General features: G+C 46.6%; 1 protein-coding gene and 1 non-coding gene across 4 annotated transcripts; both read right to left on the reverse strand.

The window, feature by feature from the left end:
• Positions 1–2408: 2408 nt before the first annotated feature.
• Positions 2409–38489, reverse strand: LOC116966577 (NACHT, LRR and PYD domains-containing protein 3-like). 3 transcript variants are annotated; one of them, XM_033012967.1, is made up of 10 exons: positions 38397–38489; positions 37993–38085; positions 34611–34868; positions 29572–29711; positions 19463–19634; positions 19298–19363; positions 10451–12191; positions 5028–5114; positions 3343–3510; positions 2409–3198 (listed from the first exon to the last, which is right to left on the reverse strand). In XM_033012967.1, the coding sequence occupies exons 2-10, from the start codon at positions 38051–38053 to the stop codon at positions 3111–3113; spliced, it is 2781 nt and encodes a 926-aa protein (XP_032868858.1). In that variant the 5' UTR covers positions 38054–38085; positions 38397–38489; the 3' UTR covers positions 2409–3110. The 3 variants fall into 3 exon arrangements, with proteins under 3 accessions (XP_032868858.1, XP_032868860.1, XP_032868859.1); XM_033012969.1 differs by lacking the exon at positions 34611–34868; XM_033012968.1 differs by lacking the exon at positions 19298–19363.
• Positions 38490–62101: 23612 nt separating this feature from the next.
• Positions 62102–62183, reverse strand: trnas-gcu. The gene has a single exon. It is a non-coding gene; the product is annotated as a tRNA-Ser (tRNA).
• Positions 62184–72089: the final 9906 nt, after the last annotated feature.

A 72089-nucleotide genomic window follows, 5' to 3' on the forward strand; every position in this document is an offset into this window, starting at 1 on the left:
TTTACTAGAATGTTGCCTGGGTTTCAACAACTGTTACAGAGATAGGTTGAATAAGTTAGGTCTTTATTCTCTGGAGCGCAGAAGGTTAAGGGGGGACTTGATAGTGGTCTTTAAAATGACCAAGTACAGGGGCTCCATCTACACAGCGGATCTCCAATATAACACCAACAGCTGCTTTTTGCAGAAGTTTTCGGATGACACAGCTGTTGTCGGCCTCATTAAAGGGGGCAATGAGGAGGAGTATAGAGACATAATAAGTAACTTTGTGGAGTGGAGTGCACACAATAACCTCCATCTTAACACCACAAAAACCAAGGAGATAGTTGTGGACTTCAGGAGGGGGAGGAGGAGGACTCAAGCAACACCAATCACCATTAAGGGAACTGAGGTGGAGGTGGTCGCTAACCACAGGTACCTTGGGGTGCAGCTTGACAGTGAGCTGGACTGGAAGTGTCATATGGAGGCGGTGTACAGGAAGGGACAAAGCCGACTGTATTTTTTAAGGAGGCTGAGGTCATTTAACATCTGCCAACCCCTACTGTGCAGTGTCTACCATTCAGTGGTGGCCAGTGCTCTGTTTTTTGCTGTGGCCTGTTGGGGAGATGGCGCCCGCATAGCGGACAAAAACAGACTGGACAAGCCGATCAGGAAGGCCGGCTCAGTGGTCGGGGCTGAGCAACGAACGGTCCAGCAGGTGGCAGAGGCCAGAACTCTGAACAAACTGGGTTCAATAATGACCAACCCCACTCACCCACTCCATGCCCTGAAGGTGATCAAGAGCAGCATCTTCAGTCAGAGACTGATTGCACCAATGTGCAAAACTGAAAGGCATAGGAAGTCCTGTTTACCAGCTGCTATAAGGTTATATAATGCGCATAAATAACTGCACTATTTTTCATTAATTGTATTTTAACTTGTATTTTAACTTGTTAAGTATGGAAGCTATTTGAGGAAATGTGTGGTGTTATGTCTGTCTTGAAGCTGTCGTGGCACTGTAATTTCCTGTAAAGGATTATTAAAGGTATAATCAATCAATCAATCAATCAATCAATTAAGGGACAGAAGTTTAGGGGTAACACGAGGGGGAACTTCTTTACTCAGAGTGGTAGCGGTGTGGAATGAGCTTCCAGTGGAAGTGGTGGCGGCAGGTTCGTTGGTATAATTTAAAAATAAATTGGATAGGCATATGGATGAGAAGGGAATGGAGGGTTATGGTATGAGTGCAGGCAGGCGGGACGAAGGGAAAAAGGTTGTTTGGCACGGACTTGTAGGGCCGAGATGGCCTGTTTCCGTGCTGTAATTGTTATATGGTTATATGGTATTGTTCTATGTAGACTCCTGATCACAGTTCCCAAGGTGCTCCCCCACTCACACTTTGCCCTATCTTGTTCCTTTAGAGTAGGTTCAGTGTTGACCCCTCTCTAGCAAGGCTCTCTGTACAATGATTAAGGAAGCTTTCCTGATTACATTTTACAAATTCCACCCCGTCCAAGTCCTTGGCACTATGGGTGACCCAGTCAACATTGAGGAAGTTAAACTCCCGCTAATATAATGGGGTATAATACACCCTTTCTTGTTCTTGCGTATGGAGTGCACAGCCTAAAGTTGTAAGACAACTTGTTCTATTTTATTTTCTATTTGTTCACGTCGCGTTGATTGTATTAATGGAAACAAGGTGGACCACGTGAAGGTTGCAATTTCCCACCCCAATATATACCTTATTATACATAGTGATCTGCGATTTGCCAAAACACCTCTAATTCCTGCAGACATTCAACCGTCCCATCAAAGCCATCATCCCCTACTTGGTACTAATTTGCATACATATAGCCTCTCTGGATGATCCCCAAGAATATCCTCGGTGAGCACTGTTGCTATAACCTCTCTTGTCAAAAAGGCAACTTCCAGTTCACATTTATTTCAAGAGGACTAGAATATAAAACCAGGAATGTAATGTGCGGCTTTACAACAAAGATACTAGCTCCTCTAGTATCTTTGGTCCTGCCCATTTGTGAGGGGTTTCCCGCTCAACGGTGACGCCCATCCAACGGTCGGAGGCGCCCGGTGAGGATCCTGCTTTAGTGATCGCGGTGCAGAGTGTTTAGGAAGGAGGGGGAGCGGGCAGTTTCGACAGGGAGGGTGGGTGGCGGCGGGGAATGGGGAGACGGAAGGGGGGTGGGAGAGGGAAAGAATGGGGAGGGGTGTGGGGAATGGAGAGAGGGTGGGGGTGGGGGGATGAGGGTGGGGAAAGGGGAGGGAGAGTCTGAACATCAGAGCTGGGAGCAACCCAGAACTCCACAAACTGATTGAAGGTCACGTTCATGAAGGCCATCATAGGTCAGACAGCAAGACAGCAGCTGACAGTAATTTACTGATTTCACCATTGTATTTATAATCTGAAAGCTGAGGAACTTGCCAATCCATGGTTTAATAAATTATTCATACTTCAGATACAATCGCAAACAATTAACAAATATCTGACAATGAGTGAAGGCTTGAACAATTTGTCCAGTTTGTCACTGTTATTCTGCATGAGGGGCACTGCTGGCTCTCAAATCACAATTTCAGGAATCGCAACAGATCCAACTATCGAGATATTTGAAATATTAATACTATGTGGTCAGGCCATTGAATGGACTGGAGTAAATCTTCATGCCACATGTTCTTCAGATCGGTCTGAAGAAGTTGTTCCCCTCGTCCAGACCCATCAGTGAGTGGTTTGAACTGGGGCAAGATTTTCAGTGCAAGAACCTGTGAGACAAACGTCCTTCAGCATGGAGATTGCTCTGAACATTTTTTGTCCCCAGAGAACCCTAAATGCTATTATTGGTCTCTGAAACTCCCTCCCCCCTGGGCTCTTCCTGTCTGCAATTCTCCAGTTCCCACCATGGACACCCAGCCCGATAAACGGCAGAGGCAATGTGGTGTGGATCAGCAGCTGAGTGACATGGCAGAGCCACCTCTTGCCGTTACTACAAGTTCGGGTCCGCCTGGGAACCGATGGAACCATTGGATTCTAAATCCAAAGTGTAGACCTTCAAAGGGGAGGGCAGGAAACAGGCCAGGCCCATTGCCAACCCAAGGGTGGTGACAGATATACATTGAGATGTTCACAAAGACACACTCAGTCCAGGTCTAGTTCCCTGCAGAGACTTCAGCTGATTCTCTCCACCTCGACTGAATTCATTCTCCCACAGCCTGAAACAGATTGAAAAACAAGGAGGGAATTAGCAGATCACACAACAGTGTCTATAACAAAGGCCATGATCAATATTTCAACACCAGGAAAGCTCACGGATCGACTGATATTTTGTTACATTAAATGCTCACACAAACACTCACCCGATCCATGTCAGACTTGGGAGCATCCGTGTCAGGTAGCAGAGAGCGGGGACCGATCGGTCTGTTAAGGAGTTTTTCCCCAAGTCTAGACTAGTCAATGATTGGTTTGTACCGAGTGCAGAGATGAGATAGTTTGTGCAAGAATCTGTGAGACCAATATCTCTCAGCCTGGAAATGAGAGAGAGAGAGAGAGAGAGAGAGAGAGAGAGGATGAAGGATACAGAAAGACTGGAAACAATCCCAAATGTTTATCAACACAATGACTAATCTTGCCGGAGTTCTTGGGACCTGACTGGGACTTGCCCACAGAAAAATAGCGGATCACTCTGATGCCTGATTGATCATTACCCCGAGCCAAAGAACTGTTTTTTTTTTAAGTAAAGGACACTCCAGGGGTTGTTGGGGGTTCCATTCCTAAGAACTGTTTGTAACCCAAAAGTTTTGGCAAATCAGGAAGTTGTCCGATGAGATCACAAAAGTTGCACTGGGAGATTAATGAGGTACAGTTTAGTTTATTGTCATATTTTGTTGCATGCTAACCAGTCATATTACAGAGTTCAGACACTCCCATTGTACGCAAACCTTTATGCAAGTCGAATTTTACACGGCGGAAACGCCGTAAAACCAGGTAGAAAGAGAACTGCTATTACTGGTTGATACAAAACGACACAAAGTCCTGAAGTTACTCAGCAGGTCAGGCAGCAACTCTGGGGAACATGGATAGTTGATGTTACAGATCGGGATCTATCTTCAGACTGATTAAGTCTGCTGAGTTGCTCCAGCAGATTGTGGTTCCACCTTAAAACCGGGTGCTAATGGTCTGCACCTACGAGCCCTTCTTTCCCAGCTGCCGCGACGTCCGGTTGACAACAGCTGTTGTTGCCGCTCACATTGTAGCCCCTGGCTGACAGCTCTTTCTTCAGGAGCCTCCACCGACAGGATGCGCTCGGTCACCATGGGGCTCCCTCTCCTCTACCCTGCTTCCACGTCTTCCTGTCGGCCGTCACTTTGTCCGCTCTCCCCTCCACCGTCACCTCCTCCTCTATCTCCACCTTGGAATATATTGGCTTCTCTGGGAGAGGAGGAAAGTCGGCGGTGGAAGGGGTAGAGGCAAAGTGGACAGTGACAGGAGGAGGATGAGTAGGGGGTGGAGGAAGGAGCTGAAAAAGCGGCAGCAGGTGAGAGGAAAGCTCGCTGGAGCACCTTGTGGAAGATAATAATAATAATAAATTTTATTTATGGGCGCCTTTCAAGAATCTCAAGGACACGTAATGTCAGCAACTAGGCCAGGAGTTGCTCTCCACTGCCTCCCTCACCTTCCCAGTGTCGCACCAACAGTGGCCCAAGCTGAAGGAGCAGTGAGCCCAGGCAATGCTTATATAACCATGAAGCAGACAGGAAGCCATCGCCAGCCTCCTGTTGCAATGACAAAGGTCATTCAGGAAACGGGGCCACCTATTGTGAATTGTAAGTGCGTTTACCTAACGCGCTTACTGCGTAAGCTGGCGAGTGTAAATTTCAGTTGATTTTAGATCTTAACCAGAACATAGCTAGAATTTAATTTGTGCAAAACTGTAGGACAGATCCAAAACCACAGAATGCCGGACAAGAGAGTTGAACCCGTATTAATGTCCAGTGTCAGACACCCAATAACTGTACACTTCCTCTCAGAGTCTGCTACTTACCCTAGTTTCTGTATTTTACAGTCAGGGTGCCTCAGAGCCACAGACAACAGTTTCACTCCGGAATCTCCCAATGCATTGTTCTCCAGTCTAAATACAAACAGCGAGAAACAAACCAATTCAAATCTCATGGGTAGACAAAAATGCTGGAGAAACTCAGCGGTTGCAGCAGCATCTATACCAACAAGCCCTTCTTAGGAAATAGGCAAAGTTTCGGGCCTAAACCCTTCTTCAGACTTCAGAATTCAAATCTCATGTCTGATACATTTTCTCTTACCTGGATATTTCAAGAAAAAATAAATCAATAGACAATAGGTGCAGGAGTAGGCCATTCGGCCCTTCGAGCCAGCACCGCCATTTAATGTGATCATGGCTGATCATCCCCAATCAGTACCCCGTTCCTGCCTTCTCCCCAGATCCCCTGACTCAGCTATTTTTAAGAGCCCTCTCTCTTGTGGGCATCCAGAGAACCTGCCTCCACCGCCCTCTGAGGCAGAGAATTCCACTGACTCACAACTCTCTGTGAGAAAAAGTGTTTCCTCGTCTCCGTTCTAAATGGCTTACTCCTTTTCTTAAACTGTGGCCCCTGGTTCTGGACTCCCCCAACATCGGGAACATGTTTCCTGCCTCTGCCCCTTTCCTGCCAAGCCCTTTACAATCTTATATGTTTCAATGAGATGCCCTCTCATCCTTTGACAAATGAATGATCAGATTTCCCCTCACTACCCAACTATTTATTGATGCAGGTCAATAATTTCTTCAGGATACTGCTTAACAGAAAAACTCACTCCCTGCCAATTGTGAAGTAGCATGAAGAAGGGGGAAAAATAGAACTAAGTGAAGGACAGGGAGAGGGGGCCAGACCTACCCACACTCAGATATGGGGGGGGGGAGGGAGGGAGGAGGCGCAGCCAACATCATTATAAATGGGGAACTGTGGGGTGCGAGAGCCACACAGATGAATTGGACATATATTGAGATGCCTAAGGCCTGATCAACCGGAAGGAATTGTACCAATTGATGTGTGTTCCAACTAATGGACAAGGTGTGGCCAGGAGGGGGGGGGGGAGGGGTAGTGTAAAGGGACAATGTGTCAAGGCAGTTAATGTGTTGGAGTGGATAGTGGGCTAACTTAGATCAGCCCAAGATGTTGCCCAAGACAGCATTAGCAGGGCTCTCGCTTAACTTTTTTACACTGTTGCCAGCCAGGCAACCTTGACAGCTTTTAGGTTGCCAAATTACAGTTTAGGCCGTCATTTAAGACGGTTTGCATGACGTGTGCGATAATGTGCTCGGACGAAGTGCGTAGTTACCACTCAGAATTATGCTCAATGAAGCATTCATATATTATGTTCAAGAAGGAACTGCAGATGCTGGAAAATCGTAGGTAGACAAAAGTGCTGGAGAAACTCAGCGGGTGCAGCAGCATCTATGGCGCGAAGGCAATAGACAACGTTTCAGGCCGAAACCCATCAGTCTGAAGAAGGGTTTCGGCCCGAAACGTTGCCTATTTCTTTCGCTCCATGGATGCTGCCGCATCCGCTGAGTTTCTCAAGCACTTTTGTCTACATTCACATATTATTTCTGCTTCAAATAACTCACAAACTAAACATATTCACCAATCAAGACATGATATATACCACAATGACATGCAGCAAAATTATAATACAGAATCTCAACTCTTTTTAATGCAATTTCTAATAGTTCTTTCCACTTCCAAAATAAATGTGGTTGGATTATTCAGCATATGATCAACCTGTGTCAATAAATCCTGGACCATGGCTCACCATGCACACTACAGATTGATGCAAGCATGTTTTCTGTGAAGGACCGAAAATTATCATGACATGGCCTTAGCATGGGTCGTTATTGCTATTGACACAGAAACACTCTGGCTTCCCACATAATTTATCCATAACAAAATATACAGGTTGCAAGGAAATTTCTAAAGGCATTTTATGATAATAGCTGTTAAAACCGACTATATCCATCTGACAGGTTAAACATTACACTAACTGACAAGAGATGGCCAAAGGACATAACTACAGCAAATGTTCTTTTGGTAATATGTTTAAAGGTGTCAAACAAATAATAACACTGGGAATTAAAACACATTTGATTGCATTCCGTTATCAAACATAGTCAATGTTCGCTCTGAAGACCATGAAGCATAATAGGGTCGGGGGTATGCAAATCAGTGCGGGGTGGATAGATGGGAGCGGGGGGGTTGGTTGGAGTAGGTAAAATTGTGAGGGGAGAGCACGGGGGATGTCAGTGGTGTTGAATGGGGGGGGATCAGTACGGGATGGATGGGGAGGGGATCAGTACAGGATGAATGGGGTAGACAGAAATGCTGGAGAAATTCAGCGGGTGAGGCAGCATCTATGGAGCTAAGGAAATAGGCAACGTTTCGGATCAAGACCCTTCTTCAGACTGTTCCCCCCATTTTTCTTGAATGGGGGGGATCAGTGCAGGATGGATGGGTGGAGGATCAGCACGGGATGAATGGGGGGGATCAGTACAGGATGAATGGGGGGGGGGGGTCAGGACAGTGTGGATCGGAGGGTCTGGGCAGGATGAATGGGGGATCACTACAGGACGAATGAGGGGATCAGAATAGGATGAATGGGGGTACAGTACGGGATGAATGAGAGCATCAGTACAGGATGCATGAGGGGATCAGTACAGGATGCATGAGGCGATCAGTACAGGATGAATGGGATTTCAGTAAAAAATGAATGGGGAGATCACTACAGGATGGATGGAGGGATTGGTACAGGGTAAATGGAGGGTGGGTCAGTGCGGGATGAATGGATGATCAGTGCAGTATGAATGGGGGGAAAGTGCAGGATGGATGGGAAGGGGTTTCAGGATGTCAGTACAGGATGAGAAGAAGGGTTTCAGCTCGAAACGTTGTCTATCTCCTTCGCTCCATAGATGCTGCTGCACCCGCTGAGTTTCTCCAGCATTTTTGTGTACCTTCAGTACAGGATGAATTGGGGGCCAGTGTAGGATGGATGGGGGAGGGGGTGGTAGGAGAATCAATGCGAGGTGGGTAGGGTGATGGATAGATGGGGGGGGGTAGATGGGGAGGGGAGCACAGGGGATGTCAGTGAGGACTGAATAGAGAAGGGAATGGGATCTGTGCAGGACGGAGGAGGGGTCCCAGGATAAGAGGGGTGGAGGGGGGCGTACAAGAGAGAGAGAGAGGGGGGGGGGGGGGGGGGGAAGGGGCAGAGGAGATGGGGAGGAATGAACGTCAGCGCTCCTCAGACAACATCACCCCGCTGCCTTGGCCGTCCCTGCCAACGCCAAAGTGCCGCCGCCAAGGGGGAAACGGTTGGGATATCTTCGCCACCGCCTCCCATCCTCCGCCAGCCAACAGCAACGTGCTGGGCCGAGCGGTGCAGCTCAAAGATCCTATAGCTATAGGATCTGTCGTGCAGCTGCTTCAGACAGCGGAAGGAAACCTCCCTCCCTCCCTCCTCCCAGCCTCGGCGTGCGAGAATGGTTGTTTAGAAAGCGCCGTTGGCGGATTTGCAAGCAGTGGCCGTTATCAGGGCGATAGTGGTCGCTGCTTGCAAATCCACCAACGGCGCTTTTAAAACATCCCCTCTCGCACGCCGAGGCCGGGAGGAGGGAGGGAGTGAGGGCGAGGGAGGCCTCCTTCCGCCGGGCGGGTTGCGGGAGGAGGAGGCGGTGGAGCCGCTATCGCGGCAGCTGCTGCCGCTGTTCGGGGCCTGTCATTCGCTCCGACCCTTCATTACCACGCAATCAAAGATACTATAGGAATACAGCCGCCGCCGCTGCCGACACGAAACGTCACGTTCCTATTCTCCAGAGATGCTGCCTGACCCGCGGAGTTACTCCAGTTTTTTGTGTCTATCAGTATAAACCAGTATCTGCTTGCCAAGCCGGGCAAAATGAATCGGTGTTTAGGTTGCCCGGCTGCACTTTGGGTGGTCAATGGCACCCGGGCAACCGCTAATTTCGAGCCCTGATTAGGGGTCTCACTGAAACTTGGTTGAAACTGGATATCAATCTCAATAAGCAGTTGCAATTAAAGTGACCATTATGTGAGCCTCTGCCTGGATGTTGCCTAGCAACCACGATCAAGGAAAGGGTTGTGCAATTCAGCATTGTACCTACATGAAATTGTACAATTCACATGTTTCATCACATACAGCACTCTATATACATCATAGTAATCATGAAATCCTTTATCTTTTTAACTCACGAAGCATGGGATGTAGATTTGAGTGCGGTTGGGGGGAGGGGAGGGGGCGTGGGGGGAGTGAAGGTGAATGTAGATAAAGAGTAGTATAAAAAGCTATGTATGCTTTGTATCCAAAAGCCTAGGACAGGAAAGCATCTGCCCTTAAAGATGTCGCCCCCAAGTTGGCCAAATTTGTAATACTGGAAGGTTATTCTGAAAGTAAAGGGCCTGTCCCACTTGGACGACCTAATCCACGAGTTTAGAAGACCCTAGACGAGTTGAAAAAAAATGTCAAGGTCTTGTTGAATCGCTGAAGTAAAATACCTCATACGGCTATGTCTACGACCTCCTACAACTATGTCTACGACTTCCTACGACTATGTCTACGATCACCTATGACCCCCCCTGGACCTCAGTCTTCCACACCTAAGACCGACTACAACTAGCTACGAGTGGAAAATGATCACATGATAAAATGACGTCATGTTTGCATTTTTTTTCTCGGGCCAGTTACCAGCCTACGACTACCATCACAACCTACTACGACCTACCTACGAGTAAAAATGAACAATTTTTTCCATGCCAACCTTTTTTTAAATTATTCGTGGACATTTTTTATCAGGCTGGAAAAAACGGCGCGACCAACTTGAGGCCACGAGTACGCGGAGACCACTCACGAGCAGGAGGAAGAGTTACAAAGAACTCTTACGCCCTCGTGGCGACCATGCTGCGAGTACGAGTCATGTGCAAACTCGGCAGAGGTCGCCAATTAGGTTGTGAAAATGGGACAGGGGTTTAAACCTGGCACATCGCATGAATCTCCGACTGGACAATCTGTTGCTTGACCTTCCTCAGGAAAAGGATAGGATGTATCAACACACCAACTGCTGCCACTAGTGTTGGCCTAGGTGCCAGTGTAATTTCCCTGCTCAATGGACGTGTGGGAAAGCAATAAAAGTGGGAAACGGCAATAAATGCTATTGATTACAATGAAATCAATGGCTTTTTAAAAAAAACTTATCCGATGATGTTTTCAACTGCCCTTCTCAAGAAGCCATTTAGACAGAAATTACTATAAAAGCTTCTGGTTATTTGGCACAAATATTCAGAGTATTCTTTCATACATTTTATTCAAACTGTTTCTTTTCCATCACAAACAACAAAGTGGGTCAATCTTAAAATTGAATGCAAAAGAGAAATGAGCAGTTACCTCAATTCCTGACATTTGTGGAGCCCGGGTCCCAGTTGCTGGAGTCCTTCACACTGAATGTGGCAGCCCCACAAATTGAGATGTTTTATTGTGTCACAGAGGCCAATCGCACGAGACAGCACGGCGCAGTCAATCAGGGTTAGTCGTATTCCAATTAATGACAGTGTTTGAATGGATCCCAGTGTATCCTGCGCAAGGCTACTATTTTGACACTCAAAAAGGAATGGCAATGCATTTAGGAAACTCCTTTTACCAGTTTGACTCCATGCATTTCCAATCTGCTTTTTAACCTCCTCCTTCACCCAGTCAATCACTTGGACAGTAGTTTGATGAGGAAATGGGCCCAGAAACTCCTCCAGTCGCCGAGATGACCCTGGTGAGGAGAGACCAGCAACAAAACGGAGAAATACCTCAAATCGCCCATCTTCCTTGCTATGGGCTTCATTGAGGAGTTTCACGATATCTCCAGGATCTGGAGTCAGGAATTGTGCAAGTGCAGCTACAAACTCTTGGATAGTGAGGTGAGGAAATGTGTATGCCCCACTCCGGGCAGAATCCTCTCTCTCCAAAAGTTCCATCGGGAAACCGGAGAGGAACTGGGAAGGCTGGAGATCGTACTTGATCAAATCTCCATCTGTGAACACAATGTTCTTCTCGGATACTCCTATGTAGGCCATCTGACCAATCCTCAGTAGCACCTCACGGGGGCTCTCATTTTCACAACCGTGGTTTTTCAGGATGTTGTAAATGTAGTAGGAATATAGTTCGGTGATGGTCTTGGGAACTTGCAGCAGGTCCCCGTGTCTTTGTGCGAAGAAGGGGCCCAGTACAAGGCCGAGGATCCAGCAGTATGAGGGGTTGTAGCTCATGGTGTGCAGAATCTCGTTCTTCTCCACGTGTTTGAAAACAGTTGCTGCCACCATCTGATCTTCAAAAAACTTGTTGAAATATTCCTTTCGTTCCTCTCCAACAAATCCCAGGATTTCAGCCCAGACACCGATCTCCGCCTTTTCCAATGAATGTAACGTAGTGGGGCGGGTGGTCACTAGCACTGAACAGCCTGGGAGGAGCTTGTGCTGGATTAAGCCATACACAATGTCAGACACTTCACACCGCCACTCAGGATCTGTGCATATGTGCTGAGTTTCTACTGTGTCTCTCTGATTGTCTGCAAAATCGATTCTGCCCTTAAATTCATCCAAACCATCAAATATAAACAGCAGTCTCTCTGGCTTCTTCCAGACCTCTTCCAAGAGATTCCTAAAGTAAGGATATTGATCCAGAATCAGTTTGTTCAGGTTTATTCGACAGCTAATGGAATTTAAATCTCTGAATTTGAAAATGAAGACAAATTGGAAGTGTTGGTATATTTTCTCTGTGGCCCAGTCATAAACAATCTTTTGCACCATTGTTGTTTTACCAATCCCCGCAACTCCGGCCACCACTGCCGAATTCCCAGTTTTTAATTTGTTCTGAGAGAAGCTGCTCTGGACCAATTGATCAGTCCGGATTTTTTCCAGCTCTCCCTGGAGATGTTTCTCTCTCCACTTTTCATGTTCTCGGCCTCTTGCCAGCAGCTCATGTTCCACCACTCCCCAATCTCGAACAGTAGAAATGACCGTGAGCTCAACGTATCGATCAACCAGCTGGAAACCATTAGCATTACCTTTCTTGAGGAGCGTGTTCACTCTCAGTGTTTCGGTCTCTACCCGCAGAAACTCCTTGTGTTTTTGCTGAACATCTTTCATGAGAACAGACAGAACATGACATAACGTTAGATGCCTCAATTCAATATTCAGTGTTAAAGTTTACACACGTGAATCTTAATGTTTCCATGAATATTTCAGAGCTACTCCAGAACTCTTGTCTTTGGTAATCCAGCATCTGCAGTTCCTTGTTTTTACATTTCTAGCTATATATTTGTTTGGCCAAGACATTGGCTATCTATTAGGATGTATTGGATGTTATATATGTAACATTGAACTGGAATTCCCAATGTTTGTGGAAAATCATTTGGAAAAATTCAGCACAAGAGGCAAGAGGGGAAGTAAGTGCTTTCATCCTTTCCCGACTTGAACTGAATTGGAGTTGATCAACAAGCAGGGACAGACCCCAGGAGAAGGTGTTTGGGAAGCTGATTGAAAGGTTTGAAGGTGGATCGGTCACATGGACTAGATGGATTACACTCCAGGGTTCTGAAACAGATACTATTGAGATTGTTTAAGAAGGAACTGCAGATGCTGGAAAATCAAAGGTAGACAAAAGTGCTGGAGAAACTCAGCGGGTGCAGCAGCATCTATGGAGCGAAGGAAATAGGCAACGTTTCGGGCCGAACCCCTTCTTCTAGAGATTGTGCAGGCTTTAGTAGTGATCTTTCAAGAATCACTGGAATTAGGAATGGTTTCAGAGGACTAGATATTCACAAATGTAGCTCCACTGTTTAAGAAGGGAGCGAGGCAAAATAAAGGAATTTACATGCCGGTTAGTCTCTTCTACGATTGGTAACATTTTACAGTCCATTATTAAGGATGAGGCTTTCAGATACTTGGAAACACATGTTAAGCACATGTCAGCATGGTTTCGTAAAGGGAAGGTCTTATCTGACAAATCTATTAGAGTGTTTTGAGGGGGTAACAAGCAGGATAATAATAATATATCTTTTATTGTCATTGCACGTCAGTGCAACGAGATTTAGTGTGCAGCTCCACTGATGTACAAGAAAGGTAAATAAATACAATACATAAATAAATAAACAAGCTGAATTGATTGACGTGACCATCTGAGGGAGACTGTCCAAAGGGGGTGGGTGGGGGGGCACTCATTAGGGCCGGTTCAGAGCCGCTATAGCTCTTGGGATAAAACTGTTCCTGAGTCTGGAGGTTCGGGCGTAGAAGGCCTTGTAACGTCTGCCGGAGGGAAGTAGTTGAAACAGACCGTGGCAGGGGTGTGATGAGTCCTTATGGATGCTGAGGGCCTTCCTGAGGCACCGCGTGTGGTAGACAAAGGATAGACAAAGGAGGGTCAATGGATGTTGTTTCTTTGGATTTTCAAAAGGCCTTTGATAAGGTGCCGCACATGAGGGTGCTAAATGAGATAGGAGCCCATGATATTAGAGGCAAGGTAGTAGTATGGATAGACGATTGGCTGACATAAGGCAAAGAGTGGGAATATAAGAGGCCTTTTCTGGTTGGCTGCGATGTTCCACAGGGGTTGTTGTTGAGTCCACTACTTTTCATCTGATGTATTCATGACTTGGGTGATGGAATTGATGCCTTTGTGCCAAATTTGCAGATGATAGGAAGATAGGACGAGGGGTTAGTAATGTTGAGGAAGCAGGGAGTTTGCAAAAGCAGTTGAACAGGTGGAAATGTGGGCAAAGCAGTGGCAAATTAAATACAGCGTAGCAAAGAGTACGATAATGTACTTTAGCAGAAGGAATAAAGACATAGAGGAGAGGATCCAGAAATTGGACGAGCAAAGGGACTTGGTGCAGGATTCCCAAAAGGGTTAATTCGCAGGTTGAGTTAGTGGTGAGGAAGGCAAATGTAATGTTAGCATTCATTTTTAAGGGACTAGGATATAAAAGGAGGGATGTAATGCTGAGGATTTGTACGCTGCTGGTGATGTCACATTTGGAATATTGTGAGCCGTTTTGGGACCAAAATCTGAGGATGATGTGCTGACATTGGAAAGGGCCCAGAGGAGGTTTATGAGAATGATCATGGGATGATTCGGTTAATGGGTGAGAGTGTTTGGATGCTCAGGGCCTTTCCTCACTGAAGTTTAGAAAGTAGAGGGTGATGGGGAGGGAACAGAAGGGGTTCTCTTTGAAACCTATCAGATAATGAAAGGCCATGGTAGAGTGGACGTGAAAAGGATGTTAGCAGTAAGGGGAGAGTACAACCAGAGGGCACGGCCTCAGAAAAGGCAAACCTTTAGTATGGAAATGAGGAGGGATTTGTTTTTTGCCAAAGAATGGTGAATATGGAATTCATTGTCACAGACGGCTGCTTCTCACCGGGACCACTTTATTTGGGCCAGGTGGTCTGTGTTCTTGCCCCAAACATTCTATTTGGTATTATTTTTCTGAAATTGCATGTGATGAAGCTGAATCCATATCCTCAGTCCACAAATTCACCAATTACAGGTTATAATTCTGACTTCTGTATACTACTTGACTTTATAACAAACAAATCTAAATGACTCCTGAATTAAATAACTATTTTATAAAGGGAAAATTGTGTTTAACGGTTAAGAGGAAGAGAGCCGTAACATGAACTTAGCATTGTATAAGAGACGTCTGAACAGTCAGTGGGACATACTGGAGTTGATAGTTTAGTTTAGAGATACAGCGCAGAAACAGGCCCTTAGCTGGGTGGAATTTTTAAAGTGCACAGTGACTTGATACCTTACAGCGCCACAGACTCAGGTTCAATCCTTACTACGACTGCTGTCTGCATGGAGTTTGTACATTCTCCTGTGACCTTGTAGGTTTTCCCCAGGTGCTCCAGTTTTCTCCCACGCTCCAAATACGTAGATGTTTGTTGAAATGGCTTTGATAAAATTGTAAATTGTCGCTAGTGTGTCGGATAGTTCAGGAGATCACTGTTTGGCGTGGAATTGGTGGGCTGAACGGCCCGTTTCTTCTGTATCTCTAAAGTCTAAAGGCCTCGTTAACGTCCATGTGAATGCAAGAAGTATCAAGGGTAAAGCTAATGAACTTAGAGCCTGGATCAGTACTTGGAATTGTGATGTTGTGGCGGTTATGGAAACTTGGTTATCAGACTGGCAGCCTAACATGCCTGGGTTTTGAAACGATGAGATAGAGGGAAAGTAAAAGAAGTGTGGGAGTTGCTTTACTAATCAGGGAGAAGGTTGTGGTGGTATTCAGAGAGGGTACGTCTACTGTGTTAAGCTCAAAAATAAGAATGGAGTAATTACTCTGATATTATAGGTTTCCTAATAGTCAGCGGGAGATAGAGGATCAGATATGTAGACAGATTATGGAAGGATGCAACAACAGGGTTGTTGTAGAGGGTGACTCAATATTGACTGGGATTTATTCAGGGCAAGAGTATTAAATGGAGCAGAATTTGTTAGGTGCATTCAATAAGATTTCCTTAAACAGTATGTGGATAGTCCGACTCGAAGAGTGACCATGCTGGACCTGGTGGGTTGGGAAGCGAGCCTGGCCAGGTGACTGGTGCTCTTTAAGAGCATTTTGGAAATAGTGATCACAATGCTAAATTTTAAGATTACTTTGAATGAAGACAGGTCTGGAGGTTGAGGAAGGTATTACGGCAAGATTACAATGTCAGTAAGAAAGACAGATAAGGACAGCAAAGGGAACAATAGATGACCAATTAGGTTTTTGTCAGGTTAAAGAAGATGGCATCAGACGGAGTAGGAATGAAGTCAAGCGGGCAATTAGAAGGGCAAATGCTTGTGGAGTTCAGCTGTTTGTGGGGAACTGTCTGCTCACAGACTGATTATTACAGCAAACCATCGTTACAACAGAGCATCAGGGTGCTGTCTGTACAGAGTTTGTACCTTCTCTCTGTGACTGCGGGTGCTTTCTGTGGGTGTGCCCTCACACATGCCAAAGACGTGTAGGTTTGTAGGTTAATTGGCTTCAGTAAATTGTCCCTAATGTATAGGATAGTGCTAGTGTACGGAGTGATTACTGGTCGGCGCAGACTCAGTGGACTGAAGGACCTTGTTCCGAAATGTCTCCCGGAACTAAACTAAAAATCAGCTGCGCCTCAGCCTCCAACATCTCCAGATAAATCAATCCAAGTTTTTCAACCATTCCTTCTGGAGTACATTCTCCAATCCAGGCAACATCCTGGTAAGCCGCTTCTGCACCCTCTCTAAAGCCTTCACCCTTCCTGTAATGGGGCAACCAGAATTTTATACAATGTTAGCCCAGTCCACTTTTGCAACTACACATTCTAATCATTAACTGCCAAAAGTGGCCTCATTAAAGTTCTTTGGTGGCGCAACATGACCACCCGACCTTTACACTAAATCTGTCTCCCACCGATGAAGCTAAGCCTTGTTTATCACCTGTAGAGTTGGCACTTGCAGGGAGCTACATGTGGATGGGTATGAAGGCAGCGTAGCAAGTAAGTTTGCAGATTACACTAAAATTGTTCATTATTGTGGACACTGAAGTTTGTCAAACGTTACAAATGTACATTGACAACTGGGAAATTGGGCAAAGGAATGGCAGATTAAATTTATCTCAGACAAGTGTGAAGTAATGATGGTTGAGAAGTTAAACCAAACGAAAACATACACAGTGAATGGGAAGAGCCTGGAGAGTGATGTTAAATGGAGACATAAAGGTGAAAGTACATTGTTCCCTGAAAGCAGCAACCTGGGTCAGCAGGATATTGAAGAAGGTGTAAGCCATGTTTGCCTTTATCGGTGTGGGAATTGAGTCGTGGAGTCAGGAAATCACTTTACAATTGTACAATGAGTTAGTGAGATGATACCTAGAATATTGGAATAATCTGCAAAGCTAATGGTACAGGTAGGTACAATTATAGTGTGTGAAATACATTTGGATGTAAATGGATAGGAAAGGTTAAAAGGGACAAGTGCCAAACACAGGTAAATGGAAAGGTCCTGTTTCCATGCTGACTTCTGTGTAAACATCTCAATCTCTATCTAGAGAGCAAATAAAGATAATAGAGGGGCCTTCAGGGGTATAGAAAATGTGACAGGGGTACTTAAAAGGAATTATAAGGACAGTGTGAGGCATGACGTGTCACAGGTGGATTATATTAAAGGAAAATGCCAAATCGTTTGTAAACTATATAGAAACATAGAAATTAGGTGCAGGAGTAGGCCATTAGGCCCATCGAGCCTGCACCGCCATTCAATATGGTCATGGCTGATCATCCAACTCAGTATCCCGTACCTGCCTTCTCTCCATACCCGCTGATCCCCTTAGCCACAAGGGCCACATCTAACTCCCTCTTAAATATAGCCAATGAACTGGCCTCGACTGCCCTCTGTGGCAGAGTTCCAGAGATTCACCACTCTCTGTGTGAAAAAAGTTCTTCTCATCTCGGTTTTAAAGGATTTCCCCCTTATCCTTAAGCTGTGACCCCTTGTCCTGGACTTCCCCAACATCGGGAACAATCTTCCTGCATCTAGCTTGTCCAACCCCTTAAGAATTTTGTAAGTTTCTATAAGATCCCCTCTCAATCTCCTAAATTCTAGAGAGTATAAACCAAGTCTATCCAGTCTTTCTTCATAAGACAGTCCTGACATCCCAGGAATCAGTCTGGTGAACCTTCTCTGCACTCCCTCTATGGCAATAATGTCCTTCTTCAGATTTGGAGACCAAAACTGTACGCAATACTCCAGGTGTGATCTCACCAAGACCCTGTACAACTGCAGTAGAACCTCCCTGCTCCTATACTCAAATCATTTTGCTATGAAAGCTAACATACCATTCGCTTTCTTCACTGCCTGCTGCACCTGCATGCCTACTTTCAATGACTGGTGTACCATGACACGCAGGTCTCGCTGCATCTCCCCTTTTCCTAATCGGCCACCATTTAGATAATAGTCTGCTTTCCTGTTTTTGTCACCAAAATGGATAACCTCACATTTATCCACATTATACTGCATCTGCCAAACATTTGCCCACTCACCCAGCCTATCCAAGTCACCTTGCAGTCTCCTAGCATCATCCTCACAGCTAACACTGCCCCCCAGCTTAGTGTCATCCGCAAACTTGGAGATATTGCCTTCAATTCCCTCATCCAGATCATTAATATATATTGTAAATAGCTGGGGTCCCAGCACTGAGCCTTGCGGTACCCCACTAGTCACTGCCTGCCATTGTGAAAAGGACCCGTTTACTCCTACTCTTTGCTTCTTGTTTGCCAGCCAGTTCTCTATCCACATCAATACTGAACCCCCAATGCCGTGTGCTTTAAATTTGTATACTAATCTCTTATGTGGGACCTTGTCGAAAGCCTTCTGGAAGTCCAGATACACCACATCCACTGGTTCTCCCCTATCCACGCTACTAGTTACATCCTCGAAAAATTCTATAAGATTCGTCAGACATGATTTACCTTTCGTAAATCCATGCTGACTTTGTCCAATGATTTCACCACTTTCCAAATGTGCTGCTATCCCATCTTTAATAACTGACTCTAGCAGTTTCCCCACTACCGATGTTAGACTAACTGGTCTGTAATTCCCCGTTTTCTCTCTCCCTCCCTTCTTAAAAAGTGGGGTTACGTTTGCTACCCGCCAATCCTCAGGAACTACTCCAGAATCTAAAGAGTTTTGAAAGATTATTACTAATGCATCCACTATTTCTGGAGCTACTTCCTTAAGTACTCTGGGATGCAGCCTATCTGGCCCTGGGGATTTATCGGCCTTTAATCCATTCAATTTACCCAACACCACTTCCCAACTAACCTGGATTTCACTCAATTCCTCCAATTCCTTTGACCCGCGGTCCCCTGCTATTTCCGGCAGATTATTTATGTCTTCCTTAGTGAAGACTGAACCAAAGTAGTTATTCAATTGGTCCGCCATATCCTTGTTCCCCATGATCAACTCACCTGTTTCTGACTGCAAGGGACCTACATTTGTTTTAACTAATCTCTTTCTTTTCACATATCTATAAAAAGATCGAGCTTGAATTCCAAGTTAAGTCACAATCATGACGCAGTGTAAAACCCCTCAAAAGGCAAATCCATCCAATTCCCTGGCCCTTGATATTTGGGCTGTTATATTCTGCCAACCTGCGAACAGCCTTGGTTCAGAATCAATTCTGTCAATTAAATAGTTTGGATTGTGTATTTCATCTCTCACCTTTCAATTGCGAGGATACATCACATAAACCTGGGGCGATGTCCATTAATTCACGTGGATCAGGATCTAATTAAAATCAAAATGCCTTAATGAAACCAGCTCTGACCCACATGGTAAAATCTACAATGTTTCAATGTGATTTGTGTTCATGTTGTTTTACCATACCAAGCTCCAGGATTTCTTTCAGCATTTTGTCCAATTTTGCCAATTCATTACGCATTTTCACAAAGGATTCCCCCATCACCATCCTAGACTGGGAGTCTTTCTCCATCACCAGACTAAGGAAGAGAGCAGTACTGTGTGTCTGGTTTCCCTTCTCAGCAAGTTCTGTGATTTCCTATATAAAAACAAAATGCATTTATTAAACAGTAGACTGATGGACACAGTGAATGGGGTAGAAAATACCTGCTTAGTGATGGGACTTCACAATAGTTTCAAGTCTCCTCTTGTGTAGCTGGAGATGTTGTCGGATGCAATAGATGAGATTAGAGGACGTGCATGTGACAGTCTCAATAAGAAGGACTGCAGGGGACTACGGCATCTACAGTTCCTTGTTCCTACACTTCTTACTCAGCATGAGTAACTGTCATTGTGCTAAACGTCTGATCCACACAAAGCTCTGGGCCTGTGAGGCATTGCTTTCTATACAGCAGAAGAGCTGGAACCAATGATAATCCTGGGCTCAGAGACTGACATCTTGATCACTTCAAAAGAACCAGGTACCAAGAGGTGCGTTGATAAAGGAATATGGGCCACAGAGGATGGGCGTAGCACGGAGCAACATTCACACTGGGCAGTGGAAGCAGCGTGGCCGTTAACTCAGCGCTGTCGCACTTCCAGTCTGGGGATCTTGCTTCCCTTCACTTCACCATCAGTGAGGTCAGCGTGGAGGTTGGGGGCGTCTCATGGTGGTGGATGTAATGTACCATGGCTCTCAGCGCCGGCAGATTAATGTGTATGCCTCACCCGTGCGGAGCGAGGAGCTGGCCGTTCTCCAGCACCTCCCACCGCTGTTGGCCATGTCCCGGCCCCTCATCGATGAGGCTGGACAATCCGGCAGCGCCGACTACAAACTGGACAGCACTTCCAAGCTCCTGATGGAGACAGTCAAAGACGCAAAGCTGCGCGATGCCTTCAGAGACACTTCATGCTGGTCCCTGTTGCGGTTCACCTGGTCGAGACCGGACGGTTCAGCCCGGTCACGATTAGACTTCCTCTTCACGTCAAAGGTGGTCACGGTCAGACACACCGACCTCACGCCGGTGTTCTTCTCTGACCACTGCCTCCTTCAGGCTTCCTGTCACCTACAGGAGGACCTGAAGGCAGGCAGAGGGACGTGGAAGTTAAATGTGAAGCTGTTGACCCCAGTGAACATTGAGGAGCTAATGAGGGACTACATATGTTGGAGTACTGTGAAGGCCCCTCTTTTACTCCCTGACACACTCCCATGGGCAGTGCTCTCTAACACCACATGGGCACGAATGTAACCCCGGAAAAGGGGCAGGCACGCGGCATGTACCCTCTTCCGCCTGGCGCCATGACTTGCAGATGGCCGACTCCCCGACACACTGGTGGGAAGTAACCAAGGAGACCATCAGGAGGTTCTTCATCTCCAAAGGGGTTCAGAGAGCAAGACAGGTGTCAGAGGGGATTGTGTCAACTCCAGACGGATTTGCAGCAACTGCTCCTTCTGCAGTTGAGAGGGGTGGATGTGAGGCAGGAACTTAGAGAGATGAAGGGCCGGCAAGTTCGGCTCTTTACTTCTGAATCCTCCAAGATCATCTTCCGATCCGGGGTCCGCCACGTGGAGCAGGATGAGACGTTCTTCCATAAGGTTCACGGGAGGAGCTCGGTGATCAACAGCCTTAGGGAAGAGGACGGCTCGGTAACATCCTCGCAGACGGACATGCTGAGGATCTGCCGATCCTTTCACACAGGTTTGTACGACAGAAAGGCCACAGACAGCATCACCTCCCAAAACATCCAGTCCATTATCACGGAGGTCTTGGAGGACAGCAAGCGGGAGAGTCTGGACCAACTGCTGACTCTCGAGGAGCTGACTGGCTCCATCCGTTCCGTTGACTCAAATAAAACTCCCGGAAGCGAAGGCTTACCGGCCGAGTTGTATTCGGCTCTGAGGAACTGGGTGGGCCCAGACCTGCTGGAGATGTACAACGACATGCTTCTAGCCGGTAGCATGTCAGACTCTGAGGAAGGCCAACATCACAGTAATCTACAAGCAGAAGGGGGAGATGAATGATATAAGGAAATGGAAACACATCACATTGCTGAATGTAGATTACAAGATCCAAACTAAGGCCATCGCCAACCTGGTCAAGTCTGCTCTAAACCTGTGCTGTACCTGGCAGGAAAATCTCAGACAGCCTGGCGTTGCTGAGAGATACCATTGCCTGCGTGCAGGTCAGATGGGTGGATGCCTGCCTAGTCAGCTTGGACCAGGAGAAGGCCTTCGACAGAATATCGCACACTTACATGAGGGATGTGCTCTCCAAAATGAGCCTTGGAGAGGGAATCAGGAATTGGATCCTACTGCTCCACACCAATATCTGTAGTGCAGTCCAAATCAATGGGTGCGAATCAGACAGATTCCCTGTCAGGTCTGGAGTCGGGCAGGGTTGCACTCTCTCCCCTGTCTTGTTTGTCTGTTGTATTGAACCTTTTGCAGAGTCCATCAGGAAGGATGTGAGCATAAGAGGAATGACATTGCCAGACAGTGGGGGCATTCGGGTCAAACCTACCTGTACATGGACGATGCCGCCGTCTTCTGCTCGGATCCAGGGTCAGTCCGCAGATTGACCAACGTCTGCGACCAGTTTGAGTCGGCCACGGGAGCTAGAGTGAACTGCAGGAAGAGTGAGGCCATGTTCTTTGGCAACTGGCCCGACAGATCTTCTGACCCCTTCACCATCAAGCCTGACTTCTTGAAGGTGCTGGGGATCTGGTTCTGGGGAGCTGAGGCGTGTGACAAGAATTTGCTGGAGCGGATAGCCAAGACGGGGAAGAAACTGGAGTTGTGGGGAATATAACGGGGAAAAATTTGGTCATTAGTTGTGAGGTTAGAGCTGCTGTGCTTGACACAAGTGTGGCCCATCCCTCCCTCCTACGCCACAGGGATTACACGGGCCTTCTTACACTTCATCTGGGGGTCCAGGTTGCAACGGGAGCGATGTGCCACAATGCACGTCGGCAGAGAATGGGGTTAGAAGCGTGCCCAACGTTGCCCCCACCCTGATGGCCACCTTTGTGCGTGGCTGCATCAGGTGGAATGTAGAGCCAAGGCATGTGGGCAGCAGGTGTCACTACTTGCTGAGGTTCTACCTGTACCCGTTGTCGCGAAGGATGGGCCTGGCACAGATGCCACTCAATGTGCCAGTCAGCTGGACATTACCGCACCATCTGTCGTTGGTGGAAAGATTCTTCTGGAAAAACACCTTTGACCATAAGTCCATCAAGCGGTGGTCAGCACGGAACGTCCTGCTGGCACTGCAGAGAAATGACTCCATGGATCCTCCCAGCAGAGCTAGATGTCCTTCGGGAAATGTTGCCGACTGGCCCGCTGCAGACTACAGGAGTACGTGCTGAGGGACACACTGAAGCTTGGTGCAGCCAACGCCAAGGCTCTGAGGGGGAGGGCGACAGTCTAGGATCCTTCTGCTGCTGGACATGGGGGCAGGGTCTGGTGGAGACACCTCTCAATAATAAGGTAAGGGATTATAGACAATAGGTGCAGGAGTAGGCCATTCGGCCCCTCGATCATCACTGTGATCATGGCTGATCATCCACACTAAGTACCCGTTCCTGCCTTTTCCCCATATCCTCTGACTTCGCTATCTTTAAGAGCTCTACCCAACTCTCTCTTGAAAGCATACAGAGAATTGGCCTTCTGAGGCAGATAATTCCACAGATTCACAACCCTCTGTGTGAAGGTTTGTCCTCATCTCCGTTCCAAATGGCTTACCGCTTATTCTTCAACTGTGGCCCCTGGTTCTGGACTCCCCCAACATCGGGAACATGTTTCCTGCGTCTAGCGTGTCCAAACCGTTAATGATCTTATATGTTTCAACAAGATCTCACCCTTCTAAGTTCCATAGTATACAAGCCCAGCCGCTCCATTCTATCAACATATGACAGTCCCGACATCCCGGGAATTAACCTCGTGAACCTACGCTGCACTCCCTCAATAGCAAGAATGTCCGTCCTCAAATTTGGAGACCAAAACTGCACACAATACTCCGGGTGTGGTCTCACTAGTGCTCTGTGCAACTGCAGAATGACCTATTTGCTCCTATATTCAACTCAGCCCTCCATGCTGCACTGTCCCACCTGGAGCAGCGGGGGAGCTACGTGCGGATGCTCTTTGTGGACTACAGCTCTGCCTTTAATACCATCCTTCCCCACAAACTGGTGGACAAACTGGGGGACTTGGGACTTCCACACTCCACCTGCATGTGGATAAATAGCTTCCTGTCGGGTCGCAGCCAGAGAGTCAGAGTGGGCCATCATACATCCACGGCCCTCAGCCTCAGCACCGGCTCTCCACAGGGCTGCGTGCTGAGCCCCCTGCTCTACACCATCTACACACATGACTGCACCCCCGCCCACCACAGCAACACCATTGTCAAATTTGCGGATGACACTACGGTGGTGGGACTCATCTCCGGGGGGGACGAGTATGCCTACCGGGATGAGGTGGAGCAGCTGACAGTGTGGTGTGGAGAAAATAACCTGCTCCTCAACACCTTAAAGACAAAGGAAATAATAATAGACTTCAGAAAGAATAAAACGGACATGGTACCATTAATTATCAGAGGGGACTGTGTGGAGAGGGTGGCGGATTTCCGCTTCCTGGGAATCCATATTGAGGAGGACCTGACGTGGAGCGTGAACACCTCTGCGCTGCTGAAAAAGGTCCAGCAGAGACTGCACTTCCTGAGGGTGCTCAGGAAGAATAACATCACTCAGAAACTGCTGCTGTCCTTTTATCGGTGCTCCATTGAGAGCATCCTAACATACTGTGTATGCGTATGGTACACCAGCTGCACAGCGGCTCAGAGGAAAGCGCTCCAGAGGGCCATTGACAACGCCCAGAGGATTGTCGGCTGCCCTCTCCTTACCTTGGAGGACTTACACAGTTCCCGCTGCATCAAGAAATCCCAGAGTATTATAAAGGACATTTCCCACCCCGGACACTCCCTGTTTGAACTGTTACCGTCAGGCAGACGGTACAGATCTACAAGGACAAGGACAAACAGACTTAAAAACAGTTTTTACCCCACTGCTATAAAGGCACTAAATGTAGCCGCCAAGGAACGCAGGGGCGATACATACTAAGAGACTGTGAAATCGACAGAAGGATGTAGGGCTGGGTGTTTATGCGTGCTATTTTTATGATAGTTATTTTAGTTGTTTATCTCTTTTTTTAAATATTTTACCTTGTATGTATCGTTAGTTTTTAGAAATGTTTGAATGGTGCACTGACTGGCTGACATTTTACAATTTCGTTGTACATGGTTCATGTTACAATGACAATAAAGAAACTATTCTATTCTATTCATCTTGTTATGAAGGTCAACATGCCATTCGCTTTCTTCACTGTCTGCTGTACCTGCATGCTTAGCGACAAGGGTGTGGGGTAAAATTGTGCAAACAGTAATGAATGTGTGTATAGCTTCTGAAAATGTTGGATGGAGTTTTGTATATTTCTCGAAGTCTATTTTGAACATTAGAAAAATCTACTGCATCCGGTGTTCCTGATGTGGTCTCCTGTACCACGGCGAGACCAAACATATACTCGGCGACTCGTAGTCTTTGCCGAGCACGTGCTCGGTCCGCCAAATCCTACAGGATCTCAAGGTTGCTAACCATTTTAACTCCTCTTCCCATTCCCATACAGACTTTTCTGTCCTGGTCTCCTCCATTGCCAGAGAGAGGCCACATGCAAACTGGGAAAACAGCAGCTAATATTCCGCATGTGTAGCTTACAACCCAATGGTGCGAACACTGAATTCTCTAATTTTACGTAACTACAAACCCCCTTCTTCTTTTCCCCTACAGCCCTTCCCCACCCCCTCTAACCTTCACTCCCCCACCCCCTCGTACCTGTGCGCACCTGGGCTCAGACGTATCCCTCCCTTTTCACCTACATTCCTTACTCTAGCTTCACAATTTGCAACATTTCGCATTTTGTCTCACACGTTCTGTCTTTTCAACTGTGGCCTTTGTCCAAATATCTGCCTATCAAAACCCCCGCTCACCTGCATCAACGTGCTATGCCAGGCTTTATCCTGCCCCTCCTCTCGACCTCCACACTGGTAAAGGATTCTGACTCAAAATTGCACCCAACCATTTGTAAAGAAGGGCCTCGACCCAAAAATCACCCATTCCTTCGCTCCAGAGATGCTGCCTGTCCCGCTGAGTTACTCTAGCTTTTTGTCTTCATCTTCATGTTCTCCAGAAATACTGCCTGAACCACTGAGTTCCTCAGTTGTTTTACTTTTCATGCTCAGAATGAAGGCTGCGTTCCCACAGGGATTCAGGTGTGATAGAATTGGAGGGGCAAGAGGTGGAGGTGTTGCATTGCTAGTCAGGGAAGATATTACAGCAGTGCTTTAGCAGGATAGATTGGAGGGCTCATCTAGGGAGGCTATTTGGGTGGAACTGAGAAGTGGGAAAGGTGTAGCAACACTTATAGGGGTGTATTATAGACCGCCAAATGGGGAACGAGAATTGGAAGAGCAAATATATAAGGAGATAGCAGATATTAGTAGTAAGCACAAGGTAGTGATTGTGGGAGGTTTCAACTTTCGACACATAGACTGGGAAACACATTCTGTAAATGGGCTGGATGGTTTGGAGTTTATAAAATATGTGCAGGATAGTTTTTTGCAGCAATACATAGAGGTACCTACTAGAGGAGGGGCAGTGCTGGACCTCCTGTTAGGAAATGAGACGGGACAGGTGGTGGAGGTATGCGTTGGGGAGCACTTCGGGTCCAGTGATCACAATACCATTAGTTTCAATATAATTATGGAGAAGGTCAGAACTGGACCTAGGGTTGAGATTTTTGATTGGAGAAAGGCTAACTTTGATGAGATGCGAGATGATTTAAAAGGAGTGGACTGGGACATTTTGTTTTATGGGAAAGATGTAGAAGAGAAATGGTGGACATTTAAAGGGGAAATTTTAAGAGTACAGAATCTTTATGTTCCTGTTCGGTTGAAAGGAAACAGTAAAAATTGGAAAGAGCTCTGGTTTTCAAGGGAAATTGGACATCTTGTTCGGAAAAAGAGGGAGATCTACAATAATGATAGGCAGCATGAAGTAAATGAGGTGCTTGTGGAGTATAAGGAATGTAAAAAGAATCTTAAGAAAGAAATTAGAAAAGCTAAAAGAAGATATGAGGTTGCTTTGGCAAGTAAGGTGAAAGTAAATCCAAAGGGTTTCTACAGCTATATTAATAGCAAAAGGATAACGAGGGATAAAATTGGTCCATTGGAGAAACAGAGTGGGCAGCTATCTGCAGAGCCAAAGAGATGGGGGAGATATTGAACAATTTCTTTTCTTCGGTATTCACCAAGGAGAAGGATATTGAATTATGTGAGGTAAGGGAAACGAGTAGAGTAGTTATGGATACTATGAGTTTCAAAGTAAAAGAAGTACTGACACTTTTGAAAAATATAAAAGTGGATAAGTCTCCAGGTCCTGACAGGATATTCCCTAGGACATTGAGGGAAGTTAGTGTAGAAATAGCCGGGGCTATGACAGAAATATTTCAAATGTCATTAGAAACGGGAATAGTCCCCGAGGATTGGCGTACTGCGCATGTTGTTCCATTGTTTAAAAAGGGTTCTAAGAGTAAACCTAGCAATTATAGACCTGTTAGTTTGACTTCAGTGGTGGGCAAATTAATGGAAAAGATACTTAGAGATAATATATATAAGCATCTGGATAAGCAGGGTCTGATTAGGAACAGTCAACATGGATTTGTGCCTGGAAGGTCATGTTTGACTAATCTTCTTGAATTTTTTGAAGAGGTTACTAGGGAAATTGACGAGGGTAAAGCAGTGGATGTTGTCTATATGGACTTTAGTAAGGCCTTTGACAAGGTTCCTCATGGAAGGTTGGTTAAGAAGGTTAAACTGTTGGGTATAAATGCAGGAATAGCAAGATGGATTCAGCAGTGGCTGAATGGGAGAAGCCAGAGGGTAAAGGTGGATGGCTGTTTGTCGGGTTGGAGGCAGGTGACTAGTGGGGTGCCTCAGGGATCTGTGTTGGGTCCTTTGTTGTTTGTCATGTACATCAATGATCTGGATGAAGGGGTGGTAAATTGGATTAGTAAGTATGCAGATGATACCAAGATAGGGGGTGTTGTGGATAATGAAGAGGATTTCCAAAGTCTACAGAGTGATTTAGGCCATTTGGAAAAATGGGCTGAAAGATGGCAGATGGAGTTTAATGCTGATAAATGTGAGGTGTTACACCTTGGCAGGACAAATCAAAATAGGACGTACATGATAAATGGTAGGGAATTGAAGAATACAGTTGAACAGAGGGATCTGGGAATAACCGTGCATAGTTCCTTGAAGGTGGAATCTCATATAGATAGGGTGGTAAAGAAAGCTTTTGGTATGCTAGCCTTTATAAATCAGAGCATTGAGTATAGAAGCTGGGATGTAATGTTAAAATTGTACAAGGCATTGGTGAGGCCAAATCTGGAGTATGGTGTACAATTCTGGTCGCCCAATTATAGGAAGGATGTCAACAAAATAGAGAGAGTACAGAGGAGATTTACTAGAATGTTGCCTGGGTTTCAACAACTGTTACAGAGATAGGTTGAATAAGTTAGGTCTTTATTCTCTGGAGCGCAGAAGGTTAAGGGGGGACTTGATAGTGGTCTTTAAAATGATGAGAAGGATAGACAGAGTTGATGTGATCAAGCTTTTCCCTTTGAGAATAGGGAAGATTCAAACAAGAGGACATGACTTCAGAATTAAGGGACAGAAGTTTAGGGGTAACATGAGGGGGAACTTCTTTACTCAGAGAGTGGTAGCGGTGTGGAATGAGCTTCCAGTGGAAGTGGTGGCGGCAGGTTCGTTGGTATCATTTAAAAATAAATTGGATAGGCATATGGATGAGAAGGGAATGGAGGGTTATGGTATGAGTGCAGGCAGGTGGGACTAAGGGAAAAAAGCTGTTCGGCACGGACTTGTAGGGCCGAGATGGCCTGTTTCCGTGCTGTAGTTGTTATATGGTTATATGGTTATATGGATTGGGTGATTCTCCTGCATTTCCATCTAGCCCAGCTGAAAGAGTGAGTAGATTTGACAAGTCATTGGGACAAATCTGCCAATTGTGGATCCTGACCTCCGTGTTCTAGGCAGCACTGCAGGAAGATGTGCCCTGAGCTCTGTGAAACTATATGGCGAGTTTACAATCACTTCACTTGACATTCTTTTAAAGCTGTTCAGTACAATGAAATTGATTTCAGGACCAAAGAAATAAGTGAAAGGTTGGTCACTTGGTTATGTGCTGGAGTCAATGTGAACAGACTGGTGTAATTGCAGGTTTTCGTCCCTCAATGATGGCAGTGAACTCTGTGGGACTATATCGCTATTTGACAGCTGCAATTCCTTGTGTTTCAATGAAGTGAACTGAATTTAACCAGCATCCTTGATGGGATTGGAATCAGATTTAGTTTAGCACGGAAACAGGCCCTTCGGCCTACTGAGTCCACACCGACCATCAATCCCTGCACACTAGCACTATCCTACACACTAGGGACAGTTTACATTTATACCAAGCCAATTAACACCTGTACGTCTTTGGAGTGTGGGAGGAAACCAAAGATCTAGGAGAAAATCCACACAGGAGAGAATCACGGGAAGAACATACAAACTCCGTACAAGCAGCACCCATAGTCAGAATGGTCACCCGGCTCTCTAGCACTATAAGGCAGCAACTCTACCGCTGTGCCACCATGAATCCGATGATCAGTTCTGACATCCGTTAACAGTTCACTGCCCACGTATCATTATGTAAAGCACGGTACGTCTGGTAGGAAGAGATCGCTCTCGATCTAGTCCCCAGCTCATATTATTTAGCCCTGATGCCAGGTTTGTGGGGGACAAATCATTCAGAGGTCATTATCACCAATGCAACGTCAAGTCCCTAGAGTGAGGTGAGCACGACTGGCCTTAATCTCTCTTCCCTTTTGATGCCATCAGTTCATTAACATTTTCATAAACACAACTCACCTCACGTTCTTGTCCACTGAAACGTGCCTCCTGTCTCAACATCAAGCCGAGTCTTTCAACCCCTTCTTCAATGACCTGCTGCAGTCTCTTCTGATAATCGTCCCACTGTGTCAAGAACTCGGAGTTTGTAGACTTTGGATCTGTGAACACAAATGAAGAATTAGGCACCTCCAACACAACACTGCCCAACACTGCAATCTCCACCCGCCCCACGCTCACTGTCACATATAATTATATATTCTCCTCAAGTTCAATATTTCTACAGCCGCCCAGATCATTAGGAAGTGTATAAAATACACTGTGTCTCCAACATGTCACCCAGCATCCCTCTCCCACATTGACAATGTTCACTGGTACAAAATTCCAGCAGGAATAATATTTGTCCCATTTTCTTGGTGCAGGTGCTCGCAGACAATTGATGGGGGTAGTCAAGAATTGATGGGATTAGTTTATTTAAAAGCCGTTAACCGCGAGAACAGATCCACTGAACAGTGACAAAGAACGGCTTTTGAACGCAAAGTTACAACCGATAAGAACCGAGACGGTACCGTGAACAATAATCCCTTTCAAGGTCCAAAGGTGTTGTATACATCCTCGTCACCCGATACAGATAAAAAGTTTTGAACGCTACTACTGGACTCGGCACATCATTGAGAATTCAGTGATGAAACAACCTAAGGAATAACATTTGTCACATCATCTTGTTGAGCTACATATTTGGATTATTTATTAATACAACACCCTGCAATATCTATTCGTTTCATGTTTATTCACTGAATGTGGATATCACCCACAAGGTTGTCTATTATCCATTGAGTATCAGTTGATATTTATTTTGTCCCTTCATTTCATTAATTCAGACACTTTGGTGTGGCTCGGTCTTATGTCTAGGTCAAGGTCTCTGGATATGCATGGCACAATAGAGGGCACCCCATCTACTGTATAGTCCACAAACAGCCTAACAAAGTAGACTGTTCTTTCCAGGTTCGGCAGAGGTTCAGCTGCACCTCCTCCAACCTCATCTATTGCATCCGCTGCTCTAGATGTCAGCTGCTCTATATCGGTGATACCAAGCGTAGGCTTGGCAATCACTTCGCCGAACACCTCCGCTCGGTTCGCAATAACCAACCTGATCTCCCGGTGGCTCAACACTTCAACTCCCCCTTATGTTCCGAATCCGACCTTTCTGTCCTGGGCCTCCTCCATGGCCAGAGTGAGGACGACCATAAATTGGAGGAGCAGCACCTCATATTTCGCTTGGGCAGTTTGCACCCCAGCGGTATGAACATTGACCTCTAATTTCAGGTAGTCCCTACTTTCTCCTCCCCTTCTCAGCTCTCCCTCAGCCCACTGGCTCCACCTCTTCCTTTCTTCTTCCCGCCCCCCCCACCCTCACATCAGTCTGAAGAAGGGTTTCAATCCGAAACGTTGCCTATTTCCTTTGCTCCATAGATGCTGCCTCATCCGCTGAGTTTCTCCAGCATTTTTGTCGACATAACAAAGTGGAACTCACCCAAAATCAAACTTCAAAAAGAAAAAGCCAGAATGCTCCATTGCAATCGCCAGACACATCCTGACTCACCGAAATGGCACCATCACCAGTGTTGGCGGTTTAGTGGTCTACAGATAAAATTCAAATGTTCAAGCTTCTTATAAGTCACCATCTACCCTTTATATTCAGTGGCACTGCTCTAATAATATTGCCAGAGTAGGTGAATCGAGGGCCAGAGGACTCACTCACGTTTAAGGTTAAGGGTAAAAGATTAGGAATCTGAGGGTTAACATTTTCACACAAAGGGTAGTGGTTGTATGAATGGGCAGCCAGAGGTGGTAGGTGAGGCAGGGACTATCCCAACATTTAAGAAACAGACAGGTACATGGACAGGACAGGTTTGGAGGGATATGGGCCAAACGCGGCAGGTGGGACCAGTGCAGCTGGGACAACAGACACTAGACAATAGGTGCAGGAGAAGGCCATTCGGCCCTTTGAGCCAGCACCGCCATTCACTGTGATCATCCACAATCAGTACCCCGTTCCTGCCTTCTACCCATATCCTTTGATTCCACTATCTCTAAGAGCTCTATCTAACTCTCTCTTGAAGGCATCCAGAGAATTGGCTTACAATGCCTTCCGAGGCAGAGAATTCCAGACTCGCCACTCTCTGTGAGAAAAAGTGTTTCCTTGTCTCCGTTCTAAATGGCTTACCCCTTATTCTTAAACTGTGGCCCCTGATTCTGGACTCCCCCAACATCGGGAACATGTTTCCTGCCCCAAGTGTGTCCAAACGCTTATAATCTTATATGTTTCAATATGATTCCCTCTCATCCTTCTAAATTCCAGTGAATACAAGCCCAGTCGCTCCATTCCTTCAACCTATGACAGTCCTGCCATCCCAGCAATTAACCTTGTGAACCTAGGCTGCACTCCCTCAATAGCAAGAATGTCCTTCCTCAAATTTGGAGACTAAAACGGCACACAATACTCCAGATATGGTCTCACTCAGGCCCTGAACAACTGCAGAAGGACCTCTTTGCTCCTATACTCAACTCCTCTTGTTATGAGGGCCAACATGCCATTAGCGTTTTTCACTGCCTGCTGGACCTGCATGCTTACCTTCAGTGACTGATAAACAAGGACACCCAGATCTCGTTGTACATCCCCTTTTCATAACTTGACACCATTCAGATAACAATCTGCTATCCTGTTCTTGCCACCATAGTGGATAACCTCACATTTAACCATATTAAACTGCATGTGCCCACTCACCCAACCTGTCCAAGTCACCCTGCATCCTCATAGCATCCTCCTCACAGTTCACACTACCACCAAGCTTTGTGTCATCTGCAAATTTACTAATGCTACTTTTAATCACTTCGTCTAAATCATTAATGTATATTGTATATAGCTGCGGTCCCAGCACCGAGCCTTGCGGTACCCCACTAGTCACTGCCTGCCATTCTGAAAGGGACCCGCTAATCCTTACTCTTTGTTTCCTGTCCGCCAACCACTTTTCTATCCATGTCAGTACCCTAACCCCAATACCATGTGCTCTAATTTTGCCCACAAATATGTGGGACCTTATCAAAGGCTTTCTGAAAGTCCACTGGCCCTCCCTTGTCCATTTTCCTAATTGCATCCTCAAAAAATTCCAGAAGATTAGTCAAGCATGATTTCCCTTTCGTAAATCCATGCTGACTCGGACAGATTCTGTTATTGCTATCCAAACGTGCCGCTATTTCATCTTTTATAACTGACTCCAGCATCTTTCCCACCACCGATGTCAGGCTAACTGGTCTATAATTCCCTGTTTTCTCTCTCCCTCCTTTCTTAAAAAGTGGGATAACATTAGCCACCCTCCAATCTGATCCTGAATCTACAGAACATTGGAAAATGATGACCAAGATGTTGATGTTGATATATAGAATATATTTTAGGAAGTAAATACCAGACAGTGGAACTGGTAAGGATTCAAAGGGTAGGAAAATGGAAGTGATGACCGAGCTAAAAGAAAGAAGATCTTATTGAATGGCACGAATTGATTCGCTATTCAGGCTTCTAATTTAGTTTACTTTAGAGCGGGGAAACAGGCCATCCCATTGAGTCGGTGCCGACCAGCGATCCCCGCATCTTAACACTATCCTACATACACTGCAGACAATTTGCAATTTTATCAAGCTAATTAACTTACAATCCTGTATGTCTTTGGATTGTGGGAGGAAACCCGGGAAAGGCCACACACGTCACAGAGAGAACTTACATACTACATACAGACAAGCACCCATAGTCGGGATCGCATACATTGTATGCTGGCTGTAAAATGAACAATTACTTACCTCATCTACCCTAACAGCTTCCCTTACACCAGATCTTGCATCAACAGGAGTGGTTACAGGGGAACACCACCACCAGCTCCATTTCTGCCAATTCACATCCTGACCAAGTACTACATTTGTGCGGTCCACCTCCCACATACACACAAACCACCGACTCCCTCTCCTGCCCCACCACAGCATGTACCATACTGCTCTGAACCCACACATCCTGGTTTCCCTTATCTGCTGGTGATTCTCCAACAAGGCTTCTCGATTTTCCTGCTCTATGCCTCTGATCTTCCCCATGAGAGAAATAGAGTCATACAGCACAGAAACTGGTCATTCACCCCAACTCAACTATGCTGACCAAGATGCCCCATCTAAGCTAATCCTACTTGCCCACATTTGGTCCATACCCATCTCAACCTTTCCCATCCAAGCACCTGTCCAAGTGTCTTTTAAATGCTGTTATAGTTTCTGCCTCAGTTACAACCTCTGGCATCTCTTTCCATATACCACCATCTTCTGAGTGAAAACATTGCCAATATACCAAAAGCCTTCTTGACCACCCTTTCTATCTGTGAAGCCAATTCCAGGAAACTATGTACCTGTTTCCTCGATCCTTCTACAACACTCGCCAGGGCCCTGCCATATCAAAGGCATTGCTGATCCATCTGGACAACATCCACAGCTTCACGCTCATCAACCTATTTGGTTACCTCTTCAAAAAACTCAATCACATTCGTAAGAATCAATCTCCCACGTACAAAATCGTGTTGACTACTTGTATAAACTTCAGTCTATCCAAATGCATTTTCATGTTATCCCTCAGAATTCTCTCCAGTAACTTTTCAACCACAGATGCTAGGGTAACTGGTTTACAGTTCCCAGCTTTTCCTTGCAGCCTGTCTTAAAGAGAGGCACAACATGAGCGACCCTCAAGACATTTGGCACCTCATCCGTGTCTAATGATGATGCAAGTATATCAGCCAGGGCTCCTACAATTTATTCTCTAGCTTCCCACAGCATCCTCGGATATATCTGAGTAGGCCCAGGAGATGTATCTAGTTATACGCTCTCCGATGTCCTGTATCTTGTTTGTAATACGTATTGGTCTCAAGACATCTCCATTACATGTCCCAAAGTTCCCAACCAACATATTTTTCTCAATGGTATAAACCGAGGAGGACATTCTGCTGCCTCCAATGCCCTTCCCTTTCACTCACCTGTTCCTTGGTCAAGAGTTGATGGTTCCTGGCTTAATGTGCCTCTGACGTGAGGAATCACCGCACTTAGGCCAGTTCCAGTGTCTCTGGTCAGACTTTGTTCCCTGGTACCCGCGGCCGGATCATATTCCATGGGATCGCTGCCTTCAATCCGAGCTTGTTTTGATGTTGTGATACCAGTGTCCTGATCATCTTCCCTTGCTGAGCCGACTGGCAAATTTCGCTTGTAAACTTCCTGCATCAGAGTTAATTCCCCACCTGAAAAATGATTTGCATTGCAGATTACAGGAGAATTTCAAACAGAGCAACAGGCTGGCAGAATGGGTGGAGCTGTGTTAGCCATGGGTCTGCAGAACAACTTCTACAGCAGGACAGTACGGCTGGGTTACTGGCAGAATAATTACCTTAATGTGAGGGGAGGGGACTGGATATCACTGCCAGTCACATGAGACACAACAGAAAAAGCAGAGTAATACTAATAACAATTGCTCACTGTCTCATCCTGCCCGGGCCACTCACTGTCCCATCCTCTGGGGGCCCAAACTCCCAAGTCACACACACTGTCCCATCCTCCCCAGGGCACACAACCGCATCCTCCCCCTGTCACTGTCCTCACTGCCCCATCCTCCCTGTCATTGTCACTGCCCCATCCTCCCCGTCACACTCACTGACCCATCCTTCCCCCGTCACACACACTGCCCCATCCCCCGAGTCACATTCTGACCTATCTCTGTTGAATCCAAAATCGCTTCAATGCAACAAATTCTCAATGACTGTTGTGCTCGGATCTGTGAAATAAAGTGAAGAAAACTAAACACATATCAGCGTGACACGAGGCATAATTGCCTCTGGTACCCAGTGACAGAGCTGCTATCAGCCATGTCTCCAAGTACAATCTGACACCCCCCACACAGCACAGTCTAACCTATTCCACTGATCCATAGAGAAATCTAATCAAAGGAGCATCAGTTTTTCCATTACGACTAGTCTGCTGTAAATCTAATCCCACTCTCTGGATCATGTCCTCATGTCATGTCTACAGCATATTGAATGGCGGTCTGGATCGTAGGGCTGAATGGCCGAATCCTGCGCCTATTTTCTATGTTTTTATGCTGATTGCTGGTTCCAGCAATGGAAATGTAAACTCACGTAATGAATCAATTAATTAAATAACTTGGAATAAAGTTTCAGTACCCCTAGCATGCTGCTTAAACACTATCAGAAACTCTCACTCTTCTCCTAGAGATACAAACATCTTGTGAACAAATGCTAAATCCTACCAATTTTCAGAGCAGATTTACTGACAAGTCTCAGTATTACCATTCCAAAATATGATTGAGCTACTTTGCACTTTGGAATAACCTGATAGGTTCATTCTTAGTATTGCTGATGCTAGCCATTCACATTTATATGTCAACATTATTTTAATTACTAGACCAAGTAGTCCAACAGGTCTGGCTGGAGTCGACCCAGTGGTTGGGGACTGTCATTGGCTGTTGCACAGAGCCATGGCAGGTTAAATTTAATCCAGATATGTGCGAGGTGATGCATTTTGGGAGTTGTCGAACATACGCGATAATGATACGGCTCAAGAGAACATTGATAACAAAGGAACCTTGGTGTACAAATCCAGAGATCCCTGAAGTTGGCTGCATAGGTGGACAGTGTGGTTAAACACGGTTACCAGATGCTTGCCTTCATTAGCTGGGTATAAAATACAAGTGCAGGGAGGTCTGGGTACTATTTTCTTACATGGTGATAAAGTAGAATATGTAGAAATATAACATGTAGCATAGTGTATCCAGTTCCAGTCAGCACGCAACAAGAATTATGTGGTTTAACTGGACAGAATGCAGAGGATATTCACCAGTTCTGAGGAAGGCACTTTGACTTACAACAATAATTATCTGCATGTTCGCACAGACATGGCCTGACATGCTGAGAATTTCCAACTGTTTCTACAGTTTAGATTTCCAGCTCCTGCAGTTTTATTTCATTGGACTTTCACCACGATATTGCCTGGGATTAAAATTTTCACTGATGGAATAGGTTGGGTTGGGGGAGGAGGGGGAATAGAGGGAGTGGAGTGGGGGAGGTAGGGAGTGGGGAGTAGAGGGAGATGAGGCCAGTGGGGGAGGTGTGGAGGGATAGTGGGGGAAAATAGGGGGATGTGAGGAGTAGGGGATAGAGGGATAGGAGGGGGTAGGGAGGGGAGAGGAGTTATAGAGGGAGGGAGTGACTGAGGGTAGGGGAAAGGAGAAGGAGGGAGGGATGGGGGGGGTGGAGAGGGGAAAGAAGAGGGAGGATGAAGAGGAGGGGGAGGGAGTGCTGGGGGATGAGGGGAAATGAGCCTCGCCTGCGCAGTTGGGGGCTATGGGTGAGTGGTGGAATATTGCGTGGGGGAAACGGTTTGCGTTGGGGGAACGGGTGAGTGGTGGAATATTGCGTTGGGGGATCAGGCCTCCAGTGTGACAGGATCCCAACGGGTCCCACTTAGTCTAGTCAGTTATTACAAGTGGCTCTGAACACTACTGTCACATCGCCACACGTTGCAGCTTGAACTGGCTGAGTCTGATGGAGACCGAACCCCTCCACTCTGCACATGAGATCACACCTGTCTTGCCCCTGACAATTTAAACATCCTAGCAATGGTTTCTGGATTCAGATTGAAGAATACGGCACATTTAGCCCCTCAGACAGACAACCGTGACTGGTCCGCCTTAGCAGAGATGGTTCCAAATGTTGGTGCCTCCTCCTTCCCCTATCTCCAGGGAGGCTGCATCACCGCCCCCATGAGAAGACTCAGCGGGCCTGCGAGGGAAGGGTCTGTCGTCAGTTTCTGTAAGTCTGGGGCAGGTTGAAGTGCAGATGCCTCGGGCTGCATGTCGGGGACAGGGACCGGGCTTTGCCTTTTTCCCGCTGAACTTTGTGGGTGGGACTCGGGTGGGAGAGGGGAGAAGGAATGAGCTACGTTTTGGGATGCAACCCTTCTTCAGACTCAACCCAAAATGTCACCCATTCCTTCTCTCCAGAGAGGCTGCCTGTCCTGCTGAAGTATTACAGCATTTTGTGTCTATCTTTGGTGTATACCAGCATCTGTCATTTCTTGCTATACCCTTGAGAAGACTGCTTATTTATGTGGCAAAGCGAACTCCATCACTATCGCTCTTCTAACTCTTCTCCAACCTGCACAACAGCACTGCACAGCTGATTTATTAGATGATTCTTATCCCCTTCCACCTGTGGCCATGCTTCCCCTGTAGATTTTAATTCTCTCCATACTCCTTTTCCTCACCCATCTTCCCCTGTAAACTGCAGGTCAGTGCAGCAGATCCCAACCTACTGACAGGACAATATGTTATATTTCATAGGCTACACAAACCTTTGTCTTTGTTTGACGTTGAGGTCACTGCATTCCCTCCGCCGTCTGCACTCTCAGCCATGCTGGTGCCTGGAGTTCCCAAATTATGTTACTCTGTAATAACGTATGAACAGGAGGATTAGACAATATTTGGCACCAGAACAAAAACTATCCCATGTGAACTGACGCACAAACTGTCTGATCCAATGGACCATAACCTCCCTGATGTACACGTTTCCCAGACCCCATCCTCCCCGGTTCACTCACTGCCCCATCCCCCAGCTCCCACCCCACCCTGACCTGGGCCATTCATTCTCACCCCTCTCCTCCCACCCTCCAACTTCAGCGGGCCAAAGACAGAGCCCGCTCCCCATCCTCAACAAGCAACCCGAGGGATCTGTACTTCAACAAGCCACCAGACTTACAGAAACACACAATGGACCCTTCATTCCATCGCCGACCCGCCGCCACAAGCGGCAACGGGCGGGAGCGGCCCAGTAACGTCACCAACAAAGATCATAGAGGAGCTCCTCTATGATCTTTGGTCACCAATGGCCGCAGGTCCCGGTCCCGCTACTTCCGGCCGGAGAATCCCGCCAGCAATCGGGGTTCCGGCAGCACCACCAACGGCCGAAGGTCCCCACAGCGCCACCAACGGCCGGAGGTCACCGCAGCGCCGCCAACGGCCGGAGGTCCCCACAGCGCCGCCAACGGCCGGAGGTCCCCACAGCGCCGCCAACGGCCGGAGGTCCCCACAGCGCCGCCAACGGCCGGAGGTCCCCACAGCGCCGCCAACGGCTGGAGGTCCTCGTAGCGCCGCCAGCCACCGAGGTTCCCCCAAACCACATCTAACTGTAGGGCCTGTCCCAGGAGCATGCGACTCCATGCGGCAAGCGCGACCTAACGTGGTCGCTTGAGCCGTACGGCCTCGCGGGCCGGTCCCACTTCGATCACCGGAGCCGTATGGAGTGGTGCGGAGCTGGTCCCGACATCGCGCGGGCCTCCGAAAAACTGACCGTGTTTAAAAATTCCGCGAGGCAACGGCCTGCCAGCCCGCAGCCGCCTCGACGCCATGTCACTCACTCGACCTCCGCGCGGCTCCCGCTTCTGGTTTGGTCGCCCTTGCCGCATGCTGGTGGGACCGGCCCTTTAGGTCGCGCTTGCCGCATGCAGGCGCATGCTCGTGGGACAGGCCCTTAACTCTTGAAGAAACAGGCACAAAGCACGCGACTGACCTGTCCCACTTAGTAGGCTGTGGGCCGAGGAGCTTTATTCCAGTGTTTTGTGACCCAAATCACAGAACTACATGGAATTTTCACATATTGTGTAAGAAAATTATATAAATCACCCCTGAACTTGCACATTTTTATTAAATTAGAGAAAAACCGAGGGGGGAGTGGAGAGGGGGGTGAGGAGGTGGGGGGGGGAGAGGGAGGGGGGAGAGGAGAGAGAGGGGGAAGAGGAGAGAGAGGGGGAAGAGGAGAGAGAGGGGGAAGAGGAGAGGGAGAGGAGAGGGGGGGGAGAGGAGGGGGGGGGGAGGAGGTGGGGGGGGGAGAGGGAGGGGGGAGAGGAGAGAGGGGGAAGAGGAGAGAGAGGGGGAAGAGGAGAGAGAGGGGGAAGAGGAGAGAGAGGGGGAAGAGGAGAGGGAGAGGAGAGGGGGGGAGAGGAGAGGGGGGGAGAGGAGGGGGGGGGAGAGGAGGGGGAGAGAGGAGAGGGGGGAGAGAGGAGAGGGGGGAGAGAGGAGAGGGGGGGAGAGAGGAGAGGGGGGGAGAGAGGAGAGGGGGGAGAGGAGAGGGGGGGGACAGGAGGGGGGAGAGAGGAGAGGGGGGAGAGGAGGGGAGGGAGAGGAGAGGGGGAGAGGAGAGGGGGAGTGAGAGAGAAAGAGAGAGGGATAGGGAGAGAGAGGAGAGGAGAGAGAGAGAGAGAGAGAGTGCCTTTTTAATTCAACCCAAACAAGCATTTGCAGGCAGTGCTTATTTACTAACTATATTTTCATTTTCAAACCAAATTAAGGGTACTCACAGTGCTGTAGACATTTGTTCAGTGTCATTCAGAGCTTAGAGTGACAGAGACTAATTGACAAAGCTCCAGCTTGCAGAGACTAATTGGCACACCACTTCCTGGTTTTATAGTCCCTTCCCCTGCCTCCAGCGGGGGCAGCAGAGAGAATGGGTAATTTTGTAAAAACATTAATATCTCTGTCATTTTTCATCGACAGGAAAAATCCTCGGCACACATACGGCGGAGGGGGGCTCTGAGCAAGGTGGCCAAAAATGACTGCCGTAAGTGGCAGCGTTCTCTCGGAAATCGCAGCACAGATGGCCAAAACCGGTCAAGAACAGACTTTTAGTGATATAGATAATAATATATAATATGTAATATATTATACCTATATTACTATCTGGAATATATATGTATAATAATATATATTATATTATTATATATAATATAATTAATAATATATTATATTATTATACCTATATTACTATCTGGAATATATATAGGTATAATAATATATAATATAAAATTATTATACCTAAATATATTATTATTATTATACCTATATTACTATCTGGAATATATATAGGTATAATGATATATAGTTTAAATGGACTGCAACACGGAAATAGGCTGCCCATCGTGTAATATGGGCATTGGCCACTAGATGGCGCTTACTTTCCCGATCTCATTTTCTAATTGGTTTAATTAATTAATTAATGTGCACCTTTCGGCATTGACGAGTTATGACATCCTTCTCAATTATATTTCATCTAAATCTGTGGACATTTTCATGTAGTTTGGTGACTTGGTAGGGCTCTCGCTTAACTTTTTTTCCCTGTTGCCAGCCGGGCAACCTTGGCAGCTTTTTAGGTTGCCAAATGACAGTTTAGGTGGTCATTTAAGATGGCTTGCATGACACATGCGATAATGTGCTCGGACGTAGCGCGTAGCTACCAGTCGGAATTATACTCAATGAAGCATTCACATATTATTTCTGCTTCAAATAAAGTCACAAACTAAACATTCACCAATCAAGACATGATATATCCCACAATGACATGCAGCAAATTTATAAGACAGTATCTCAACTCATTTTACCCATTGCAATTAATGCAATTTCTATTAGTTCTTTCCACTTCCAAACAAAAATGTGGTTGGATTATTCAGCGTATGATCAACCTGTGTCAATAAATCCTGGACCATGGTAACATATATGTGTACGTATAGTTGTGAATGTTGCTCATTAAATAACTACAGTGCTGATACTCCATATTAAGAGCCGTTAAAATGAATTCTGTAATAACGTGTCAACGGTAGCAGTGACAATCAAACACTGCGGTTTTAATGTTACACGTATTCACAATTTAATGAATCCATCTTTATGGATTAAAACAAATAATAACATTGGGAATTAAAACACATTTGATTGCATTCCGTATCAAACATAGTCAATATTCGCTCTGAAGACGTTTCCAGGACAATAGGGTCAGGGAATCAGTGAATCAGTGCGGGGTGGATAGATGGCGGGGGGTGGGGGGGGGGGGGGGGTGGTTAGAAGGCAGTCGGTGCAGTATGGATGGATTGAGGCAGTTGAATTAGTACGTGTTGGTTGGAGTAGGTAAAAGTGTGAGGGGAGAGCACAGGGGATGTCAGTGGGGTTGAATGGGGGGGGGGTTCAGTACGGGATGGATGGGGGTAGACAAAAGTGCTGGAGAAACTCAGCGGGTGAGGCAGCATCTATGGAGCGAAGGAAATAGGCAACGTTTCGGGTCGAGACCCTTCTTCAGACTGTTCCCCCCATTCTTCATGAATGGGAGGATCAGTACAGGATGGATGGGGGGGGAGGATCAACGCAGGATGAATGGGGGGGGGGGGGGTGGGGTGGGTCAGTACAGTGTGGATCGGAGGGTCTGTGCAGGATGAATGGGTAATCACTACAGGATGATTGGGAGAAGGTGCAGGGTAAATGGAGGGTGGGTCAGTATGGGATGAATGCGTGGATTAGTACAGGATAGATGGGGGATCAGTACAGGATGGATGGAGGAGGTGCAGGATGGATGGGAAAGGGGTAAGTACAGGGTGAATTGGGGAACCCGTGTAGGATAGATGGGGGGGGAGGGGCGGGTATGGTGGCAGGAGAATTAATGCGAGGTGGATAGGGTGATCAGCGCAGGATGAATAGATTGGGGGGGGGAGATGGGGAGGGGAGCACAGGGGATGTCAGTGAGGACTGAATAGAGGCGGGAATGGGGATCAGTGTGGGATGTAGAGGAGGGGTCCCAGGATAAATGGGGGGGGGGTGGAGGGGGCATACAAGAGAGAGAGAAGGGGGCGAGGTGGGGAGGAAGGAAGCGCTCCTCGGACAACATCGCACGCTGCCTTGGCCGTTGGGAATTCCTCCCCACCACCTCCCTACTCCGCCAGCCAATGGTGCCGAGCGGTGCAGCTCAAAGATCCTATAGCTACAGTATCTTTGGTGCAGCTGCTTCATAGAAACATAGAAACATAGAAAATAGGTGCAGGAGTAGGCCATTCGGCCTTTCGAGCCTGCACCGCCATTCAATATGATCATGGCTGATCATCCAACTCAGTATCCTGTACCTGCCTACTCTCCATAACCCCTGATCCCTTTAGCCACAAGGGCCACATCTAACTCCCTCTTAAATACAGCCAATGAATTGGCCTCAACTACCTTCTGTGGCAGAGAATTCCAGACATTCACCACTCTCTGTGTGAAAAATATTTTCATCATTTCGGTCCTAAAAGATTTCCCCCTTATCCAGAAACTGTGACCCCTTGTAAGTTTCTATAAGATCCCCCCTCAATCTTCTAAATTCTAGCAAGTACAAGCTGAGTCTATCCAGTCTTTCTTCATATGAAAGTCCTGACATCCCACGAATCAGTCTGGTGAACCTTCTCTGTACTCCATCTATGGCATGAATGTCTTTCCTCAGATTAGGAGACCAAAACTGTACGCAATACTCCAGGTGTGGTCTCACCAAGACCCTGTACAACTGCAGTAGAACCTCCCTGCTCCTATACTCAAATCTTTTTGCTATGAATGCTAACATACCATTCGCTTTCTTCACTGCCTGCTGCACCTGCATGCCTACTTTTAATGACTGGTGTACCATGACACCCAGGTCTCGTTGCATCTCCCCTTTTCCTAATCGGCTACCATTCAGATAATAGTCTACTTTCCTGTTTTTGCAACCAAAATGGATAACCTCACATTTATCCACATTATACTGCATCTGCCATGCATTTGCCCACTCACCCAGCCTATCCAAGTCACCTTGCAGCCTCCTAACATCCTCCTCACAGCAAACACTCCCCCCAGCTTCGTGTCATCCGCAAACTTGGAGATGTTGCATTCAATTCCCTCGTCCAAATCATTAATATATATTGTAAATAGCTGGGGTCCCAGCACTGAGCCTTGCGGTACCCCACTAGTCACTGCCTGCCATTCTGAAAAGGACCTGTTTACTCCTACTCTTTGCTTCCTGTCTGCCAGCCAGTTCTCTATCCACATCAATACTGAACCCCCAATACCGTATGCTTTAAGTTTCTATACTAATCTCTTATGTGGGATCTTGTCGAAAGACTTCTGAAAGTCCAGATATAACACATCCACTGGTTCTCCCTTATCCACTCTACTAGTTACATCCTCAAAAAATTCTATAAGATTCGTCAGACATGATTTACCTTTCATAAATCCATGCTGACTTTGTCCAATGATTTCACCACTTCCCAAATGTGCTGCTATCCCATCTTTAATAACTGATTCTAGCAGTTTCCCCACTACCGATGTTAGACTAACTGGTCTGTAATTCCCCATTTTCACTCTCCCTCCCTTTTTGAAAAGTGGGGTTACATTAGCTGCACTCCAATCCTCAGGAACTACTCCAGAATCTAAAGAGTTAAAAACAATTATCACTAATGCATCCACTATTTCTGGGGCTACTTCCGTTAGTACTCTGGGATGCAGCCTATCTGGCCCTGGGGATTTATCGGCCTTTAATACATTCAATTTACCTAGCACCACTTCCCGGCTAACCTGGATTTCACTCAATTCCTCCATCTGATTTGACCCCCGGTCCCCTGCTATTTCCGGCAGATTATTTATGTCTTCCTTAGTGAAGACAGAACCAAAGTAGTTATCCAATTGGTCTGCCATGTCCTTGTTCCCCATGATCAATTCACCTGTTTCTGACTGCAAGGGACCTACATTTGTTTTAACTAATCTTTTTATCTTCACATATCTATAAAAACTTTTGAAGTCAGTTTTTATGTTCCCTGCCAGTTTTCTTTCATAATCTATTTTCCCTTTCCTAATTAAGCCCTTTGTCCTCCTCTGCTGGACTCTGAATTTCTCCCAGTTCTCTGGTAGGCTGCTTTTTCTGGCTAATTTGTATGCTTCATATTTTGTTTTGATACTATCCCTGATTTCCCTTGTTATCCACGGATGCACTACCTTCCCTGATTTATTCTTTTGCCAAACTGGGATGAACAATTGTTGTAGCTCATCCATGCAGTCTTTAAATGCCTTCCATTGAATATCCACCGTCAACCCTTTAAGAATCAATTGCCAGTCTATCTTGGCCAATTCACATCTCATACCTTCAAAGTTACCTTTCTTTAAGTTCAGGACCCTTGTTTCTGAATTAACAATGTCACTCTCCATCCTCATGAAGAACTCAACCATATTATGGTCACTCTTGCCCAAGGGGCCATGCACAACAAGTCTGCTAACTAACCCTTCCTCATTACTCAATACCCAGTCTAGAATAGCCTGCTCTCTCGTTGGTTCCTCTACATGTTGGTTTAGAAAACTATCCCGCATACATTCCAAGAAATCCTCTTCCTCAGCACCCTTGCCAATTTGATTCACCCAATCTATATGTAGATTGAAGTCACCCATTATAACTGTTTTACCTTTGTTGCACACATTTCTAATTTCCTGTTTGATGCCATCCCCAACTCCACTACTACTGTTAGGTGGCCTGTACACAACTCCCACTAGCGTTTTCTGCCCCTTAGTGTTTCGCAGCTCTACCCATATCGATTCCACATCCTCCAAGCTAATGTCCTTCCTTTCTATTCCTTTCTAAACTCCTCTCTAAGCAGCAACGCTACCCCACCTCCTTTTCCTTTCTGTCTATCCTTCCTGAATATTGAATATCCCTGGATGGTCAACTCCCAGCCTTGGTCACCCTGGAGCCATGTCTCCATGATCCCAACTATATCATAGTCATTAATAGCTATCTGCACATTCAACTCATCCACCTTATTACGAATGCTCCTTGCATTGAGACACAAAGCCTTTAGGCTTGTTTTTACAACACTCTTACCCCTTATACAATTATGTTGAAAAGATGCCCTTTTTGATTTTTGCCCTGGATTTGTCTGCCTGCCTCTTTTACTTTTCACCTTGCTACCTATTGCTTCTACCCTCATTTTACACCCCTCTGTCTCTACGCTCACACATTTAAGAAACCCTTTCCCTTTAACTCCATCCTTGACTATCCCATTTGACACCCCACCCCCCTTATTCAGTTTAAAACCACCCGTGTAGCAGTGGCAAACCTGCCTGCCAGAATGCTGGTCCCCCACCTGTTAAGATGCAATCCATCCCTTTTGTACAGTTCCCCCTTACTCCAAAACAGATCCCAGTGATCTAAGAATCTAAATCCCTGCCCCGTGAACCAGTTCCTCAGCCACACATTCAGGTCTCGTATCTCCCTGTTCCTGCTCTCGCCAGCACGAGGAACTGGAAGCAAACCGGAGATAACAACCCTGGAGGTCCTGCTTTTCAGCATTTTTCCGAGCTCTCTGAAGTCACGCTGCAGAATATTCATCCCCTTCTTTCCGACATCGTTTGTGCTGACATGCTCTACCACTTCCGGGTGTTCACCTTCGCCCTTGAGGATTTTCTGCACTCTGTCCATGACATCCTCGATCCTGGCACCAGGAAGGCAGCACACCATCATTGAATCCTGTCTGTTGCCACAGAAACCCCTGTCCGTACCTCTCACAATGGAGTCTCCCACTACAATGGCGTTGCCTGATGTTGGCCTCTTTGGTTTTGGCTCAACAGCCCTTTTTGAAGTGTCGGAGCGAATGACGGGGCAGCAGCCGCAGCCGCAGCAGCGGCTCCATCACCAACTCCTCCCTGATAGCGGCCGCTGCTTGCAAACCCGCTAGCGGCTCCATCTCCTCCTCCCCCCGCACCCTGCCCGCCCTGATAGCGGCCGCTGCTTGCAAATCCACTACCCGGCGCTTTCAAAACAAACCCTCCCGCACGCCGAGGCCTCCCCCTCCCTCCCTCCTCCCAGCCTCGGCATGCGGGAGGGGTTTTTTTTTTTTAAAGCGCCGGGTAGTGGATTTGCAAGTAGTGGGTAGTGGTTTGCGGGCGGGGTGTGGGGGGAGGAGGAGATGGAGCCGCTATCGCGGCCGCTGCTGCCGCAGTGCGAGACCCGTCATTCGCTCCGACACTTCGTCACCACGCACCTAGTATCTTTCTCCATAGATGCTGCCTGACCCGCGGAGTTACTCCATTTTTTTGTGTCTATCTTCGGTACCAACCAGTATCTGGTTGCCAAGCCGGGCAAAATGACTCGGTGTTTAGTTGCCCCGCGGCGCTTTGAGTGGTCAATGGCACCCGGGCAACCGTTAATTTCGAGCCCTGCTTAGGTCACGAAAACTGATTTCTAGACACATATTTGATGCTCGGCCCACAGCCTATAGGCAATTTTTTCAGCGCCTGCCAGCGACCATCATAGTCGTAGTAGGTCGCCGACAAACTAGCGACTGGATCCCCCTAGGACAATGTCTACGACAAGCTGCTACAACTTACCACCTAGTCAACGTCAAGCTACCGTCAACCGGTGACCCATTAGGACGTCCACCTACGACCACATCTATGACAACCTGCGTCCACCCATGACAAGCTACCACAACTGAAGACAACTTCAGACAATTCAGGGGCTGGTTATTGTCGCCGGTTGACGTAGGTTGTCGCCAATGGAATTCACCGAAGTCAGCACCGGCGACAATCTACGTCATCCTAGCGACCATCTACGACAGCGCCTACGTCAGGAGAAGTCAAGTTACGCTCATTGGCGTCGAACCCACTGTCGCCGAACATTTATGAACATTTCAAAATCCAGCGATGACCAGAAAAAAGGCTACGACTCTTTGGGTGACTTAGGAGACTACTCACGACCATACAGGCGAGGAGACTTTGGAGAGGAGACTACGCAAAAGGCTGGAGAGGATGGGACACGGAGAACACATGACGGACAAGATGAGACAATGTGATGCTTGCAGGATGTGGGAGGCCAGGGACACAGGTGGAGCCTCTGGCTGCTACAACTGTGGTAAGTTTGTCCAGGTTCAGCTCCTGAAGGACCGTGTTGGGGCACTGGAGAAGCAACTGGATATCCTCAGGGCCATCTGGGAAAATGAAAGTTTCCTGGACAGAACCTATAGTGAGGTTGTCACACCGAGGTACAGGAAGAACGAAGGTGTGTGACTGAGAGAAAGGGTAGTAACCGTGCAGTGTAGGAAACCCAGGTGGCTGTGCCTAATGTAAACAGGTGCGCCCTCTTCGGAGCTGTCGGGTCTTCCAGTCCGAGCAGCAGACACATCGGTGGCTCCAATCCTAGAGATGGGACTTGACCGGCGAGACCGACATCGGGCAGAGCCATCGTGGTGGGTGACTCCATTGTCCGAGGTGCAGACTGGAGATTCTGTGGCTGCAGGCGAGACTCGAGGAGGGTCTATTGCCTCCCTAGTGCCAGAGTTCAAGATGTCATGAACCAAATTTATATTATTAAGACAGAAGGTGAACAGCTAGCAGTGGTTGTGCACATGGGCACAAATGACATTGGGAAGAAGAGGAAGGAGGTTCTGCAATGTGAGTTCAGAGAGTTAGGAGGAAGACTGAAAAGTAGGACTTCTAGGCTGGTTATCCCTGGATTGCTTCCAGTACCTTGAGCTAGGGAGGACAGGAACAGGGAGATAGGGGATCTGAATGTGTGGCTAAGGGGCTGGTGCAGGGAGCAAGGATTTTGATTTATAGACCACTGGGATCTCTACAAAAGGGACAGGTTACACGTTAACTGGAGGGGGACCAACGTCCTGGCTGGCAGGTTGGTTAGGGCTACACACGCTAACTAAATAGTGGGGGGGAGGGATTGACAAATTGGGAGTATAAAGATAGAGTTGAAGGGGAAGTGAGTACAGGAAAAGAGTACAGAAATGTGTGACACAGGAACACTCTGAAATGATGATGAAAGAATGGGTTCACTGCAATTTAGAAGGATGAGAGGGTATCTTACAGTAACATATAAAATTCTTAAATATTTGGACAGGCTAGATGCAGCAAAAATGTTCCCGATGTTAGGCGCCGGGGGTGCTGAACCAGGGGTCACAGTTTAAGAATTAGTGGCAGACCATTTAGGATGGAGATGAAGAAAACTTTCTTCACCCAGAGAGTTGTGAATCTGTGGAATTATATGCCATCTATCCAATCATGTCTCCTCGGTACCCCACATCTCTGCCCATGCACGTCCTCCTCCTAATCGCAACAGAGACAGAGTCCCCCTAGTCTTTACCTTCCACCCCATCAGCTGCCGCATACAACACATAATCCTCTGAAATTTCCGCCACGTCCAACGGGATCCCACCACCAGCTACATTTTCCCATCTCCACCTCTTCCTGCCTTCCTCAGAGACTGTTCCCTTCGCAACACACTGGTTAACTCATCCCTTCACATCTTAGCATCCCCTCCCTAGGGACCCTCCCCTGCAACTGCAGAAGTTGCATCACCTGTCCCTATACCTCCTCCCTCGACTCTGTCTGGGACCTCAACAGTCCTTTCAGGTTAGGCAGAGGTTCACTTGCACCTCCTACAACCTCATCTACTGTATCTGTTGTTCAAGATGTGGACTCTTAGACATCAACAGACCAAACGCAGACTGGGCGATCATTTCACGGAACACCTTCGCTCAGCCTGCGTGAACCAACCTGATATCCACGTTGCTGGGCACTTTAATTCTCCTTCCCATTCCCACACAGAAATTTCTGTCTTTGGTCTCCTCCATTATGAGGCTGAAAGCAAATTGGAAGAACAGCATCTCATATTTTGCTTGGGGAGTTATTCAGCAGTATGAATATTGATTTCTCTCACTGCAGGTAGCCCCGGCATCCCCTCTCTCTCTCTCTCTTCCTCCCGACAAACAGCTAACAATGGCCTGTTTCCTTTATCATCGTTAATTTTTTACATATCTTTCATTCGTTGTTCTTTATCTCGCCACATCACCATCTATATCGCTTGTTTCCCTTATTCCTAACCAGTCTGAAGCAGGGCTTTGACCCAAAACATCACCCATTCCATCTCTCCAGAGATGCTGCCTGTCCCGCTGAGTTACTCCAGCTTTTTGTGTCTATCTGCAGTAGGACCTCTTTGCTCCTAAACTCAAATACTCTCGCAATGAAGGCCATTAGCTTTCTTCACTGCCTGCTGTACCTGCATGCTTACTTTCAGTGACTAATGTACAAGCACACCCAGGTCTTGTTGCCCCTCCACTTTTCCTAATCAGACACCATTGAGATAATAATTTGCTTTCCAGGTCTTGCCACCAACGTGGATAACCTCACATTTATTCAAATACAGTAGATGAAGTTAGAGGAGGTGCGGTCTCACCAGCAAATGTTGTTGAGGTCCCTATGTGGAGTCAAGTGAGGAGGTATAAGGACAGGTGTTGCAACTCCTATGGGGGTAGTTCGGGTGGGAAGGGAGTACTTGGTTGGTGGTTATTAGCTACACGGATAGGTCGGACAGACGGATTGTTTTCTCTGGAATGCTGGTGATTTCCGGGAGACGTGATAGAGGAGTAAAACATTTTGGGATTAATAGATAGGGAAGACAGTCAGAACCTGTTTCGCGGGATGGAAAATCAAGAATTGGATGGCATGACTTTAATTTGAGAGGGGCGAACTTTAAAGGAATGTGCGGGGTAGGATTTTCAACAACGTTTAGTGACTTGGTGGTTGAGGCGGAGAGGATAGTGGCTTTGAAGAGTCTTTGAATAGGCACGTGCATATGCAAGGAATGAAGGGAGATGGATATGGATTATGAGGTATAAGTACAGGAGGATATGGATTATGTGCTTGTAACTATGAAATAGGGACCACATCCCAACAAACGAACCAAGCAGAAGGGAGAAATGTGAATTAAAAATGTGATTGTCAGAAGCGAGATTCATAGATATATGGACCATTCAATGTGATCATGGCTGATCATCCAAATCAGTGCCCCGTTCCTGCCTTCTCCCTAAAACCCTTGATTCCGCTAGCCCTAAGAGCTCTATCTTACTCTCTCTCTGAATGCATCCAGTGAATCCAGTAAATCGGCCTCCATGACCTTCTGAGTCAGAGAATTCCACAAATTCACAACTCTCCGTGTGAAAATGTTTTTCCTCATCTCAGTTCTAAATGGCCTACCCCTTATTCTTAAACTTTGACCCCTGGTTCTGGACTCCCCCAACTTCGGGAACATGTTTCCTGTATGTAGAGTGTCCAATGCCTTAATAATTTTATATGTTTCTATAAGATACCCTCCCATCCAATTCCAGTGGATACAAGCCCAGTCGCTCCATTCTTTCATCATATGACAGGCCCACAATCCCGGGAATTAATCTCGTGAACCTACGCTGCACTCCCTCAATAGCAAGAATATCCTTCCTCAAATTAGACCAAAACTGCACATATTATTCCAGGATTTGAACCCATGCCTGCAGTGGAGACTGCGACTTGAATGCGGCGCCTCGGCCATCCTGACTACAGGTGGTTAATACACAGTTTATTTGGCCACAGAAATCAGTGAGAAAGATTACAGCCCTCTCTTGTTGTCCATGCATCAGTCTCTCACTCTTTGTATGCCCATCTATGCATTGTGCCTCTGTTTCCAGACAACATCCTTTACAAAGAACACCTTCAGGTATCTGAAACATCTTCTTTAGATTGCAAATTGTTTACATCTATTTGAAGAAATGTCAGTTGGGACTAAGTAACAGATGTGACAATTATCCCTCCAGCCGTCATATCATGCTCATGCATCACCTCTCAGTCATGGATGCTGCACTACCCACCAAATAGTCAAGCTGACCAATGACATCGAAGACAGTTTCAGAAAGGGTCACAAGGCGGGCATCACACTACGATACAGTGTTGCACCAGGGCCTGATCTTGAACCTCCTCCGCACCATTCCTGACTGTCATTTAGTGTAGCAATGTTACAAAATTTTGAGATTTAAAAAATCAAGTCTGTAATTTATCCCATCAGATAAAGCATAAAAATAAGTTTAATTTGTCACCTAATTCACTTTCATATCTTCAGTATTAAAAAAGATATGGCCATTTTCATACTCGGAAATTAGCATCTTGTCCCCTATTGCTTTTCCATTGACAACACAAAAGCTGTGATCTAGGACAGTCAAATGGCCATAACTTTCTTAAAAATTAAGAGAACTAAAAGAATTTTTCAGCTATTATAGATTGAAGCATTCTGAAACAAATATGAAACAATCTTACTTAGATGACTTGAAATTAAAGCATATAATTAGTTAGTTACCTAATTGTAGCTAATTACAAAATTCAATTACTAGATCTAAACATCTATCAATTTCTTAAGAATAGATTAACATTTTAAAATAGCCTAAGTGTCCAAATAACATTCACATAAGAATTCACAATATAACATAATTTTTAAATCTCATTGTCATGGATTTATAGGCCAAATGGAAGGAATTTAATGTGGGTGGGCGGCGCGACTCACGTCGCAGCGGCCTCTGCAGTCCGTCTGTCGTTTTTTTAATTTTTTGTCGCGTTTGAATGTTTGAACGTAGTTTAGAGTGCTTTTTTTAAAAAAACTGGGTATGTGTGTGGGGGGCGGGGGGTGGGGGAAACTTTTAAAATCTTTCCCCTGCACGGAGAACCCGACCTTTTCCCTGTCAGGTCTCCGTTGTCGTTGGGGCCTAGTACCGTGGAGTGACCTCCAACCGGAACGACCTGGGGTTCCAGTCACGGAGCTGCAGACTTACCCACCATCGCGGAGCTGGCCGAGTTCGGAGCGGGTGGAGCTGTGGTGGCGCGCAGCTGCGACCCAACCCCCGGAGTTCAGAGATTCGGAGCTCCAACCGCAGGTCTGGTGGACGGTGACACCGGGAGCGCGGGTCCCCGCTGGGAGACCGCTTTTCGGGGCTTCCGCAATGGCAACTTCTCCCGCCCGAGTTGTGGGGTTGAGGATGACCTGGAGCGGGGCCTTACATCACCCGGCGCGGCTTTAAATGGCCGCGGGACACTTACCATCGCCCGCCGGGGGCTTTGACTTTGACATCGGGAGGAGAATGAGGAGTGCAGGGGAGAGATAAGACTGATGTTTGTGTAAATTGTGTTGCGTCTTGGTTCTTTTTCTTGTGTGTATGACTGCAGAAACCAAATTTCGTTTGAACCTCAATGAGGTTCAAATGACACAAATAAATTGTATTGTATTGTATTGTATTGTTTAATACCTGTAAATTAATGGCCATTTAAATCATCTTGCGAGTGGGTTTTCCTGGAACGCGATCATTTGGAACGTTGCGGTTTGCGGTGATTTAGACCCCCATATCGGCATGCCAGTTCGTATGGGGACTAAATCACCGTTTCTCAACTTAAAATGTGAACTAAAGGCATCTTAAGGACCACTTTTATACATAAAAATAAACGGCTTTCTGTTACCTGTCACCTACATGAAATCCGTCCCCGTTGTCGGCGTTGACGGCTTTAGAAGCTGACTTTAAAATGACTCCAGCGCTGAACTAGTCGGTCGATTAAAAAAAAAAATACACAGATCGGCCGAGGGAACGATTCTTCAGCAAAAGCTTGCACTCCAACCAAATATGATCCAGGACAAGGTAGGGAAAAAAACGTGTTTTAATCCCGCCCCCCCCCCCCCTCAAAGGCGCCAAAATCGCGCACACGGCCAGTGGCAGAATTGCAGTGCCGCAGAAGGTAAGTATTGTAACATACCTATTTAGTGTGGTTCCTTGCAAACCGCAGTTTTGTACTCAAGACCAGCAACGGACAATCTAGCCGACTGTGACGCCTAAGAAACGGATTAGGCCTTGAAGACTCGGTACCGGGCCCCCATGCTCTTTGTGAGATATATTGTTTGTGCTCACAATCACTACTCAGAGACTAAATCGTGGAAACAAGAAATGCTTTATTTGCGAGTCTGTAGAATCGGGTGCCTCTCCAAGTTGAGACACACCGAGCAAAGGAAAAACGTCTATTTTTATACAATTCAGTATACAGTCTTTATTGATCGGACGCCTCCCCTTCTGACCCCTTCCAATCAGGGTACCGAGGTTCACAATCTTCCAACCCTCCCCTCCGTGCGTCATCAATCATTCCCTCTCCTCCCACATCATACATCGCATGTACATTTAAATTAGGTTCTTTGTCATGAGGGGCGTAAAGTTAATATTCATTTAACTTATTAAGCATGCGCACGATCTGTTGGCCTAACCTACTTAATTGCCTTTGACCTAAAGAATAGCTTCTGTGTTGTCAGCTACATTCCTTACCTCATCTTGTTATTCTACAATGTTATCAACAGCTCTGAAGGACCGTAACAGTTTGTTCGAATCACAAGGTTGGTGATTCCAACTTCCCGGCCCATCACAAGGTCGGTGACTTCAATCACTCGGCCCCTCGCAATGATGGTGGTTTAATCATCTTATCCCTCACAATCCTCCCTTTTTCTTTTGCTACGCATCCTGTATTAAACCCCATTCCTAGACTTCCTGCTGTTCCAAAGCTAATAACATTATTTTTATCTCTCTTTCCTCTGGGTCCTCTCTCGGCCTCATTATCATTATCTTCTGGACGCCCCCTTTCTCCCCCATGGGGACTACAACTGCCTGCATTTGGCTTATACTTCTAGTTATAAGAACCCTGAGACATGGTATACAACAGGGGATAATGATAAATGCAGCTAATGCCCATAAAATCACCAGTCCCACCGCTTTCCACCAGGCTCCTCCTAAATGTAATCCCACCATCCTGCTCCCATGATTGTGTTCCATCTCTGTACCGGGACATGTGCTATTTTTCTGATTCCTTCTGATATATCCATTACTGCTTGCCCGTTGTCATCTATGTTTAGGCAGCAATTAGAGAGGTTGAATTTTCCGCATACTCCTCCCTCTTCGGCTAGTAAGTAGTCTAAGGCCAAACGGTTTTGGTATATCGCTGTTCTCATCTGTGTCTGCTGCTTCGCCAACATCTCTAGTGCAGATGCAGTCTGGTTAGTAATTACTTCCAGCACTGCCTGTAGTCTTATGATCCGATTTAACATATACACTAGGGTCCGGTAGCCCCAGGATCCGTCCTGCGCCCAAGTGGCTGGTCCATAATATGAGATGATTCTTGCAGGTGGCCATTCATCATTTTCCCATTTTCCGATGTCCATTCCTCTCTTCGTTCGGTGTAGATCGTCAAAGATGGGTGTTCCTAGCGACCGCCCCTCCTCAGTGGTCAACAGAAAAAACCCTGGTTGTACCAGTCCAATTAAACAAGTCCCACTCCATTTTTCTGGCAATACCGAGTATGCCTTGTGTCCGCATATCCATAGCAGTCCTTCAGGGGCCGGTCCACTACAGGTAACATTGTCCCATATGTCCTGCAACACTGGGATTCCCTGGTAAGGGTTGTTCCCGGTGCAATTCCATAATCCAGTCGATTCGCTTCCATCAGTCTTCATCCAGATAGTACAGTTTCCTTCATCCTTTACAGTGGGATACCATTGAGGTTCCTCTGGCCACCACACTCGGGATTGATTTGGCCACTGTGTGATGATGCGCTGGCAGGGGCTGCTGCCTACTAGGATGGCATCCTTTGCCCAGGGCCTGGCGATACACTCAGTTCCAACCGGGGTGTGTGTCAGGACCCATTCCAGGGGACTTCGATCTCTTCCCACCGTCAAATTCCATTTTATCAGGTTCCATACCTCAATGATAGATCCTCTCCATGGCCACCGTCAGCTCATCAACGGTCCTCCACAAACCCAACAGTTAGTCACATTCAGGGTTCTGGCTATCCGGAGGGCCAAGTCCACAAACAGGTTTCTCCCCACTTCCGGGATCTCAATCTGCTGCTTTATTTCATCATACATAGTCTGGTGCAGTTGAGGCTGGGAAGGTGGGGGAGGTTTGTTGACTACTGCTTCTTCTAACTTCCCTATCACTACCTCCTTAATTTTGTCTAATGTTTCCTCCCTGGCTCGGGAAGGGATGCCTAACTGTCCTCTCTTGGTCATGCAGACCCATTTATCCCCTTTTGGGCAGGTAATGTGCCCAAAACTTCCTACATGTCCCTTATTTTCTACTACATAATACCCCCTCCCCCCGTCCTGACAAACAGCTCTAGTCCTTAGGTCGTAGCAATCATCACTTACATGGGAATGATAGGTAAATGATCTGGTTGTTCGCCCTCCATATCTGATAGGATGGTAGCACTTATCACAGTTATTAACACTTCTTATAATGGTTACATACATAGTTAGTAATACTACAACTGCTCCTTTCATGCTGTTAGTTTCATACACTTATTTCTTACTGAAGGTTAATGCCAGGGGCTTATTCCCTGGTTTTACCGTCCACTGATCGTCTTTCTCAGGAACTGACGTCTGGTCAACGGGTCCTTTAACCCGGGTCGCATGTGTCCACCCTTTTTCTTTTTTTCGTACTGCTGTCTCCGTTGTCAGCAATGCCAGGTATGGGCCAGTCCACCGGGGCTGCAGTTTCTCCTCCTTCCAACTTTTAATCAGTACCCAGTCACCGGCCTTTATAACGTGTATTGGAAAGTCGAGTGGTGGACTTTGTGCCAACAGTCCTTTTATTTTTAATTCTGCAAGGGAACGAGACACTGCCAGTAAATAGTTCCTCAGGAACACATCGCTGCCTTCGAAGGTCGGCGTGCCCTCTACCTTTCCAAGATAGGGCAGCCCAAACAACATTTCGTAGGGAGACACCGCAATATCTTTACGGGGTGCCGTTCGTATTCTTAATAATGCAATTGGTAAACACTTAGTCCAGGGTAGTCTGGTTTCCTCCATTAACTTAGTTATCTGTGTTTTAAGGGTTGCATTCATCATTTCCACTCGCCCAGAACTTTGGGGGTGCCAGGGTGTATGCAATTTCCAATTTATTCCCAAGGTACTGCAAACCAACAGGTGAACCTTAGAGGCAAAATGTGTTCCTTGGTCGGAATCTATGGATTCGATGACCCCGTATCGGGGAATGATTTGTTCTAATAATATCCGGGTTACTGCCTGAACGGTGGCATTTATCGTGGGAAATGCTTCCACCCACCTGGTGAAATGGTCTACAACTACTAGGAGGTACTTCCACCTTTGTATTCTTGGAAGTTCTGTAAAATCTACCTGTATTCTCTGGAAGGGTCTTATAGCCAATTGTTGTCCTCCACCAGGTACAGCTCTCATTACCTTCTTGTTAACCCTCTGACATAACACACAACCGGAGACTGTCTGCTTAGCCAAAGTATAGATACCTCGGCAAGCGTAGGTCCGTAGTAGTGTGTCACACAGGGCCTGCGCTCCCCAATGTGACTGGGAGTGCAGTTGTGTCATCAAATCCCGAGTTAATCCTTTGGATAACATTTGTTTCCCATCCGGCATCCACCACCTCCCATCAGTGGAACGCCGAGCCCCTAGCTCATTCATTTTATCCTCCTCCTCCTGTGAGAATACAGGTATCTTTCCTACTCCTTCCCTTAATGGTATTAAAGACAACATCCTCACTGTTCCTTCTGTCGCTGCCTTTTTGGCGGCTCCGTCTGCCGCTTCATTTCCCCTTGCTTCTACTGAGTTCCCCTTTTGGTGTCCCGCCACATGGACCATCGCTATCCTTTCTGGCAAATGTAATGCTTCCAGCGCCTTCTCAATTAATTGCTCATGTGCCAACTCCTTTCCTCTTGCTGTAATCATCCCCCTTTCTTTCCATATTCTCCCAAACGTGTGCACTACTCCAAATGCATTTGGAGTCGGTGTACACCGTTCCTTCCTTCCCCTCCAACAATTCTAACGCCCGTATTAAGGCATACAATTCACATGACTGAGCCGACCAACTACCTGGCAACCTGCCCACCTCCACTCCTTGAAATCCTTCTCCTCCTATTATGGCATACCCACTATATCTTTTTCCATTTACACAGCGGGAAGAACCGTCTATAAACCACCTTTCTCCCTCTACCAGAGGCTGCTCCTCCAAATCCTCCCTGCTCTTGGTCTGTAGTTCTATAACTTCGCTACAGTAGTGTTCTGGTCTCTGCCCTTCCTGCTCGTTGTCCGCCGAGTATAAAAACTGGGAAGGGTTTAAATTCTTATCGGTCAGAATGGTCAAATCGTCTTTTTCCATGTATCACTTCGTACTTTAGGATCCTGGAGTCAGTCAACCACCGGTTGGACTTCTGAGTTAGTATTGTCTGGACCGTGTGGGGAGTAGATACTACCAGGTCACCTCCAAATGTCAATTTTCTACTTTCTTCCACTAATATTGCTGTTGCTGCGACCGCTTGAATACATACAGGCCACCCTCATGATACCGGATCCAAGAGTTTAGAAAGGAATGCGACTGGCTGTCGCTTCCCTCCTCTCTTTTGTGTCAGTACCCCCAACGCAATTCCATTCTCCGCATTAACAAAGGGATGGAATGGTTGATCGATGGACGGGAGGGTCAGTACCGGTGCGGTGATCAGGCTATTCTTTATTTCTCCAAATCTCTGTTCGTCCTCAGAATCCCATTATACTTTATCAGTCTCCTCACACAATCTATCATACAAGAACTTGACTTGTCGGGTGTAATTGTCTATCCATAAACTACAGTATCCAATTAACCCGAGAAACTTCCTGATTTCTTTTTTTTGTTCCTTGGCATCAGCAGCCCGGTGATCCCAGCTATTCTTTCGGGGTTTATTCTCCTTTTCCCGTCACTAATCAGGTGTCCTAGATATTTAACCTCCTGTTCTACAAATTGTAGTTTATTTTTGGACACTCTCAATCCTTTTTTCCCCTAAAAAGTTTAAGAGGGTTATGGTTGCATCCCTTACTGGCTCTTCTTCTCCGCCTGAGAGTAACAAATCATCTACGTACTGCAATAATTGTGTCCCATAGGTCCTGGGAACATCCTCTAATACTTGTTCTAATATTTGCCCGAACAGGTTCGGGGATTCAGTAAATCCCTGAGGGAGCACAGTCCATCGATACTGTTGCTTCCTCAGTGTGTCTGGGTTTTCCCACTCGAATGCAAAGAGGTCTCTACTTTCCTCAGCCAGGGGGCAGCTCCAAAAGGCGTCTTTCAGATCTACCACACTGAACCACCTATGGTTAGGGGGTATACGTCCCATTATGGTATAAGGATTTGGGACTACCGGGTGTCGAGCCCTAACTACCCTATTCAATTCTCTTAGGTCCTGGACCAGTCGGAACTTTCCGTCAGTCTTTCTTACAGGGAGTATTGGCGTGTTGTAGGGGGACATACAACTCTCCAATACTCCATCCTTCAGTAAGTTTTCTATAATTGGCTGCAGCCCTTACCTTCCTTCCATTGAAATCGGATACTGTCTTACTTGTACTACCTCACTTCCTTCTCGCAAGGCTATCCTCAGAGGTGGTATTCTTAGCCCTCCCCTATTTCCCTCTCTTGCCCACACCTGTGAGACTATTCTTTCTTCATCTTCGGTCGTCAATTTATATAGTTGTACTATAATCTGTCCACCTACGGGAGCTGTGCCCATTCCTAATTGAACTTGTAAGTCCCTTCCCATCAGATTTATTCCTGCCTGGGACACCAGGATTAAGTCTTCCATGGCCTCTCGATTTTCATATCTTACCATTACTCCTTCTATCTCGGGAGCTGTCATTACCTTTCCCCCTACTCCAGAGATTTTGACTTGCTTTTCCCCTAATCCCATTCCCTCCGGTATCCTGGTTACACTTGATCTTTCCGCCCCTGAGTCCACCATAAATACTGTGTCTTCTCCTTGGGGACCTAATTTTAAGTTTACCAAGGGTTCCCGTGTACGTCCTACACACCCCAAGGAGGGGAACCCCTGACCCCCCTATTCCTCCATCAGTGTGTACGATTGTACTTCATGCCTTATCTTTGGACATTCTCTTTTAAAGTATCCTTCTTTGTGACAATGATAACACCGGGATGGCCTGGTGCGCCATCCCCCTGATCCTTGTTCTTTATTTCCCGGGGGACCCCAACCTTGGTCCCTCCATTCACCCCTTCCACTTTCTCTTCTTTGAAAGTTTGGGGTCCCTGGTTCTCGCCCCCCCCCCCCCCCCCGCTCACGGGAGGAGCAGATGCCCTGACCACGGGGGTTCTTTGGGTTGGGTTCCAACGCCACTTATTTCTCAATCCGACAACTCTTCGGATGTCTCAATAAGCCAGACGCACACCTCACCTCATATCAGGCGGAATGTGCGGCTCTTCACCAGTTTGAGCCTTTTTCCCCCATGCCCTTACTTTGCCCGTTCCGGTTACCCATCCCTGTCAGACCTTTTCCCGTCCAACAGAACCCAATCGCCCGAGTAATACTTAATAGTCAATATTCTTACCCGAGTCCTGTGCACAGGAATTCCTCGATTGATTGATCCCTTTCACCGGATTCCCTCTTGTTTCCAGAGTCTCTTGTTCGAATATCACTCGCTCAAACCGCTGACGGCAATCAAGGAGATCAGAGACTGCTGAAATCAGCAGGGTGCACCTCCCTTCCTTTCGTGCCTCCGTCAAGCGGACGGAGTGGCGATCCCGGATGAGCCCCCAACTTGTGAGATATATTGTTTGTGCTCACAACTACTCAGAGACTAAATCGTGGAAACAAGAAATGCTTTATTTGCGAGTCTGCAGAATCGGGTGCCTCTCCAAGTTGAGACACACTGAGCAAAGGAAAAACGTCTATTTTTATACAATTCAGTATACAGTCTTTATTGATCGGACGCCTCCCCTTCTGACCCCTTCCAATCAGGGTACCGAGGTTCACAATCTTCCAACCCTCCCCTCCGTGCGTCATCAATCATTCCCTCTCCTCCCACATCATACATCGCATGTACATTTAAATTAGGTTCTTTGTCATGAGGGGCGTAAAGTTAATATTCATTTAACTTATTAAGCATGCGCACGATCTGTTGGCCTAACCTACTTAATTGCCTTTGACCTAAAGAATAGCTTCTGTGTTGTCAGCTACATTCCTTACCTCATCTTGTTATTCTACAATGTTATCAACAGCTCTGAAGGACCGTAACAGTTTGTTCGAATCACAAGGTTGGTGATTCCAACTTCCCGGCCCATTACAAGGTCGGTGACTTCAATCACTCGGCCCCTCGCAATGATGGTGGTTTAATCATCTTATCCCTCACATCTTCAATCTCTATATCAGCGATCTTCCACGCACAACCTCGTGCCAGTATGTGTACTGAGATGATCTGGCCCTACTGCACTCAGACAGGAGTTGGTCAAACGTGGAGGATGTGCTCTCGGCGGATATGGAACTTGTCGCGGGCTACCTTAAGACCTGGAGACTAAAACTGAATGTGGCAAAAACCACCACAACGGCCTTTCACCTGAACAACAAGGAAGCTCAACGCCAGCTAACCTCAATGGATAACCGCTACCCTATAACCTATTTCCTACATACCTCGGGGTGAAACTAGATCGGCAGCTGACCTACAAGCAACACCTTGAAGCTCTCCGTGCTAAAATCTCGGCGCTTGGCTGGATCGTCATGGGGCGGCAGGCCATCTACTCTCCGAACCAGTGCTCTTGCACTCGTGTACAGGCAGCTGTGTACCCCGCCCCAGCATGGTGCCCCGGCGCTCATACTAGCAGGCTAGACGCCATCTTCAACGACACCTTGTGAATCATCACCGGCTGCCTACGCCCTACTCCGACGGATCTTCTGCCGGTGTTCGCAGGTATCGCACCCGCCAAGCTTCGCAGAGAGTACTTCACCCACAGGCTGGTGTGCAAGGCCCCATCGGACGCCAAACATCCTTTGCACCACCTCGCCCAGAACTCACAGCAACTGGGACCTCAACGCCTGTCATCTCGTTGCCCCTTCTCCCGTCACGCCGTGACCCTCTGTGGCTCCGGTTTAAACGCACTAGGAGCATTGAGAACCAGCTGGGAACAGACTTCCTGACTTTCTCAATTCACTGTTGCACCGAACACCACAGCCCGACCCAGCTCGGACCTGCCCCGCAAAGAATGGGTCGCCCTGAACCGGCTCCTACAGGGGTCGGCCGTTTCAAAGGCTGTGTTCATCAGCAGCCTGCATGTGTGGCAGACCAGCAAACACCGCAGCAGCACGTCATTTTCGACGGCGCTGTCCTCTGGTGGAGGGGTAGACCCCACTGCCCTCGACAACAGCACATTGAACCAAAGATCTTAGAGCAGAGCTCTGCTCTAAGATCTTTGCATTGAACTGGCCACAGCGCCTGGGGGGCGTCACATAACCTCTGCTGCCTCAAACGCAAGAAGAAGACCTATCAATCAGATAGTATTTGATCTACTCCAGGTCTTAAGACCTCCTCTTTTGGAAATTTCCAAGCTACGCAAACCCGGGTCTTTCAAAATATATCGCCCACTAAATCTAACGAACATAAATCTCGTCAGTGGAAACTCTGACTGATTCACTGTGCTTTGCGAAGACATTTATGCGTCTGGCAATGTCCCCGCATTGCAAACACGCTAGGCGTGAACACATCTTGGCTCCTACCTTGTTATACCCCTCGGTAACTCATGTTTTGTAAGATCACCTTTATCCCTCTAAATTCTAAAGGATAGAGACCAAGCGTATTTAGGCTCTTGTGGTAGGCGACAAGAACTGAACGCAAAGGAGGAATGGGGAGAAGGAAGCAGCTCACCTTGTGCTTCGGAAAACATAAGTGAGATTCATTTAAAAAAAAGCAAATTGCTTGATGATAAGATAAGCTCAAGTTTCGAAATGATTTAATCAAAACCACTCAGCAGGTCGGCCAAATGTCACGATTCACGACGAGGATGGGATTCGAACCCACGTATGCAAAGCACAATGGATTAGCAGTCCATCGCCTTAACCACTCGGCCACCTCGTCTCTTTTTCGGGAGCGTTAGGTCTGTTTTCCATCTTTGATCGTCTGCTTCATGTTTTGCAATTTTGCATTTGTGTGCGCTCTTCGCTTTCCAATGGCAGTTTTTGTATGATCCGAAAACACTTCCGATTAAAGATAGATCAAATATCTCCGATGAGTTACAGGATCGTCACCCCATCTTGATGGGCACTTCTTCTAGTGCTCACCTTGTGCTTTCGGAAAACATAAATATGACTGATAAATGACAAATTGCTTGATGATAAGAGAAGTTCCGATTTCGAAATGATTTAACCAAAACCACTCACGTCTGCCAAATGTCACGATTAGAGATGGGATTCAAACCCACGCATAGGGGGATTGCACGTAAGGCCACCGGGTCATAGGGCTCGACGCACGGCGCCGCTAAATCCAACTGGAAGACATCCGTCACTTCCGGTATATGTTATTAATGCTAGAAACGCGTACTTTCCTACCTGTTAAAAACCGCCAAAATGTTGAATTTTTGCGCTGAAAAAAATTGTGGGAGTCGGGGTAAGTGTGAGAGACATGTACCCAACTTTAGAATTCCAAACGTGAAGCGAAATGAAGGTAAAGAGAAGCGAGAACTGAAGGGACTACAGCAGCTAAAGTGATTGGTAAACATTGAAACTATTGTGAATTATCGCGTTTGCTCACTGCATTTCATCAAGTAAGGCATTATTTGTGTTTTTTCTTGATTCCTTTGGTATCTAAAAATTCTCAGAAGTGATAAATCTGGCTGTAAATTTTTGTTCAGATGCGTTTTCATTTTGTATGTAAAAACCCACGAGAACCATGGGCGATTTAATAAAATTGCAGCCAGAATTATCACTTCTGAAACTTTTTAGATGCCAAAGGAATTAAGAAAAAACACAAATAATGCCTCAGTTGATGAAATGCAGTGAGCAAACGGCCAATGTTCGCTAAGCACACTGTGTTAACCATATAACAATTACAGCACGGAAACAGGCCATCTCGACCCTTCTAGTCCGTGCCGAACACGTATTCTCCCCTAGTCCCATATACCTGCGCTCAGACCATAACCCTCCATTCCTTTCCCGTCCATATCACTATCCAATTTATTTTTAAATGATAAAAACGAACCTGCCTCCACCACCTTCACTGGAAGCTCATTCCACACAGCCACCACTCTCTGAGTAAAGAAGTTCCCCCTCATGTTACCCCTAAACTTCAGTCCCTTAATTCTCAAGTCATGTCCCCTTGTTTGAATATTCCCTACTCTCAGTGGGAAAAGCTTATCCACGTCAACTCTGTCTATCCCTCTCATCATTTTAAAGACGTCTATCAAGTCCCCCCTTAACCTTCTGCGCTCCAAAGAATAAAGCCCTAACTTGTTCAACCTTTCTCTGTAACTTAGTTGCTGAAACCCAGGCAACATTCTAGTAAATCTCCTCTGTACTCTCTCTATTTTGTTGACATCCTTCCTATAATTAGGCGACCAAAATTGTACACCATACTCCAGAATTGGCCTCACCAATGCCTTGTACAATTTTAACATTACATCCCAACTTCTATTCTCAATGCTCTGATTTATAAAGGCCAGCACACCAAAAGCTTTCTTTACCACCCTATCTACATGAGATTCCACTTTCAGGGAACTGTGCACAGTTATTCCCAGATCCCTCTGTTCACCTGCATTCTTCAATTCCCTACCATTTACCATGTACGTCCTATTTTGATTTGTCCTGCCAAGATGTAGCACCTCACACTTATCATCATTAAACTCCATCTGCCATCTTTCAGCCCACTCTTCCAACTGGCATAAATCTCTCTGTAGACTTTGAAAAACTACTTCATTATCCACAGCCCCACCTATCTTAGTATCATCTGCATACTTACTAATCCAATTTACCACACCATCATCCAGATCATTGATGTACATGACAAACAACAGTGGACCCAACACAGATCCCTGTGGCACCCCACTAGTCACTGGCCTCCAACCTGACAAACAACCATCCACCATTACTCTCTGGCATCTCCCATTCAGCCACTGTTGAATCCATCTTGCTATTCCACCATTAATACCCAACCAGTGTTGTTGTCTCTTCAGCTCTCGTTTCTATCTACCGTCATTTCTCCTCACTTTTGGAATTCTGAAGTATGCTAAATGTCTCACACGTTTATCCCGATTTCCATAATCATTTACAGCGCAAAAATTGACAATTTCAGAGGGGTTTAACGGGCCCGCCACGTTGGACCGTAAGTGTAAGTGCCTACCTGCTGTACATCGCGTGTAATCCATTTGGAGTAGCGTAGCAACAGTACGGGTCATGGGTCGTGAACCGACTGCAGTGAAACCTCCTTATACAAAGCACAATGGATTATTAGTCCATTACCTTAACCACTCGGCCACCTCGTCTCTTTTTTTTACGGAGCGTCTGTTTTCCATCCCTGATAGTCTGCATCATGTTTTTCACTTTTACATTTGTGTGCGCTCTTCGCTTTTCAATGGCAGTTTGTGTATAAACCTAAAACGCTTCCAATTTCCAGGCTTATTGTTATGTTTTGGGAACATAGTGAAGCTTTCCAAATAGCACTGTCTGTAGTACAATATAACGTCCAGTAAAGTCCGATTAAAGATAGTTCGAATGTCCCCAATCAGGTAGAGGGTTCTGGTTCTGGTTGATTACTGCGCAAACACCTCATCAGTGGTTATCTCATGCAGGTCGGAGTGAGTAGAGTAGCGATTACATTTTGAAATGGGCCCAAGCGCAACATCTCACTCTTTCTCCGTTAACATTTTATCGTCCATTCCTCTCCAATTTATGTAGCTGAGCTATACCCCGCCATATACCCTTCTTAACCTGCATGAAGCAGCCCCGTTCTGAAGGGTGAGCTACATGTCCAATTTATTTTCCGACCGCACGTCTGTGGTATTTGAGTGGAAACCGGGGTACCTGCTCGATATTCAATAAGTCACATGCAGGAGGTTAACGTTGAACCTTGATTGAGCGGCACTGACGGCTGCGTTACTAGTAAAACATAGAAAATGTGCGCAGGAGGAGGCCATTCGGCCCTTCGAGCCAGCACCGCTTCAGAAAGCTTTAGAATAAATCACACATCTATTAACGAAACATAGAAACATATAAAATAAGTGCAGTAGTAGGCCATTCGGCCCTTCAAGCCTGCACCGCCATTCAATATGATCATGGCTGATCATCCAACTCAGTATCCTGTACCTGCCTTCTCTCCATACCCCCTGATCTCTTTAGCCACAAGGGCCACATCTAACTCCCTCTTAAATATAGCCAATGAACTGGCCTCAACTACCTTCTGTGGCAGAGAATTCCAGAGATTCACCACTCTCTGTGTGAAAAATGTTTTCCTCATCTCGGTCCTGAACTGTGACCCCTTGTTCTGGACTTTCCTAACATCGGGAACAATCTTCCTGCATCGAGCCTGTCCAACCCCTTAAGAATTTTGTAAGTTTCTATAAGATCCCCCCTCAATCTTCTAAATTCTAGCGAGTACAAACCGAGTCTATCCAGTCTTTCTTCATATGAAAGTCCTGACATCCCAGGAATCAGTCTGGTGAACCTTTTCTGTACTCCCTCTATGGCAAGAATATCTTTCCTCAGATGAGGAGACCAAAACTGTACGCAATACTTCAGGTGTTGTCTCACCAAGACCCGGTACAGCTGCAGTAGAACCTCCCTGCTCCTATGCTCAAATCCTCAAATCCTTCTGCTATGAACCTATACTCAAATCCTTTGCTATGATCATGGCTGATCATCTAAAATCAGTACCCAATTCCTGCTTTTCCCCTATAACCCTTGATTCCTTTAACCATAAGAGCTATATCTAACTCTCTCTTGAAAACATGCAGTGAATTGGCCTCCACTGCCTTCTATGGCAGAGAATTCCACAGATTCGCGACTCTCTAGGTGAAGACGTTTTTCCTCATCTCAGTCCTCAATGGCCTATCGATTATTCTTAAACTGTGCTCCTCTCATCCTTCCAAATTACAGTGAATACAAGCTCAGTCGACCCATTCTTTCATCATATGTCGTCTCACCATCCCGGGAATTAACGTGGTGAACCTACGCTGTACTCCCTTTATAACAATAATGCCTTTCCTCAAATTAGCAGACCAAAATTGCACACAATACTCCAGGTGCGGTCTCACCAGGGAGCTGTATAATTGCAGTTGACTGTATCCCCCACTCCCAATTTCTCCACCCACGCCGCATCTGTGCCCAAGATGACCAAAACTGTACGCAGGTAGACGAAAATGCTGGAGAAACTCAGCGGGTAAGGCAGCATCTATGGAGCGAAGGAATAAGCAACGTTTTGGGTCGAGACCCTTCTTCAGACTGATGTCGGGGGGAGGGGGGGGCGTGGGGGGGGGGCAGGAAAAAGAAAGGATACAGTAGGCTTGTGGGAGAGCTGGGATGGGAAGGGGAAGGAGGGAGAAAGCAAGGATAATCTGAAACTGGAGAAGTCAATGTTCATACCGCTAGGGTGCAAACTAATTTAGAAGGATGAGAGGGTATCTTATTGAAACATATAAGATTATTCATGGTTTGGACACGCTAGAGGGAGGAAACATGTTCCCGGTGTTGGGGGAGTCTAGAACCAGGGGCCACAGTTTAAAAATAAGGGGTAAACCATTTAGAACGAAGATGAGGAGTTGTGAGTGTGGAATTCACTGCCTCAGAAGGCGGTGGAGGCCAGTTCTCTGGATGCTTTCAAGAGAGAGTTAGACAGAGCTCTTAAAGATAGCGGAGGGAGGGGATATGGGGAGAAGGCAGGAAATGGGTACTGATTGTGGATGATCAGCCATGATCACAGTGAATGGCGGTGCTAGTTCGAAGGGCCCATTGGCCTACTCCTGCACCTATTGTCTAGCAGCAGGATTGCAGCGAAAGGGAGGAACGGAGTTGAAACTGTGTCGATCCAGTCAAATGCCACCCACCCGGGGTCAGTGAAATAACTGTCCAGCGGGTCACAGCCCCACGGGACATTGTCGATGATTGTCCAGGGTACCTGTGTGAAGTAGCGGGGAACGTTTTTCAGACACGCGAGAACGCCGGCTGTTGCCAGAACCGTAGCCGCAGTTTTCCCGGTGCAATATTTAGTTTTCAGCTTCTGGCAACAAATGGCGACAAACCGATCAAACGTGAAAGTGACGGTGAACCAGACAGAACAGTCTGGAGCTGCAGACCCCAGTACAAGGATAACACTGCATACAGGGGTGATGGACAGGAAACTCCAATTAAAGTAATGATATTTGATCTGATTCAAAATGACCTCTGTGATGATGAACAGTAGATCGGCCGCTGCCATGGCCACCAGGTAGCGAGTGGTGCAGGTGGAGAGGCCGCATTTCCCCCGGGACAGGATCACAATCGCCATTAAATTCACTGCAGGAATAGAAGGGAATGGACACTGGGCATTACTGAACACGGTCTCCGGGGCTGAACACCTGCTTGCAGGGCCGGATTTATGTATAAGCCTGACAAGCTTAAGTTTAGGGCCTCGAAATCTAGGCGGCCTCCGGCCAAGGCAGGATACCTGCCGTTCAACTCTGGGCGGGGCCCCCCTCTCTATCTCTCTCTCTCTCTGTGTCTGTCAATCTCCGTCTCCGCCCACCATCCGTATCCATGTCCGGGTTCCCGCTCTCCGCTCGCTTCTCATCCGCCGGCATGGCAGGCCGATTTACACACGCGCACTGGTACGGCCAGCACATCCTCCCCTGCACATCATCGGCCGCCCTGCGCATGCGCACTGCCACGGCAACTGGTCGGCGCTGGGCACTTTCTCCCTCGCTTTGAATTGTGGGAGATCTGGCCTCCATTGCTGTCCGGTCGCCGCCCTGCCGCGACTGCCGAAAACCAACGCATCATCACTCCCTGACCCTGGATCTGAATTAACTCCCTGGAGTAACCCTTGCTTCTGGTTTTGCTGGTCCTCCATAAATATTCTAAATGGAATTTAAACTGGAGGGCAGAACAATAACAACCTTTTGCATTGTATCTGTTTATTTATTGTGTTTATATATGGTCTATGGTATATAAACACACTGAACTTTTTTCTCCTGTTTTGTATTATGTTCACATATTCTGTTGTGCTGCAGCAGGCATGAATTTCATTGTCCTACCTGGGACACATGACAATAAAACTCTCTTGACTCTCGACTTGGACTTAAGCAATAAAGGGTTCTTGGGGGGGAAAAAGAGATACCTTAAATTTAGTTGCGTCTTTTTGAAATTTTGGAAACCAAACTACCCCCACAATCAAGTTGTAGATTATGGAGATGTCGGAGACCTTACATTTGGAAAAAAATAGATTTTTCTTAATTGACAAACCAGAATTATTTACTAGAATATGGTCTCCATTTATAGATTATTTGAAGGGGTAGATTGGACCGACGTGGAGGCCTGAATGAAACCTGAATCCAGGACTAGATGAATAGTTATGTTCTCTGACCTACGGACCTATCTCCTAAGTTGTATTATTGATAGTTTATCCTACTTTTCTAATTTCTTTCTTTATTTATTTTTCCTATCTATAAATATGAATAAACAATTAGAGGCAATGTTAATATGTAACCGATAAAGGAGGATCCCAGCTACTTGTCCCTGGAAACCTAGATATTTAATATGTAACCGTTAAACAAAGTCTGTATTGGTTTGGACTATGATATGCAGATGCCTCTAATGAAAATGTATTTTTAAAAAAAATTTAGTTGCATCTGGTTGGGTAACTACGGTAGGGTGAAGACTATACCATGCTTTAATTGTGCGGGGGAACTCCATGGAGCAGCCAGCAACTCTGGATAGAAGAAATTGGGTGACGTTTCGGGTAGAGACCCTTCTTTAGACTCCCTCTGGTTTTAGTGTTTTTAGTTTAATTTAAAGATACAGCGTGGAAATGGGTCCTTCGGCCGACCGAGTCAACGCCGATCACCGATCACCCGTCAACTAGTTCTATCCCACACATTAGTGGAGCAAGTCAAGAGTCAAGAGTGTTTTATTCTCTCACGTCCCAGTTAGAACAATGAAATCCTTACTTGCAGCAGCACAACAGAATATGTAAACATAGTACTGTGTAAACAATGTTATAAACGAGAAAACAAAACAGTGTATATTTATATATGAATATATCACTATATAAATATATATGTATGTGTGTGTGTGTGTGTGTGTGTGTGTATATAATATATATACCCACACACACGCAATTTCCCTCCTGGGATTAATAAAGTTCTATTGTATAGTATCGTATGTGTAGGAAGGAACTGCAGATGCTGGTTTAAACTGAAGATAGACACAAAAAGCTGGAGTAACTCAACAGGTCAGACAGAATCTCTGGACAAAAGAGAAATATTACATTTTGGGTTGAGTCTGAAATAGGTTCCTGCACACCTTTGGAATGTGGAAGGAAACGAGAGCACCCGGAGAAACCCCATGCGATCAAAGGGAAAAGGAGCAAACTCCATACAGACAGCACCCATATTCAGGATCAATTCCGGGCCTCTGGCACTTTTAGGCAGCAACTTTATGGCCAATGTACTGCCCCATAGTCTTGAACTTAACTAAAACATACAGTAGCTGTAAAGGGAGACATGGCGTCACTTGGAGATTTAAAACTGAAAATGGATATTTTCATTTTTTTAGTAACCAAAGTTATCAACGTATAATTTTTTGTGTGTTGGAAAACAAAATATAGTGGCGCAGCTGGTAGACTTGCTGCCTCACACGCCAGAGATCTGTGTTCAATCCTGTTCTCGGGCACTGTCTGTGTTGAATTTGCATATTCTCCCTGCAAGCGTGTGGGTTTCCTCCCACATCCCAAAGACGCATTGGCTTTGTAGGTTAACTTGTCTCTATAAAATAGCCCCTAATGTGCGGGGAGTGAGTGAGGAAAGTGGGATAACAGAATTTGTGTGAATGGGTAGATAAAAATGCTGGAGAAACTCAGCCGGTGAGGCAGCATCTATGGAGCGAAGGAAATAGGCGACGTTTCGGGTCGAGACCCTTCTTCAAACTGATATGAGGATGGGGGGGGGTGGGAAGAAGAAAGGATAAGGCGGAGACGGTGGGCTGAAGGAGAGCTGGGAAGGGGAGGAGAAAGCAGGATTACCTGAAATTGAAAAAGTAAATGTTCATATCACTGGGGTGTAAACTGCCCAAGCGAAATATGAGGTGCTGCTCCTCCAATTTATGGTGGGCCTCACTCTGGCCATGGAAGATGCCCAGGACAGAAAGGTCGGATTCGGAATGGGAGGGGGAGTTGAAGTGCTGAGCCACCAGGAGATCAGGTTGGTTATTGCGGACCGAGCGGAGGTGTTGGGCGAAGCGATCGCCAAGCCTACGCTAGGGGGGAGGTAAAGCAAGTGTAGCATTTCCTGCGGTTGCAAGGGAAAGTACCGTGAGAGTCAGGGCCGGCGGTAGGGGGTGCGGGGCCCAATTGGGAACAATTTTGGTGGGCTCCAGATTCCCAGCCAAGGTCTGTCAGCCCAGTTATTTAGTATATATTATGAAATTGTACACTATGTGCTATGGATTCTGCACTGTGTGAATCTCTCCTGCTCCCTCCCGTTTGACCTTTTTACCGTAGCTGCTAACTACCACTAAACTGCATTATGTGATTGGACACAATGCCCTTGGAGACAGCGGCTGATTGGACGGGAGGAGACCTATTTGTTGATTGGACGGGAATTTTAAGGCAAGCTGGTTGGTGATTGGATGCAACCCCCTTAGAGACAGCGATTGATTGGCCGCCAACTAATATTGTCAAATCTGTAACAAAAATCGCTGGTCGGTGCGAACTCAGTAGACTATTTGGTTGTACAGTATTTCCAAACTAAACAGTATAACATGCAGGTACATTCATTTAAAATTAAATTCAGTGATTATTTCACATGATTCCTCACTTTGTAAAGCAAAGATCCTATAGCAGAGCAGAGCTACAGGATCTTTGGTATATCTGATCAATATCTGATCAATTTCTGTTTAACACGTTTGGGGGCCATGAGCATTTTTCTCTCCCAAAACAGTTCATATCTAGCAAACCGATCAACGAACCAGACAGCAGTTGGACGCAGTCATAGAAACAAGGTGCAGGAGTAGGCCATTCGGCCCTTTGAGCCTGCACCGCCATTCAATATGATCATGGCTGATCATCCAACTCAGTATCCTGTACCTGCATTCTCTCCATACCCCCTGATTCCTTTAGCCACAAGGGCCACATCTAACTCCCTCTTAAATATAGCCAACGAACTGGCCTCAACTACATTCTGTGGCAGAGAATTCCACAGATTCACCACTCTATGTGTAAAATATGTATTTCTCATCTCAGTCCTAAAAGATTTCCCCTTTATCCTTAAACTGTGACCCCTTGTTCTGGACTTCCCCAACATCGGGAACAACCTTCCTGCATCTAGCCTGTCCTAACCCTTAAGAATTGTGTGCGTTTCTATAAGATCCCCCCTAAATCTTCTAAATTTTAGCGAGTACAAGCCAAGTCTATCCAGTCTTTCTTCATATGAAAGTCCTGACATCCCAAGAATCAGTCTGGTGCACCTTCTCTGTACTCCCTCTATGACAAGAATGTCCTTCCTCAGATTAGGAGCCCCAAACTGTACGCAATACTCCAGGTGTGGTCTCACCAAGATCCTGTACAACTGCAGTAGAACCTCCCTGCTCCTATACTCAAATCCTTTTGCTATGAATGCTAACATACCATTCGCTTTCTTCACGGCCTGCAGCACCTGCGTGCCTACTTTCAATGACTGGTGTACTTGCATCTCCCCTTTTCCTAATGGGCCACCATTCAGATAATAGTCTACTTTCCAGTTTTTGCAACCAAAGTGGGTAACCTCACATTTATCCACATTATACTGCATCTGCCATGCCCACTCAC

This window comes from Amblyraja radiata, chromosome 37 (genome assembly GCF_010909765.2).
Source record: "Amblyraja radiata isolate CabotCenter1 chromosome 37, sAmbRad1.1.pri, whole genome shotgun sequence".
Classification (NCBI taxonomy): Eukaryota; Metazoa; Chordata; class Chondrichthyes; order Rajiformes; family Rajidae; genus Amblyraja; species Amblyraja radiata.

Excerpts from the sequence above, each read along its gene's own strand:
- LOC116966577 (XM_033012967.1), bottom strand. The coding sequence starts at position 38,053 with ATGGCTGAGAGTGCAGACGGCGGAGGGAATGCAGTGACCTCAACGTCA. Across the intron at positions 29,712-34,610 it reads AACTCTTGACCAAGGAACAG|ATCCAAAGTCTACAAACTCC; the intron begins GTGAGTGAAAGG and ends TTGTGTTCACAG. Across the intron at positions 19,635-29,571 it reads TCAGTGGACAAGAACGTGAG|GAAATCACAGAACTTGCTGA; the intron begins GTGAGTTGTGTT and ends GTTTTTATATAG.